This window comes from Agelaius phoeniceus, chromosome 14 (genome assembly GCF_051311805.1).
Source record: "Agelaius phoeniceus isolate bAgePho1 chromosome 14, bAgePho1.hap1, whole genome shotgun sequence".
Lineage (NCBI taxonomy): Eukaryota > Metazoa > Chordata > Aves > Passeriformes > Icteridae > Agelaius > Agelaius phoeniceus.
This window is the reverse complement of record NC_135278.1, coordinates 4,313,309-4,384,685: the sequence shown is the minus strand read 5'-3', so window position 1 is coordinate 4,384,685 and position 71,377 is coordinate 4,313,309. Positions and strand designations below refer to the sequence as shown.

The window sequence follows — 71,377 nt, the reverse complement described above, 5'->3', positions numbered from 1 at the left end:
TCTCTTCCTAAAGGCACGATATGAATTCTCCTCTCATTGTTGTAATGTTCTGTGATATAAGCCTGCTATAATTTAGCACTCAACTGCACTGAATCCCATTATGAAGTCTCATCTTATATCACACAGAGTATATCTGAGTATAAAACATAAAATGCTTAGCTTGTAAGGATAGGGAGCTTGTCATCTCTTTAATTTGATCACTAAAGTGGAATTTTGGATTAAAAAAAAAAAAAAAGTTGGACTATAATGGCAAGATAATGCTAAATATCCAGATTTTTAGAATGACTGACACACTGTGCATTGCAGAGATAGAGATATGTGTGACCTTCACAGAAGTTAATTAAAATATGGAGACAAAAAAATTTCAAACTGCTTTTTTTTTCCCCTAGGAAGTATTTCAAATGTCCCTGGCCCTGAGCAATACATGGGGTAGCCCAGCATGTCTCCTATTTGCCACACAAGGTCCCCTTGAATAACTTCCCTCTAGAGATTGCCACAGGGAGAGGGTCTCTGCCACTGATCTTTACAAGTTTAACAGAAATCCTCTTTTGCTGGCCCACGTGTGACATTTAGGCTTTGAACATTCACTCTGTTCTCAAGAAATCCAGGGGCAGACATTAAAAGAAACATTTGTGTTGACCTTGCAATAGAATCATAGAAATGTTTAGGTTGGAAAAGACCTTTAAGATAATTGAGTCTAATTGTTGTTACTATCTAATGATTTCTTTCCTTAATGTAATTATCTTAAATTTGCAGTAATAAGGATATTGCAGTGGTAAGTACCCAGACTTTCTGATTTACTGAGCTCTTTTACAGCTGTAAGAAAAAAGTGTTAGAAATAATGTAACACAAATAAAAAAAAAATTATTTGCTTGATGAAGTATCAGTCTGAAAATTCAATGTGTGCCTTCAAGTAATATTTGAGCAGCAGTCATGAAGAAGCTTAATACATCAATATTTGCTTGCAGTGGCTTTTCAAATTGGAAGCAAATTACATTTTGTACACTCTCTGCTCACTGACTGCTCAACAGCTGCAATAAGTTACTTGGAAATGCCCAGACCTCTGTGATACAAGGATTGGTGAGAGCTGAACAGGGAAATGATGTTCTGTGACCCACAGAGTGTTCCCAGGATTGCCCCAGGTTTTCATTCTGGGTTGGGCTGGAACAAACCTCAATTTTTCCCTCCACCCCCAATGCCAGAGCTGTGAATCCCATGGCAAAAGCTCTTACCTATGGTATGAAAGATCCAATCCAAACCTTTGTTCTCCTACTCTCCCACCTTTTTTGCCATCAGGACCAAGCAGTTTAAGAGATGGAATGCTGAATTATTTCTAATTGGAGCTGTTCTAGGTTGCAAATTAATTCAATATTGTTTCCACAGGAACTAAAACACACCCAGGTCTGCTACAGCTCAAGAGAATGCTCCAAGCATGGCAAGAGGCCATGGAGCCCTTTGTACTCTCCCAAATCTCACCCTCAGCTGGGCACTTGCCACATTGTCCATCCACTGCTCTCTAATTTATGTGGATTATAAAAGTTTCACACCCTCAGCAGGGTGGGAGAAAGGAAATTCAGGACACAACCAGCACCAGCTTCATGATCAGGTTGTGATGGTCCAGGTGGTGGAAGGGCAGTGCTACAAGAGGGTCAGGCTGTAAATCAAAATATTCCAACACTCTGGTGCTCATGGAAAGAGACCTTAAACCTGAGAAGCCTTTTCCACTGAAAGTCTTTCCAAAGTGCTCTGATCCTGTCAAAAAGTTTTCATTTCAGTGAACTGACATTTTCTGACAAAAAAACCCCTTTGTCTAAACATCCCTTGATAGCACTGATGGTAAGGGTGAAATGAAAGATTTGCCACTGATAGAAATAATATTTATAAAATGGTTGCAAACACACGTTTCCACTGAGGGAAGGAAAAAATGCTAACAATGAGTGGCTAAATACTTGCTGCTCACATAAAGATACTTTTTTTTCCCTAGCATAAGACATGGAGGTGGGTTTGGGGGAAAAGATGCAATAAACAGTGGACTCCTTTTTTTTTTTTTTACAATAAATTTTCATAAAAATATCTACAAAAAGGCCAAGTTAGCAGTGTTGGATATTACAATGTATTTGATTAATTTTTTTCTTTTTTAATATAAAATTGTCAGATAATCTTGTCCTGTAAAAATACTACATTTTAAAATTCACCGTGGAGCTGTCAGGCTCCCACAGCCTCTTAGAGCTGGAGCTGGTACTGAGCTTGTGCTCCTTGTCAAAATTTAATGAGACGACCAGTTCTAAAATAATTGAATTTTCATATCAGAGCGAACCAGGATTACTCAGACAATAAAAATGCTGAGTCCTGTACTGTTACTGGCAAATACCTTTTGCTTTGCTCATGGAATCAGTATGTAAATGTTCAGGGTTTGTATTTAAGGCATCTTATGCATTTAGAGTTGTAGTACTGGCAATAATTTCAAATGGTGCTGTTGATAAGTAGCTGGGATTTTTTTTTTTTTTAATAATGTTCAAACTGTGATTTGTTTGGTGAATCAGGATAAGCATTTGGTTTATATTTTATATAAATGTTAATGCACTTGCAGTTTAATTATATTTCTTAACTTTCAGCATTTCAAAAGTATAATTTGAAGGCCACTCCATCAGATTGTCTTGCTTCCAGAGAATACTTATGAGTACAGTCCCACTGACTTTTGGCTTTAAAAAGTGGAACTGTCCCCAAAGTTAATGCCAGCTCCAGAGGGTGAATATGTGTGCTGAGGCATGAAGAGCAGGACAATGCTGGATGTATTCCTCAGCTTGCAGGTTGGAAAGTCAGAGACAAAAGGTCCCCATCAGAAGTACAAAAGGAATAAAAACCAAAGCAAACCCAAAACCCCACCCCTGACTGGGATTATTTACATAAATGCTCCAAGGAACACTAAAATGCACTTCAGCAGTGCAGGGGTTGGTGCTGCAGAAAAGGCTCATGGAAATAATTAAAAGGGTTCTCAAGAAATCATTACATTACCAACACCTTTATATGTTTCCTTTTCTTGTTTTCCAGAGATTATTAGGAGGTATAAAACTGCAGGAATAAGGATTTCTAAACTTTTCCAGCTGCTCAAATGTCTGGGACTGTCTTAACATCAGAATTTTGCTTGAGTGTGTGAAGTTGTGTTGAGTTTCCAACGTGTGGCAAGAATATATTTGACTAAAATTCACAGGGAGGAAGAGCTCCTAAACAGCTCCCAGCACACAAAAAGCCTTTAATCCATTTTTTCATGATGCCTCCCAGCCCATCTTCCTACAAATCACCCCAACAGTCTCAGCATTAACACTTAGGGCAGAGTTAATTAGCCACATACAATTTTGTTTCCTTGCCCAGCTCTAATGTAACAGATGTTCCCGTGCAGCTGCCTCAGACATGCTACAGAAAATCCATACAAGAGAGGAGAATTTGAAAAATACATTTCCAACACCATAAAGAGTCTGTGGGACAAATTTCAAACGCTGAAATTGAAAAAAGAAGAAGTGAAAAGTCCCTGCAGTGGCTGCTGTCCTGCACCCAGCCAGGCAGGGAGGAGCCTGCACTGCCCCATGGGAGGTGTAGTTCAATCCTCACCACTGAATTTAAAAAAGGACAAAACACAGGGATGAGGCATCTGAAAGGAAATGAATGCAGCCCCTGTGTGTCACTTGGGTGATGGATGTGCTGTGGTGGAGGCCTTGTAAGAGGTGTAGGGCCAAGTGAACACTGGATTGTTTTGGTTATTACTGTAATATTGGGTTGGGAAAGTTATTATTCATAATGGCATTAAATGGAATAGGCTGGTCAGGTGTATTTGTTTTTCCAGTCTGCAATCTTAACCACTTCATAGTTACCTAATTGGTATTTCCATTTCTTTCTGCAGATGAAGAGAACCTGTAAATAACATTATTTCTCTCAGATGAGGCTTCTTTACATCTGGAGGTGGGGTCAGTTAATATCAATATTGCCCCATGTTAAGCAGTCATAAAATCACAGAATCACAGGATATTTAGGGTTGGAAAGGACCTAGAAGTCAACCTGGGCACCTTCAGACTGTCTCTGTCTTTTCTCATTGGCCTCACGCTGTTATTTTCTCAGCTTTAAATTCAGTGTTGTTTCTGATATCATGGCACCTGAGTTCCCACTGATCCTTAAGACAGAATATCATATTTACCAGGAATTATATCCATTATTTTCCACTCTGTTCCTCCTGAGAGCTTTCCTACTCAAGTATGACTTTAACAATACCTCACATATTTCTCTCCCTCAATTATGAACAGATTTTACACTCTGAAAATTGCTGCTGGCAGGAGCTGTGTATCAGTAATTAGGTGTCACCTCTGTGCCCTGCAAAATGCTCTTAAAGACAGCAACACTGAGCAGTGGACAACTACATCAGGTGATTCAAGGAATCAGCAGCTTATTATTTCCTGAAATGAACTGAAAAATGTTAAGAGACAAATAAGAAATAAAATCCTGTGAGAGTTTCTTAAAGCCTGCAAAGTAGGGAAATATTGCACAGTGAGAGCAAATTTTGTATATCAAAACATGAATTTCTGCCCAAATAATCACTTGCAGGAAAATAAAATTGAAATCCGGGTACAAGACTGAAAATTTCAGGCAGATACGAAACAGGAAAGGGTCCAGAGTGAACAACTGAAAACTGCAGGTTCCAGAGCAAGTATTTCCCATTTTAGCTAAAGGATACAGCCTTGTATCAGAACCACTTTGTGTCTCATTTTTTGGATGTCCCTTGCCCAAATTTCCAGGAGGGAAAGCTACAGCAATAATGATGTTTGTGCAACTGAATATAATTGGGGGAATTTTTTGGTGGTTTTTTTACTTTGCTTTTTTGTTTGTTTGTTTGTTTGTTTGTTGGGGGGTTGTTGCTTTTTTGAGTTTTTGTTTGGTTTTTTTGAGGTTTGGGGTTTTTTTGAGAATGGAATTTAAAGAAAACCTAATTTAGTGTTAAAACCCTGAGTGAAGCAGCCAGCTGGTTTCACTAGCTCTGCTGCAGTGCTGGCAAGATCCAGAACAGCCAGGAGCAGGGCAGCTCAACCAGATTTGAGTTACATTTATTGCAATTGCACAGGGTGAGCCACTTCTGCAAAAATACTGAGTTCTATTAAGGTGCAAAAATGCATTCAGTGCATTGGCTTTTCAAAGCTTGCCTAAATTGTGATGCAGCAGCTGAGAAAGGGCAGGTAAAGCTCATTAATCTTATTAAACAGTTAAAATTCTCTGCAGGTGAAGACTTTTCAGGCTGAACCTGAAACTCAGTGTTGCTGCTGCTAGGAATGATGCTTCCCTGTACCTTCCCCTCCCCTCTTGCATTTACACTGGAGCAATTGTGCACTAAAACATCATTTCTGTGTACAGTGGTGACCTCCTGGAGGGTTTGGTGACAGAATGCTCATTTGTATGTAATCAGTCCCAAAATGCATTTTGTCCTATGACTAAAAAAAGGTAAAAGAGTCACTGATGTGCTCTTTTAGCCCAAACAGAGTTTAATATCCCAGTTTCTTTATCTGAGATCAACTTTATTATAAGACAGTAATTACACAGAAAAAAAAACCTGATGGTGATAATGTCAGGCACGTTTAACCTCCCTTGGTGTCCCAGGATTCTCAGCACCGAGGGCTCAAGGAAAGGCCTCCCCTGACTTCCTGATAACTGAATGAGTGATTATCCCCCTTGTTAATGGGCAATGATAGAGCAAAGTCCTCCATATGGGCAGAATATTCATGAGGGGGCTGCACCAGCAGAGATAAGGGTGGGAGATGCCACAGGCAATCACTTATGAGAGCACCAGGAAGGAAATATTCACACTGGGGGACACTGAGCCAGACCTGGGGGTTCTGGGTGAGGGTGGCAGCAGCACAGAGCCATGGCTGGCATCTGGGGACAGGGACTGAGCTTTACCAGGGAAGGCACCACGTCCTCCTGGTGGAAGGTGGCCCTGCCCACCAGGAAGGGACTGGGGCATCTTTAAGGTCCCCTCCAACCCAACCCAAACCATCCCACGATGCCAAGACAATTTCAGCTGCCATGTGTGAGATTTGCCTCCACCTGGACTCACAGCCCCAAATCTGTGCAAGCAAGGAAAAGCTCTTGTGAAGGTCCAGGTGCCACTGCAGCTGCTTTCTTTGGGAGAAGAATTGTCCCCACACCTGAGGGGCTGCCCTTTATCAGACAATCAGAGAATCTTTAGGACAAGCTTTTCAAGAGGGGACTGGCATTACTTTCATTTTTCAGTCTATTTTAACATTTTCTTCCCAAATGAGATAGAAACACTGACATTTGTAAATATTCCCACATCAACAATCTGAAAAATATTCAATGTGCCAGTCAAATGTTCTGAGGATTTTGAGATGTGCTATTTAATTTATTTTTGGTTAGCATTTCTCAATACTTTTAAAAATTTATTTCTTAAGAAGGAGAAGTAAGTTATTATAACAAAATGCCATGTTGATAACTGTGAAACTTCTTGACTAAATTCATACACATATGCCTGTGCCCCTGAGAGACCATGAAGCAGACAGAATGGCAGGGATATTAAATATATGCTTGTCCACCCCTTTCCCCTCACAACCACATTAGTTAGAGCTACATTTTCAGATATTATCAAATAAGAGAGAGGGAGATGCCTCTCCTATTTCTTTTTCCTATTACACCAAGAAAGAAGACATTTTTTGCAATATAATACAGATTTATCAGAGTAAAAAAAGCACAATTTTATGCCACTTTTGTTCTGATAAATTTTTTGCTTGCCAGTTGAGTCTGTGGAGGTCCTGGCCTTGATGAGCTAGTTTTTTGCTAATCTATGACATATGAGGAACTCTCACTTTCTGATGTTACAAATGGATTTCTTAGACTAATCACACTTTGGAAAATAAACTGATGATATGGTTCTTACAAAAGCAGCTCTTCTGACCTCACAGAACAAGACTCCAGCCCAGTAAACTTTTCAAAAGTTAGTGAATTGTGGTGATGGGAGATGTGGTATTCTGGTATTCCACATCATGGTTAATGGCTCCTCCATTCTCTGCTGTGCTTCCTTCCATACAAACTCCTTTTGAATGGCAATATTATGCACTGAAATAACTTGTGTAATGTGATCAGCCATGATCCACATTGCTTTGACAACAATCTCACTTCCTTCACACTGCTTTTAAGTGGAAAATGGGCTTCTTATTACACAGACTTCTGTTGGTTAAAAAAAAAATTCTATAACAGATTTTTGCTTTCATTAAAAAAATATTTACCATAAACTCTTCCCAGCAAACACATATATCTGGGAAAAAAACCCCAAACCAACCAACCAACCAAAAACTGACCTCCCCAAAATGCTTTCCTTTGTAATCCTATTCCACTAAAATAAAGACCAAAGCTGAATGCTTTTCTCCCAGACTGGAAAATACCAACACTGAGAGGGTTTCATCCCAACATGAAATTAAATCTGAACTGATTGACCTGCAGGTCTACTGAACTCCTACCAAACAACTTCAGCCACCACCAAACCTGAAAGGACTCATCTTCAAGCAGCTACAAATTGAAGGAAACTCATGAGGTAACTCACATGGACAGGCAAAGCAAGAGATTCTCCGTGTCAGGATGAAACCCAGATTAAAAAATCTGTGGTCGCTGAATTGGAAGATTTTTGTCTTTTTCTCCAAGAGGAAAATGCCTCCCTCATGTAAAGGCAGCACGGAGGGGTGGCTCCACCTGCACAGCTCCTGTGCACTGCTCTCCTGGCACTGCCACCAAAGGCAGGCCAAAAACCAGCACAAAAACGTGGCCACGTTTCTCTTCACAGGGAAAAGCAAGGCACAACTTCCCAAGGGTATTTTCTGGGAATTGCAGCGAGGAACCTCAGAGAAAGAAAAAACAATTCTTATCTCAGTTGCTGCTCCTCTTGTTGTGCACAAGTGGAATGCATTGTGAAAGATTGTTTAGCTGAAAAGGATTAATACTGGATTCTGGTGTGTTTGGATTCATTGACCAATTGAACACACGTGTGTCTTGGGACTGTTGGCTGACAGTCACAAGATTTGGTTCAGTTGAGTGCTTGTGCAGATTCATTGTAATATAGTGCAATACAGTATAGAAAAATATAGTATAATAAAGTAATTAGTTAGCCTTCTGATATCAATGGAGTCAGGTACATCATTTCTCCCTTTGTCAGGGTTGTCTTGTTTTCCTATACAAAAACCTTGTCCAATCCATTTTTGTGCATCCTACAGAGCCTCAGGAGATGTCACACACAGGGGTTGGGATACACACACAGGGGGGGCCCTGGAAGAGGCTGGAAGATTTCTCAGGATGCCAAGTCCTGAGCACTGGAGGGGCTGGGCTGAGTGTGGACATTCTGTGATGTTCCAGATTGCCAGGCAAGATGTATTCTATTACCATCTGTATGGCAGCTGTCTTGTATTAAGTGGGCAGTTTGCCTTATCTCTTCCACACCCACTCCTCCCTCTGGGGGACACCTGCTGATAACAGCTATGGAATGTCCCTGCATGGCTGATAAGAGCTACAGCATCCCATTGGGAGATGTGAGCCCAGGGGGAGGAGCCAAGCATTCCTACCTGGATATAATCTGGAGATTCTGGAACACCAGCACAGCTTCTGCACTGGATTCCCCAGAGGAACAGCAGCTGCCTCTCCTTCCCCTGGATCTTCAGAGGCAGAATCCATCCTTCTCTACAGGATCCCTGCTCCAGCAGAGCCACCCCTGGCACTGCAGGAGGGCTGAGCCACAATTCCAATGGCACTGCTGCCAACACCCTGACCCACAGGGTGTCAGGCTGGGTTCTGACTCTGGCAGTGTTGTTCTAGTGTGCTGCATTGTTTATTTTATCCTTTTATTTTCTTCCCTACTAAAGAACTGATATTTCCTGCTCCCATATTTTTTTCCCTGAGAGTCCCTTAATTTAAAATTTATAGTAATTTGGAGAGGGGGGAGGGTTTACATTGTCCATTTCAGGGGAGGCTCCTGCCTTCCTTAGCAGACTCCTGTCCTTCCAAACCACAAGTCCAGACATGTGACAATTTCCAGCATTTCAGCCCCACAGCTCAGGTGGAGCTGAGGGCTCTGCACATCTACCTGCAGCACCAACCAATATTTAACCTTTCTTTACACACAGCAAATACATTTCATTCTTTTTTTTTTTCTGTATCAATAGAAACAAAATTTTTGTTATTTCTATAAAAAAAAGAAGTACTAGATTTGAAAACTATTTCTGCAGAAATCCTTTATCTGCCTCCCTTCAGAAGTGCAGCAAATCCTAATATGATTTATCGAAAGTCCTTGCTTCCAAAAGGCATTGTGGCCACTGAAATAATGAACTACTTGAAAGTCACATTTAATTTACTTCCAAAGAAACAAGCTAGCATTGCTCAAGGTTGCTGGGGAAACAGGAAAGCTGCTTTAGATCCGTTTGCAGCAGAGAAGACTTGCTGATATTCTGCAATTCGTACATGTTCACCATAACTTTAACAATCTCTTATTTTCAGCAACCCATTTCTGATTTTGTGCTAAATATTCGTCTTCATTCCCACAGCATGGCCTTGTTTTCAGTTGTGGATTCAGATTCATAAATCTGACTTAAAAATAAGCTTGTTTATCACAGCTGTGTACATGTTTCTTCTTTGGGGGCCCATTTATCAAAGAATGCATCCAATTTCAGCCCAAGAGAAGACCACAGTAGGCAGAAAAAAATCTCATTTCTTGGGAATCTACAGTGCCAACCTTGTTTGCAATTTCAGGTGATCAGACCCTTCCCAAAATCTTTTATTGGCTGCCCTTAGACTTTCCTGCTTTAAAGAAAAGTTGTAATAATTCCCAGAGTTGTAAAATTCGGTTAGAGCATTCACTTAGTGCTCTGCCATAAAGAAAAAGAAAATCACATTTGAAAGCCACATGCACAAGTGGAGTTCTGCTAATCCTTCTTCTGGAGACAAATCAGGAGCCCTTTTTCCAGCAGTTGAGGTGCACAGATGTGATTTAACATGTACATATCCAATTTTGTCCCAATTTACTCAAAGTTGCAGTGGGGGAATGAATGGACCAACAGAGAAATGGGGAAGCTTGTCCTTGGCAATGAGGGAAGATAAACCAAGTCTGCATTGCTGCTCCCTGGAAGAGTTTTCTCACAATATTCAGTTTTATCCAAGAGATCAGTCTCCTAAAATCATGTCACATGAGTTTATGTGTAGGGATAAAAGAATTATCTGTGCATCGTTGTTTAATGATTACATTATTTATCTTTTGGAGTCCCAGGATTACAGTGAGCACAAATTCAGTTCAAAATTAACAAAGGAAAATATTAACCAAAATTGAAGTGCTTAAAATAATTGATGGTATTGAGTTCAGATTGCTCTCAGTCTCATAAAAACAAAATTTAGAAAAAAGCCTAAAACAAGAGCTACAGAATATCTCTGATGTAGTTGCACCTCATGTCTTGGTTTTTTACAGATGCTTAGGCAGTAGGGGATGTGTTTTGAAATATCTACCAGAAAACCCCCAGTTTTTCTACCAACACACTTTTAGTCCAGCTCTTGGACATAAAATTTCATCTCAACCCACTTTGCTTGGTTTTATTCATTAATTTTCCTCCATACATCTAATCAAAATGCTTTTATCTTTTTTTTTCCCTATTCTTTGCCTAATTACACATTTTGAGACTTTTGGTGACATTCCATCAGATGCTTAGTGAATTTTGCTCTTGTTTGAAGTCACTGTATGCTTTGACATACTGGAGTGACATTTTTGATTGAATACTATATTTTTATTCTATATATTCTATATATTTATATATTATATATATTTATATTGTATATAAAATTTCATTATATATTTTATATCTTTTTATTATACATTCTTATTTTATATATTATATAGTATATAGTATATATAATATAGCATTTATATATTATATATTATATATTATATTTATTTATTTATTATATAGTATATATACTATATATTATATAGTATATATAATATATACTATATTATGTAATATAATATATAGTATATAGTATATAATATATAACATATAACATATAATATATAATATATAATATATAATATATAATATATAATATATAATATATTGTATATGATATATAATATATAATACACAATATATAATATAATATAATATAATATAATATAATACTATTCAAACACTATAATATTTATACAATATATTATATATTGTATGTAATATCTATATTATAATATATTTTTTATGTATTTTTATAACATGCTATAGATATGTTTTATTTATATATATATTAAAATATATTCAAAATATAATTCAGTCAAATATGTCCCTTAAAGGTACCTTAAAGAATACAGTTATTTTAAACCATAGCAAAAAAAATTTCTTTAAATCATGGTGCTTTTACCCAGTAGGATGACCTGAAGAGAGAAGAAAGCAGAGAGATGCCAAAGTTAAGAAAGTAAGAGTGGAGCTTTGGACCAGGTCAACTTTGAATGGCCAGTGAATAACAGAAACAAGGAGGAGAGGAAAAATCTTTGAGAAACTGAAGATCAGGTAAAAAGGGTTTGTTGAAAAAAGACCGATCTTAGAAGAGAAAAAAATTTAGAAGAGAAAGATTTACTTTCCAAGGCTGCAGTGCCTGGAGGGGTGCGAACAGGAAATGTGCTCCTGCCCCAGGGCATGCATGCCTGCCTGGGCTGGGCAGGGCTGGGGCTCACTGCCCATGGAAATGCTGGGATGCAGGATAACACACCCGGCAAATCCGATAAGGCAGGAGTGGGGACCCGGGGGTGACCCTGAACTGCTCAGGCAGGAGTGGGGACCTGGGGGTGACCCTAAACTGCTCGGTCCTGCTCCAGCTGATAGTGGTTTTTATATTCAGAATAGTTTTCATCTAAAACTTTCAGAGCTGGGAATGTCCTTTCCAGATTTTCATCTACAGGAAGAGACACAGAACAGAGAGAGCTCTAGGAAGGAGAAGAAAAATGGAGATGCAAAGGGATGTTTTAGGACCAAAAAAACCCCAAAAAATCAAAGGGGGAAAAACAAAGAGAAAGACAGTTAATAAGAGAGAAAAAGATTTAGATCCAGTCAGTCCCCAAGATGACTCATTGAGCACTAAGTGCTGCCAAACTTAGGTTTGTTATACAGTAAAATCATTGTATTTTATATTGATTGTGATTTTATCTGATGTGTGTTGGCTACTGTGAGGTAGTGGCCACTCACAACAACAACTGAAAGCCTAATTAACCAGGGTAATGCAAAAATTGAGTTGTTTTATTGGCCACAAAAGCAAGCAGTTCCACCAAGAAAAGTACTGCCCTGTCATCTTTAAGATCATTCATCAGATATCTGGAAGATAACCTTGTTTTCTTGAGGGAAAACCTCTCACAGCTGCCATTGCTCAGAAAGCACCATCTGATAATACCTTTTATATTCAGAATAGTTTTCACTTAAAACTTTCAGAGCTGGGAATGTCCTTTCCAGATTTTCATCTACAGGAAGAGACACAAAACAGAGAGAGTTCTAGGAAGGAGAAGAAAAATGGAGATGCAAAAGGATGTTTTAGGACCAAAACAAAAAAAAATCAAAATCAAAGTTGCCAGGTATAACTTGGTTATTCACTGGTAGCTAATTTATAGCATCATCATCTACTCCAAGCTAAACACATTAGCACTGACAAACATTTCCTACTGGAATAAATATATGTATTTATAACAGCATCAAGAGACCCTATTAAGAGATTTCTGAGGAATCTGAGTTTCATATCAGGAAAACTCCACTTATCCACTGTTAAAACAAATTTATGGAGTGCAGATTCCTTCGTGCCTGTGGCCCTAAGAATGACACAAGTGTGAATAATCACACTCAGAACAGGGTAAAACTGGGTAATTGCTATCTCCACATTGTGTTATTGTACAAATTAGTGTATCCTGCATCTCTTTGGAAGGAAAATGAGGCATATGGTTTTGTGCTGTGTTGTAGACCCAGCAGACAATAAACTGATCCCCCATGAGAACACAGCAATGCAAAGTGTTGCCTTGTGTCAACAGGAAAAAAAAAAAGAAAAAAAGGAAGAAAAAAAGAAGGAGGAAAAGAACAAAATGACCAGGGAAAGCATGAAATTCAATGGAGAAAGTGATTTAATTGCATGGAAGAAGAAATATTAATATGGGGGGGGGGGGGGGTGGGAAGCTCTTCTGTGAAATTGAGGGTGTATAACAGATAACAGAAAATAATTTTTTTTCAAAAGAAGCCATAAATTCTCCTTGGTAATGTCAATTTAATTGAAACTGCTGCTAAATCTGCCTGTGTTCCATGAGTGTGCATGTTAAGATTGGTGTGTCCATAAAGGCACTCCAAGAGGAGCACACAATGCCATGCTAATAGGGTTAGGTGCTCAGAATATAAGGTAACATAAGTGCCATTTGATGCAAGAGTTGCTAGGGAAGGCTATTTTATTTTATTTTTTTTTCCCCCCAAGCCTGTTAATTAAGTGAATTTAGTGCTTTTGAAAGGTGCCGGATTGACAATGGCGGGGCTGGAGTTCCTCTATTGAGGGAGCAGCAGAGCCCGGGCGGAGCTGCCCCCCAGCCTTGACCCGCAGGGCTCAGCCCCAGCGCTCGGCCGGGCCGGGGCTCCCGGCGCTGCTTCCCCCTCGCTGCTGATCGAGCTGTTAATTAGGGCCCCTGGCAGCCCAGGGTTTGTGCCAGGACACCTGTCCTTCAGGAACCACACCGGCTTTTCTGGAGACTTACAACCAGAGCAAAATCTATGCATTTATATTTATAGTTATAGTTATATTTATATTTATATTCACAAATAAATAATTTATATTTATATTTATATTTATATTTATATTTATATTTATATTTATATTTATATTTATATTTATATTTATATTTATATTTATATTTATAGTTCTATTCACAAATATATAATTTATATTTATATCTATATCTATAGTTATAGTTATAGTTATACTTATACTTATACTTATAGTTTTAGTTATAGTTCTATTCACAAATATATAATTTATATTTATATCTATATCTATATTTATATTTATAGTTATAGTTATAGTTATAGTTATAGTTATAGTTATAGTTATAGTTATAGTTATAGTTATACTTATACTTATAGTTATAGTTATAGTTTTAGTTATAGTTATATTTATAGTTATAGTTCTATTCACAAATATATAATTTATATTTATAGTTATAGTTATACTTATAGTTCTAGTTCCAGTTCTATTCACAAATATATATAATTTTATATTTATATTTATATTTATATTTATAGTTCTATTCACAAATATATAATTTATATTTATATTTATATTTATATTTATATTTATATTTATAGTTCTAGTTATAGTTTTAGTTATAGTTATAGTTATAGTTATAGTTATAGTTATAGTTATAGTTCTATTCACAAATATATAATTTATATTTATATTTATAGTTCTAGTTCTAGTTCTAGTTATACTTATAGTTCTAGTTCCAGTTCTATTCACAAATATATATAATTTTATATTTATATTTATAGTTGTAATTATGGTTATGGTTATAGTTATAGTTATTTATATTTATAGTCACAAATATATATTTATATGTATAGTTATATTTATATTCATATTTTTCTATTTCTATTTCTATTTAGAAAATTCTCCTTTTCTCCCCCAAATTCTCCTCTTTTTTTTGGCACAAATTTCCCTTTTTTAGACCAAAATTCCTTTTTTGGGTCCAAACCTCCCCTGAGTGCCCAAATTTCCCCTTTTTTCAGCCCAAATTCCCATTTTTGAGCCCAATCTCTCCCTTCCTGGACCCAAATTCCCCTTTTTTTCTATTTCTATTTCTATTTCTATTTCTATTTCTATTTCTATTTCTATTTCTATTTCTATTTCTATTTCGATTTATATAGATATATATTTATATATAAGATACTATAATATACATAAAAATATTATCTATTGACTATATAATGAATACAATATATAAATATAAACATTTATTCTATATAGTTATATTTATCGATATTTTATTATTGTATAGTATATATATTTTATAGCTTTCTATATATTTCTATTTTTCTATACTTGTATATTTTAAATAGAAATATATTTACGTAGAAATATATAAATATAAATTACTATATAAATGAATATATAAATAAATATATGAAATATATAAATGAATACATATAATATAAATATATAATATATAATATATAATATAATATATATTATATATTATATATTATATATTATATATTATATATTATATATTATATATTATATATTATATATTATATATTAGATATATGTCAATATATATTTATTTATATTTATTATCTATTTTTTATTTTAATTTTTTAAAACATTCTTTAAATCATGGTGCTTTTACCCAGTAGAATGAACTGAAGAGAGAAGAAAGCAGAGGGATGCCCTGGGAGGGGACAATGAGGGAGGGGATTTTCCAGTACTGCTGACCCTGGGTGGAGGGAACATGGACAGGAAAGGCAGCTCAAGATCTGGGTCTCACCCAAATGTGTTTTTAAGGGAGGAAATGGGAAAAAGGATTTTTTAAAAATATGATGTCCATCCAGCTGCCTTGGTGACTCCTTTTCCAGAACTCTCCTTCTTGACTTCTGCTGTGGAAATGGGAATTTTTTTCATGGCTGTTGTTCCATGGAAGGCTCAGGGCAGAACCAGAGGAAGGCAATCACAATTCCAGCAAAGCATGGAATTCCTTTCTGCCTGAGGCCGATGTAAACCTGGAGAAGGACGGTGCTGGCACAGTCCTCACTTCCCTCTGCCATGGAGAAAGGGTATCTGTGCCCATTGGGAAGGGTCTGCTGCTGAATAAAACATTCCAAAGGACCAAAGCTGACTTCTGCTTAGTTTATAGACTCTTTGAGGGCAGAGCTTACAGTACTGGTTTTGCCAGAACCACTCACAGCCCCTAAATTTTTGGATAATTGCATGCACGTAATGAGGTGTCAGATAAGTTCTTTTAATTCTACTTTGGTGCAGCTTCTATTCCCTGGTGATGATAACCATTATCAGTCTAGAGGCAAAAACTCCCTGAAACCCTGAGCTTTTTGGAAGTTCTTGCCTTTACTTGATTTAGCAGAAGCAATGACAAATAAGATTTGGAAATTCTTGCCTTTACTTGATTTAGCAGAAGCAAGTCAAATAAGAATTCCCCTTTAAATAAGTGAAGAGCTGAGTTGATGAATCTACACTGACTAATATAGCAGAGCTCACACTGAAATAAAAGATTCCTTAAATGTGTATGTTTTGGGTTGGTTTTTTTTATCAGAAAGGGCTGCCTCCAAAGGGCTGACTCCAAGCCTTTATTCTTTTTCACCTCTGTAAAGGTGCAATAGAGATACAGCAGCTCAGTGTTCTTGACATCAGCAAACAGGCTGAAAAAACATTATCAGGAGAGAGCCAATCTCCTATAACAGTTGAATAGTACTCACCCTGGTGATAAAGGTTTGGGTGAAAGATGAAATGAAAAATGTGTCTATAGCTGCTTGCAGCAAAACCTGCTTTTCTGGAGCACTTTTGCCCCCTGTCTTGAGTGTTCTATTGAATGAATAGTGGGTGCTTTATGTCACTTTGTTGCTGAATGGAGCAGTCTACTTAGCATGAACTTTTGGATGGCCCTACCTTCTGAAATGGTGTGCAGAGGTTTCATGGATTATGCATTAGTCCCATTTAACTTTCCACTTGAAGATAACACGGGCAGCAGCAGGTCTAATAAAGACTGAGCAGAGAGAGGCAAGCCAGCACCAAAACCCTGAAATTTTTGCTCACAGAAATAATTTCAAGTGTCCCCTGCATTAAAGTGCCTCACCTAAGTGTGATATATGGCATCACCTCTGATGGGGCAGGTGTTTGGTGATATTTCTTCAATTTTTCTCAGCTCTGCTGAAACTGGAAAGTCTCCTCTTGGTTACTCCCCAGTGTTTTCAATCTGCAACAACTCCTGTACCATAAACATTCAAAAATCCTGCACTAGGTCCACTTGCTCTCTTAGCTGAGGTTCAAAAGATGGGTGTGAGTTAGGAATCCCTTTAAAACTATGACAGCCACATAAACATATAGCCAGCCTGCTCTGAATGCCACAAGAATAAGTATTGATTCTTGCTTTTCTTCAGTCTTTTGCATCGCGTTCATGCTGGGGCATCATTCCAGGTTTTTGTTTATTTTCATGGAGCAAATCTTAAAATATTTAAATTAGAAAAACAAACACAAAAACAACCAAGAAAAAAACCAAAAACAAAACCAAAAAACAAACCAACAAACCAAAGCAAAAAAAAATCCTAACAAATGGTTGGACAGAAAGCCAAGAAAACATCAGTATTTTCCAGAATGTAAAACTACAGATTTGAATACTGCAATAAAATATTCATCTTCCCATTGCACAAAACCAGTCCAACTCTTATCACTGGTGCTCATCCTAGGAATCATCTCATGGCACTTCCCCCCATAATGCCCTGAGTATTTTATGGACATTCCTGGATCATGGGTTAAATTTTAGAATAAACTGACATGGAATTTTTAGGATGGTGCTGGGAAATAATGAAGTGTTCACCAGAGTAAATGATCTTCCAACAAAGAGCTGAGTAGCCTGGTAACAATTAAGAGCCATGGTGAAAATTAAGAGAGGCATTAAAGAATATCAATTCTATGAACACTGACATGGATATTTCTGCCATCAGCTCACAAAAACAAAGTAATTAATTGTTATAGTAAATAAGGTGATGAAGACACACACACACAGAGCCTGGAATGAAAAAGCAACACATGCAGGATAAGTTCTCTCTTTAAAGAGTCATTCTCAATGCTAAAGCTGATTTGATGAGGACAAAAGGAATAGCACAGATGAATCAAGGTCAGAAAGGTGAGTAAAAATAAGACAGTTATTATGTCTTTTCTGAAAGCAGAAGCAGATTAGAAAATAGGTCAGGGAGTGCAGGGAAAATGTTATTTGTATTCTGTCAATTTGCAAAGGACATGCCTAACTGAATGCAGTGAATTTGTAGTAACCTCTTATTCTAGTCCTGGGGAGTGATGTATTCCATATTATCTCTTTTTATTACTAGCACTACATTATGTTTTAAAAAGATTTTCCTGCCAAAATAAAAATCCTGTGGTGATGAATGCTGCACAACCAAGCAGGAGGAGAAAGTTTCTGTTGTGAAGACTGTGGGGCACAAACAAAAAGTTTGTGGGACACATACAAAAAGAACTGGCAGAGGAGGGGATGTGACTTGTCAGGAGCCATGTGGCAAAGCAGGAAATAAAGCTTTTCTCCATTTCCCAAAGCAGTGCCTTACCCAGGAAAGACACAGGCACTTAACAGAGCCACTAAATATTGCTCCCCTGATGTGCCAAAATGGTTGTCTGATAACAGATATTTCTTTAGTTGTTTGGAAATTGGTAATTCATTATTTTATCCACTTCCTGTTGTCTTGGGTTTAGCCTGCATTCCTCAAGAAATAAATCTCAAGTGCACTGAGGGAGCTGTTTAGTCCAGAGGAGAGAAGATTGAGAAAGGAATCCATTAATACACATAAATATCTCCAAGGAGTGTCAGGGGATGGTGCCAGACTCTTTTCAGTGGTGTCCAACAACAGAACAAGGTGTAAATAAATAAAACACAAGAAGTTCCACCTCAGCACCAGGATGAGCTTCTCTCCATGGAGGGTGGCAGAGCACTGGAACAGCTGCCCAGGGAATCGTGGCATCTCTGGGTTCATCCAAATCCCACCTTGTGGGATCTCAGCACATCGCTCCCGATGTCCAGAGATGCCAGGAGAACCCCTGGGGGTCTCGGAAATCCTGGAATGTTGCCAAGAGTGTTTGGTGGCTTGATTTTGATCCATCCACAGAAGTAACAAGAGTTTGAGGACAAGAGAATCACTTTAGAGTGAAGGGTGTAGAAGAGACACATTTATAGGGTGAGATATAGACTTTAGGTTTTTGGTACAGGGGGGTTATGGAGACAAGATGGAGGGATCAGGGCGTGTCTCGTCCTTCTTCTTTCTTCTTCTTGTCCTCCATCTCCTGTGGTGATGTTGGCACTTGGGGACTGGTTTATGGTGAAGGTGCACTTGCTAACATGGGTGAAAAGCATTGGGAAATAAAGGTAAATATCATGTACGTAGATTTTAGTATAAAAAGACATGACCGCCCCGTGGGTGGTCAGAGAGTGCCTGTGACTGCTTGCAGATCAGACCTCTGTTGGGCAGACAGAAAATTTTGTAGATAAGAAACAATAAACAATCTGAAGATCGAAAAGCTGAAGAGTCCAGACTCGTCCTTTGCATCGCGTGCCACCCAAGAACCACCCTGCCCGTGTCGGGGCAGAGACAGACAGACAGACCCGACACCACCTGAATGTGTCCCTGTGTCACCTGCTCTGGGTGACCCTGCCCTGGTGGGGGGATCACTCTGGGGTCACTTCTAGCCCCAGCTGCTCTGGGATTCTGGGCTGCCTGGGGATGTGGGGAGGGCCAGGGAAAAGCATTCAAGTCACTCCCTGCTCCCAAAGCTCAGACAAGTCACCCACAGCGGCAGAATTCTCAGATGTTCCACATCTTCAGACTTTCATTGAGGAGGACAACCCATGTGGCTGATGCCTTGAGAAGGCTGAGCTGGAACAGAGGCCAGACAGAGTTACAGAATAAAGCAGGGATTTATTCAAAGGCCTCAATGGATGCACCTTGGGCAGCACAAGAGCCCAGCCAGGGCTGCACCCAAGATGAACCAAAATGGTCACAAAAACCCCCGACCAGTCACGGGGTCTCTCACTTTTAAAAATTCTGCTCCATTTGCATATTGGAGTTAATTGTCCAACCCCAGCTTTAGCCCATATAGTCCCATCCTTCTTGTTTTTCTCTCTCAGCCCACGGTGTTTGTGCTCTTGGGCTGAGATTTGGATCATTTGTCCTTGGTCCCCAGCTGGAGCAGGAATTGTTTTGTCTCCCTGCTCTGTGCACAGAGCTCACCATCCCCTGATGTGAAGCCCAGACCCACACACTAAAGCAGCTCAGAATCTGAAAAATATAAAAGCTAAAGCCTGAGACATCAATGTAAAAAGCCCACACCTTCTTCCTCTCCATCATTTCCATCTCCCACCATCACTTCCATCTTTTACAGGCATCCAGGATTTCCCACCCTTCACACTGGAAATGTCAGGAGACTTTCTACCTCTACTGGAACTCCTTGTTCACAATAATTATTGCAACAATTATTTCTGTGCACAGAAACAGCTGATTTATAGCTCATAAATGAGCCTTAAATGCAGATCTCCATTTAATCCAGTAGGAGATGGTTGGGGAGAATCAGCTGCAGTTACCAATATTCTTCCATACTGATGTAGAGGCCTGGGCAAATCCTAAAATCACTGCTGCCCTTCCTCACTGTTCATTGAGGGATGTGCTCCCAGAGCACTGCTGGCTCTGCTCTGCTGCTGAAAACTTTAATGCAGAAAATGCATAGACAGACAAACCCAAAATCTGCTGTTAATAAGTGGGTGGTGAAGCAAAGCTCTCAAAATTATAGCCATAAATATATTTTTAGTGCTAAAACACCTCTTATATAAAAAGGCTTTATTAAAAAAAAACCAAACCAAACTAATTTTAATTGTTTTAAATATTGACCCCACAATATATTTTCCTTGAATGAAGTAACATATTTTAGGTAAACATGTAAAAAAGGAAAAAAAATGTGTTTCAAGTAATATTTTTTTTTCAAAAAATAATCATAGTAAATATATTTTAACTTGATTTGAATACCTGTGTGTTGGTTTTAGAAAGCAGAGCATTTCCACAGTAAGAGACATAATCATGATCTGATTTTGAAACCAATCTGAGGTTGCCTGATGATTTTATTTTTTTTCAATCATATAAGGAAAAGATAAATGCCACTAATTTCTATATACATACAAAAATGCATTAAAAGCCATAGGAATTGTATTGCTTTGCTTTCAAAGACATTTAAAATTAGTTTTGCTTTTAAGAGCTTAACGCCTTTCCCACAGACTTCCTCCAAATTCCTGCAGCATGTAGGGGAAATGCTGCCCAGAATGCAGATTTCCTGGTGGATGTGTGGATTATTCTTCCTTAATCTCAAGTATCAATGACTGGAATCTTATCCTAAATAAGAAGCTGACATGTGTAACTAATTTTCAAAAGAACTTTCTTTAAGCTTATTACCAAAGCAACTGCTTTCATTCTTAAGATTTAGGCAATAAAAATAAAGGTAATTCCTTTATCACCCGGCATAAAACCCTTTATTACGCTGTGTACTAGCCAAAAAATGAGTAAATTCTGATATATTCACAAAAATTAATTCACAAACATTTATCACATAAGTGATAAATATATTTATCACTTAATTTCTAGTCAGTATTTATTGTGGAATAATTTAGGGAAAGCTTTTCAGTGTGTCACACTTGCCATCAGACATATTCAAATGAACTGTTTCTATTCTCAAAATATTCAGCCACTGTATAAAATGCAATAAAATATGAACGTATTTTAAAACCTAAATTCTTTTGGCTGCGTAGATTTTGTGTGTTTTAATTTTTATTGCTATCTTTGGCTTCTGACATCTTCATGTGATCTTTCACAGGAGAAAACCAGAAAAGCTTTACCTGCTTCAGGTAAAGCAGAAGGGAACGAATCAAGATAGGAGCAGAACGAGAGCAGGGGCACAGTGCTTAAAATTTAATGAGCCCAGTGATTAAAAACTTCTGATCATACAATGATTTGCTACCATGGGAGATACAGCTCTCAGGATCATTTTATAACATAATTTTTAACCATAATTTAGAATACTTCACATACTTTTGATATTAATTTTTCTCCCCTCAATACCTGTTGGTGTTTAATTTTCACAGGGTTGTTTTATTGAGCTGAGCCACGACAATGACACTTGAGGAACTTCAAGGTGGCTTTCTCTGCACTGGTTTGCCCATAAATGCTGCAGAGAAATGGAAATAGGAACTAAAATACAAACTGCTCCAGTACAGTGAAGTTATTAAAAATGTAGATACACAGCCCCCAGGTTAAGCTTCTCTCTAATAACAGGAGCTCCAAAGGCACAGCAGAATTTCTTTTGGAGGCAAAGACATTCCTGGGTGGAATTGAGCACAGGAAAATTCTCTGCTATTAATTTTAGTAAAAGTTTTACTATTCCTTCATTGGGATAAAATGGGTGAAATTTTGTATAAAAATTCTTTGATTTATTTTATATTTATATATATAAATATATATTTTATATATATTTAAATTTATATATATTTTATATATATTATATCTTTATATAATATATATATTTTATATTTTATATATCTTTAAATTTGATTTATCCTCTCAGCCACCTGGCAGCAGTTCTGGCTGCTTCTGGAAGGAGTCAAGGTGAAGCTTGAGGGTTACACAACAATTTAGGAAAAAAGTAAAATCGAATAGAATAGAATAGAATAGAATAGAATAGAATAGAATAGAATAGAATAGAATAATAATATAATATAATTTACCATCTACCCTTCCTGAAACAGTTAAATTAGAGTTGTTTACAATATCAGACTAAAATATGAAAATATTCATAGTGAGTTGAACTTCTGGAATCTTAATTAATCAAGTACATTGTTTATGAAAGTAAATGTTTCTTGCAGGGACAGCCAGTGAAATTATCACTGCCATTTAGAATGTTTTTGAGATATTTAAATTTTTTTATTTTTTGAGATATTTTACAGAAAGAAGCAGCTGAAACCTCTGGATGTAGGAATCCACATGACCAGAAAAAACCTGAGGATTTTACCCACTGTTCTCACTCAGGGCTGAGGGATGGTAGAGAGGGATTTACCTGAAAACTCTCACCAGCCTGGGAGCTCCCCTTTCTGGTTGTTTCTTTGCAGCAACAGGACACTGAATTACTGAAAAGTGGTAAAATCCAAGTGAGATTCACTGGGCAAGCAGCTGAGCAGTAACAAGCAGGACCTGCATCAGTAGTTGTATTGTAGACTATTTTCTCAACCTAAATATATTTATGCAAACATGCTGAAGGCTGAACCCTCTCCTTTGTTGCTGGGCCACAGATCAGTCTGCTCCTGATTTAAAATGCATGGCTAAGTTGAAAACTTTAGTAAGGGCCAATCTCTGAATAATCCTTTAAGGATTATTGTAATTAAGGGACTAATCCTTAGATGCTTCTTAATTTGTGTCCGTTTTAAAATGGAGTGCCACTTTTTTCATCACAAAAGAGAGAAGAAGAGGTGAAACTCGCAAAGGTTTAAACATTAACAGCCTTTCCTGTCACCTCATGCATCCGAGCAGCACAAACAGGTAGAATATTTAAAACCAGGAGGTCATTAAAACCAAACCCGAGCACAGAACCCCACCTCACCAAAAAGCAGGGCTGAAAACCGAGAGACATTTTAAACCTGGAGATGTGTTGATGGTGAGAACCATTCCGTGTGCAGATAAGGCAAACACAGTTCAAGGACAGATATTTCTACTGGTGAACGCTCTATGCATGAACCCTCAAATGCTTGTTTGCATCAACCTTCTCCTATCCCGTTTTTATCTTCCTTTCTTTTCCTTGTCAGGATGGGGATGAAAGTGCTAGAGACCTTATTTCGTGTTTGGGCTCAAATGTTTATTATTTCTTATCCAAATCACAATCTTGCAAGTTGTGATTCTTCAGCATTCTACTAACAAGCTACAAAATGGCCAACTATCCTTCCATACAAGGTCTTTTAAGGCTTAGCTATCCAATGAAATGACACCTAAATTATTTTTACTTTTAACCCAATAACTAATCACCTGAAGTCCTCGATGCAGACTTTTCTGTCCAATTACAAAATACCACCCAAACCCATGGAGAAGAAGGTGAAGAAGAGGGACCAGCCACTGCCCTAAAACCTCCATCTTGCCCCATATATATTGGTATATTCTAAAACATTAAACTCTAAGTTTTCCACCCTGTGATATTACACACTTCTATTCAAACTCCACACCTGTAATCCCAGTTCTATCATTCCATTTTGGAAGCTTTCTCCATGGTCTGAGGTCAAATACAATATTTTCTTGTGGGTCTGTGCCTTTCAGCACAGGAAGTTTAAAATTCTCAGCTTCCAGGGTTCCAACACTCCCCCTCTCCCCAGCAGAAGCCTGTTTGAAGAATACATAGTGACAGCAATCTTTCTAATCATCCCAGCATTAATATTTATTGTTTATAATGGAAAGAGTGAATTGGGCAACCTAACTTTGAAAATTTAGCAGAGAGTTAAGGTAATTTAATTCTTCATGCCCATGAGGGAAGCTTCATGGTCTAATCTCAGGAATGTTGAGGCTGAAGACGTGCACAATCAGCAAGAGGAAGCAATAGGGTGGCATTGCTGGGCTGAAACCCCTGCCAGCAGCTGCACCTGGGGAGCAGCTGCCATTGCTTCAAGGTGCTGGTGGTCTCTGCTGGCAGCAGTCCTTGCCAAGCAGTGTAAAAAATGAGGCAGGAATACCCAGCAGTGCTACAAGGCTTGGGAACAGCCTCTCTTCCCAATTCCAGCCTAGATCTGGGCAAGACACAGACCTGGATGCCTCTGTTCCTGCATCTGTAAAATGAGAATGTTTATCAATATTTACAAAGGGGAAAAACCCCATCCTAGGGATTGATCTTATGAGGAGAAAGAGAGGAACAAGTAGCTGATGCATCTCATGTTGTGTTACATTTGCGTGGATGTGCAGCACTGGAAGGTGTGTGTTAGAAAAGGGCTGAGAAATCATGAGGAGACGTGGGAAAAGGCTCACTCTTGTTTATACCCCTTGGAAATAGCACATTTTATTTTTACTTCTCCCTGAAACACGCAAGTATTACAAAGATTCCATGCTGGATGTTTTGGCAGGCCTGCAGGGGCAGGTGTTCATCATTCTACGGCTCCATGAGGATGATTGCTCCATGATACACATTTATCTTTAATATAATTTACAGAGTTGGGGTTTTTATTGTTGCTGTTGTTATTTTTTGTGGGTTTTCCCCTTTTTCCCTGTGACAAATTACATTGTGCTTTATGGAAATGTAACATTTGGTATGAATGGCTGGCAGCAGCCATGTTGCATAGCAATGAGCAAGACAAAGTAGCTCCACTCCTATTTGCAACTGGCTCAGACCTTTCCATTAGCAAATTAAAATCTGTTCAAATTTATTTACTAATATATTAGGAGAAGCTTCAGGCTAACCCCTGTTGACCTGTATTATATAGCAAACAACTGTAGCAGTGAAAATAATTAATAGAATGTATTGCACCTCCTGCTTGTTTCTCCATCACAGCCCGGGGTCGGCTGCAGAGTGGGTTTGCCATCTGCATTCTGTTACAAGGCCACATTTACTTAAAAATTATCAATTATATTCTGAAATTACTTCCTTTAATTGAACTCTCTCTATTCAAGGCATCCCATGTTTTTAAAGCTTCTGAAAGCACGTACATGAAAATGTTCTCTTTTTCAAAACTGAAGGGGAAATTGCTGAATTACCTGTAGATGCAAAAGGAGCAAATATGCAGCAGCAATTCCTTGTGACATCAGTTATTCATTATTATTATTATTATTATTATTATTATTATTATTATTATATCATACTTCTGTCATTCAGGTGGAAAGCATTACGAGACCTTTTTTTTATATTTTGTATTTACTATTACAACGTTTTCCAGAGAAGCTGTGGCTGCCCCATCCCTGGAATTGTCCAAGGCTGGGCTGGACGGAGCTTGGACCAACCTGAGATAGTGGAGGGTGGAACTGCATGAGCTTTAATGTCCCTTCCCAAACCATTGGGGTGTTACCCTCATCCAGCCTTTTCACCCTGGAGAACAGCTAATTCCGAGGTCTTCATCTCATTGATGAAGGAGAAAGTGATTATGAGACATAGAATGATTAAAAAAGGGGGTTGTGAGAAAGAAATGCAGTTTCCAGCTGCCCAGACTGAAGTTTAGGTGCTAATAAAAGCTGCAGGTGTGTAAATGCTTCCTTTCTATCAACAAAAACAGCTACAATAAAAGCTGTCAGAGGGTGGTCAGCTGGGAAGTCTTAGCCCTACACAACACATTCAAGTTTTAAGAAGAAAATTAATGTGCCACTTTAACATCTCAGTGAAATTTTTTTTAATGTATATAGATATAGAAATAAATTTCCACATTAATGGCCATGGTAACAAATTTCACACAGTGAATGTAGGCCTATTTTATTATTATATGAACAAAACCAATCATGATCTCTGGAAAACATACAATTCTTGATAATTGCCTTAGTTTTTGATAATTTCCTTTCTGTATAAAGGTGAACAGATTAATTAATGAGTGCTCCATCATCACCCTTCAAATGTCTTTAGAAAAAGAGATTGTTAACACTCTTATAATTATTTCTATAAACAATAGAAGATCTTCTCTAAAATAACTAGAAAATCTAGTCGGATTGGGTGTTTTTATTAGAAAGTGTTTCATTTACAGGAAGAAGGAGCAGTAGCCATTACAGGTCGCTGTTGACCTCTTGTGGTCCCATTCTGTGGTTACAGCAAAACCCTAAGGCCAGCCAGGAGCTGGACATCGATGTTCCTTGTGGGTCCCCTCCAACTCAGGATATTCTATGATTCTGTAACCCTCTGAGAGCCAGGAAATCCCTGGAATTCTCCCCTAAACCTTAAAAAGAACAAACCCAAGATTATTTCTGCACCATATAAATGGAATCTAGATCAAATGGAATATAAATCAAAGGATTGTTTAGAACAGCTTCTTTCCTGTTGAAAGGCCTAAATGCTGATTTATCAATTATTAATTATCAATTAATTCATCAATTATCAATTCTTAAAATTCTTTAAATTCATTCAATATTAAAACAAAAAGGACTTTCCCTGCCAGCAGCCAGCTCTTCCTTTTCCAAAGTAGAAAAGAACAAAAATTATTAAAAAAAACAAAAACAATTGAAAAGGATACAATGCAACACGATGTTCTTCTTCCCTATTAAGTATTCAGCTAACCACGAAGTAACAATTAGCAGCAGGAGAAAAGGCAATCAGCGATGTGCAGTGTAATTACTGTGCCCCAGGTCTCATCTGAGAGCAGTGAATGCAGCAGGGATTGGTGAATCTGCAGTGAATGCAGCAGGGATTGGTGCACAGCTTCCAGCAGCCTGACTGGAGTTCTTCTGGGTCAACTTATTTACACAGCAGTCTTCACCCCAGCAGGCAGGCAAACACTGAAAATTCATTATTTACTTACCTCTGGTATTAATATTGTGTTAGATTGTGTTCATCTCTTGACACAAAGCTTGTGAGGGTCAGCGCTTTGTTTTGGAGGGGAAAGGGGAGAGGAGGAAGGTGAGAAATAAAAGAATGAAGATCCAGATTACTTTCAGCACTGATAAATCAGCATTTAGGCCCCTCCACAGGAAAGAAGCTGTTCTAAACAATCATTCCCTCTGGAAGAACTACAAACTCTTAACTTTCTGTGCTAGTGAAAGATTAGCTCATAAAAATTCAATCTCTATATTCAAGTGAAAAAAAAAATGTTTAGAAATTCACCCTGGCATATTATCTGCTTTCTCACAAAGCAAACCAAACCCAAACATGTTAATAAACAGCTGAAAGAAAGCAGCATAGTTCTAATTGTTACTAAAAAAATAAACAGAGCAGAAGCCCCCTCCATCTCAATAACAGCAACTGGAATATTAGCAAGAAAGCAAAATTCTGTTGAGCTACACATATTTGTGAAGATTTAAATTTGCACTTTTATGCTAAGCAGGAACAAGGAGAACTGTAGGTGATCTCATGGGGTTTTTCCTCCCTGAAATTTCATATTCCTCCTGCCTATAAAGGTAGCAGGAATCCAATATTTCCCAGCATGAAACATAGGCATTGCTCTAAAAGGAAAGAAATATTCTATACAATTGCTAAGTAAAAAAAAAAAAAAAAAAAAAAAAATTAGTTAAAAATGAATAGATGCTGTTGTGTCTGCTATCCCTGTTTTATCTTCTGGCACGTGTCACATTTCCTCTGGTCCACCACAATTCCAGCAGCCACACAGCCCCTGGTCCAACCATCTGTGATCTCTCTGCCACTCCAGGCTGCAGAACAGAAAACCCCAGCTGGTTTTCCCTGGCTGGGAGGGTGAATGGGCAAACAGGAGCCCTGTCCTGAGGAAATGAACACAATCTGAAAGTGACTGCAGGAAACTGAGCTGCTGATCCACAGAAATGCCACGAGGTGGCAAGTTAGGATTGCATTAAACCCTTGTACTCTCACAACAGCAGCGAGGGGAAAATCCAACTGCAATCACTGGGATGGGAAAGGTGCATTCATAAGAAACATTTATGCAATCTAATGTTCTTATCAAAACCAAAAAGAGTTTTGAAAAATAACAATAGTTTGGGAATTATTTCCTTTCTCTGTCTTTAAACTTAGCAGGATTCTCTCACACATTCTGCATGGAAAGGGTTGTCAGGCCCTGGAACAGCCTTCCAGGAAGGGGGTGAAGTCTCCATCCCTGGAACTGTTCAAAATCCATGTGGGAATGGCAGCTGGCACACGGTTTAGGGGTGAGCATGGTGACAGTGCTGATGCTTGGTGAGCCTAGAGACCTTTCCCAAACTTAATGATTCTCTAATTCTATTTTCCTCGCTGGTTTATGTTTTGTTTTCAACAATAGCAAAAATAAAGAGCGTCATACCACAGGTTTTAAATATGTAACTACAAAATATATATATGACTGTTCACTTATAGTGAAATGGACCCAGAACTACACAATTCAAATGCAAGTAAATGTTTATTTCTTGGGGGCCAAGCCAGGGTAGCTGTGGGAATAGGTGCCAGGAACTGTTCAGTATCTGCATGCACACATTTGTACCTGAGGGTATGGAGGATCTCCACTCTACACCAGAATGGCTCCAGTGCCAGAAATCCCATGACTTTCCTGGTACTCTGCATTTTGCACACAATGTTTGTGCCTTTGATTGATGAAGGGAACCACAGGAGCACTCCCAGCTCCTCACTGGGAGCAGGACAGCTCCTGAGTGCCACTCCACCACCAGGAGCTCATGATTTATTGTTAAATGTGAATTCATCCTATTAACAGCACGGTGTCACTTGAAAACTGTCTTCTTGAGAAAATGGAAGAGATCAAAACTGCTCTTCCAGGCTCTATTCCCTTTGCTCTGCCATGAAGATTCTTTGCTTGGTATTTCTGTTTTCCAGAAAAGTGAAGCTCTGAAGCACCTGGTGCAGGTGACCTTTGGGCCCGAGGAGTGACCCATGTCTCCCTCCTATCCCAGTCTTCCTCCTATCCAAGTCTCCTCCATTCCCAGTTTCCCCCATTCCCATTTTTCTGCAGTCCCAGTTCCCCATTCCCAGTCTCCCCGTTCCAAGTTTCCCCCATTCCCAGTTTCCCCCATACCCAGTTTCCCCATTCCCAGTTCCTCCATTCCCAGTTCCCCATTCCCAGTCTCCCCGTTCCCAGTTTCCCCATTCCCAGTTCCCCATTCCCAGTCCCCCATTCCCAGTTCCCCCCATTCCCAGTTCCCCATTCCCAGTCTCTCCCCATTCCCAGTTTCCCCATTCCCAGTTCCTCCATTCCCAGTCTCTCCCCATTCCCAGTTCCCCATTCCCATTCCCAGTTTCCCCATTCCCTGTAGAGAGCTTTTTGGATAATTGGTTAGCTGAGAAAGGACATTTCGATGTGATACCGATAGATAAAGATAAAGGAAACAAGCTGGGAACTGAGCAACCAGTGTCCAATCACTGACAAAGGTCACAGTGACCTTCCCTGAAACGGAAGACGGGGGAGAAAATCGCTTGCCAGAAAATGTAGTTATCTTAAGTAGAAAAGTTAGAAGAATGCAAACATAAAAGCAAAATAATTGTTAGAAGATAGAAGTAGGTGTGGTTGATCTAAGTGTGCTTTAACCAATAATGAGCTCACCTTTTGCAATATGTATAAGCTTCATTAACACCAATATAAATATGGGTGAGCTTTCAATAAACTTCGAGATTTGCTATTCACGCATATGGCGTGTCGCATTTCTCCCGCCGTTCACGACAATTCCCAGTTTCCCCATTCCCATTCCCAGTTCCCCACTCCCAGTCTCCCCGTTCCCAGTTTCCCCATTCCCAGTTCCCCATTCCCAGTTCCCGCCTCAGGCCCCTCAGTCCTGGCCCCGCAGCGCCCCCTGACGGCCCGCGGCTCACAGCCCCGCCCCCTCCCCGCCTAGCCCCGCCCCTCGCCTCCGCCTCCGCCGCTGATTGGTGGGAGCGGCCGAGGGGCGGGCAGAGCCCGCGGCTCCGCAGTTATTGAGGGGCGGGCGGGGTCCGTGCCAAGATGGTGGCCGGGTAGGGGTTAGGGTCCAAAACCGAGCCGGCACCGGAGCGGTAGGGCTGAGGGTCCTGCGCACTTCGCCCTCTCTTTTTCAGCCCTGCAGGAGGCGGGCAGCTCCGGCATCCTCCGCCTCACCGGCATGCAGCTGCGCGACGAGCTCAGCAGCGAGAGCGCGGCAGCAGGTGAGGGGGCTCCGGCAGTGACGGGGCCGCTGGGGACGGGCGGTGCGGGGTCGCGCCGTGAGGGGAGGCAGCGGAGGCGGTGAGCCTGTGGCGGCACGGAGAGCTGCGGGGTGACACGGGAGCGGCCGGTGCCCGCTGTGTGAGGGCAGTGGGGGCAGCAGGGGCGGGCTCCCCCTCTCCGTTTGTAGGATGGGGGCTACGGGCTGTGCCCGGAGCGGCGTGTGCAGCCTGAGGGGAGCTCCGAGCTGAGGTGGGGTCGGACCTGCAGGGTGCGGGATCCCTTGCCATGAAGCTGTCCCGGGCTGTCTTTCTCAGCTCAGCAGGAATACGATCCAAGTGCGGATGTGAGGGATGTGTGATGGTTAAAGTAAACTCTGGACAGCTGCACAAGCAGGGCAAAGTAAACCACCCCATACAGTAGGAAAGCCCAAATGAGTAAATTTTTTGATAACGTGCACAGAAAGAGCTCTTCATGTAACACCAAATGAAATTCTGGGAAAAGGAATCGTTCCTGAGTGCTAGTTTTTAAGTAACTTTTTTTTCCAAATATATTTCCTAACAGATGGATGCTCGTGGAGAAGGGAAGATGCCAGGGATGAGAAGATCACTGTTGAAGCAGGACACGCTGCAAACATGACGTGCTCTTTCATGCTTGAAGCTGGATAGATCTCCCTGCCTCAGCAGGTGGAAAGTGAAACCCAGGCCTGGAGCAATTCCAGTGGTTAATCCCCAGGCGGTGCTCCCCACTGCTCGGAAGCTCATGGCACTTCTGGGCTTTGCCCTCTTGGTTTTGGTGACCTCAGTACCACATTTTACACTGAAATGTGGTCCAAGAGCCCTGGGGCAGCTCAGAATCCTCCTCCACGTTCATTGCTGGCTTTTTTGTCTGGATGGTTTGGTTTAACTTGATGCCTTATGCCCAAATGCTATTCCTTACTGCTGCTCTTGCTGAGGACACTCAGTAGGTTGGAGCAGAGAAGGATGGGATTGCAAGGGGCTTCTTTCCAACCTGGGAAGACACAAGGACCACAAGTGTGCCCAGTGCCTGGCAGTCTGCCTTTGTCACAGCTCCAGGGGCACAGAACTGCTCCTGCAGCCCCTCCTCTCTGCCTGTCCCCTGCCCCTGGGATCTGTATTTCCTGAAAATAAATGGAATTTCACCCTTCAAAAGTTTGCTTCAAAGTGATAGAGGAAATAATAAAAAATTTTAATAAAAATGCCAAGGTCACATTTTCTTTGCCTCCTAAAATAAAATGACAGATCCAATATCTGCATTATTTACTAAGAGTGTGAACTTGTGTTCTTTTTAGGGGCTTTCTAATTTATCTGAGGCTGTTTTTCTTGTGCTGCACAAGCACATGGCTGCTGCCACTCCTGAGAGCCTGTGGGCAGCAGCTCTCTGGGACCAGTAGTTTTTTATTATCTTGGCTAAAGATGCCCTCTCACTGTAGCTCTGTGAGTGCTTCTCTCTTGGCAAACATTGTATTCTGACAAAAGCCTCAGTGTTTTGCAGAAAAATCCCTTTAATAATAATATTATAATAATACTTTAAATAATACTTAAAAAATAATAATACTTTAAAATAATAATACTTTAAAATAATACTTTAAAAAAGCAAATTTTGATGGAGATGGCATTTCATGCAGCAGATCACTTTGGTTGGTAGGTAAAAGCTGGTGGAACAGAGTGTGTGATCACTTGGTGTTAAAAAAAACCCTCAAAAATAGCATGTTTGGCAAAAGTGGCAAATTAGCTGCAATAACTGAGGTATCAAAGACAGTTACTGATGGGGTAATTTGGGTTATTTAAGTCTGTTCTGGGAAAATGAGGATTAGGAAGAGGCATAATTAAAATATGCAAAGCCGAAGGGGAATAGAGAATAGATATTAAGTCACTTTAAATTAGTAATTCATGAGAGGGTGGAAGGGAGAGAAATGGATGAAATTATGCTCTGAAAGGGCCCTGATATTCCATTGTTGCAGAGAGAAAAGCTATTCAGAGCCTGAGCACATCTTCTGTGCACACAGAAATTGGAGAGGAGGATTGAAGAGCTGTCTGTCCTCTGAGGGAGCTGATCCTGCAGGGTTCCCTCACATCCAAGGGAATATGTTTTTGTAGGGGCATCAGGGCTTTTCCAAGCTCTGTTTTCTGTACATTGACAGCAGAGCTACAGGAGCTGCACCAGCCAGGAGAGCCCTTAGCACCTCAGTGTTAGGACTGGGAGAGGCAGAGCCTTTCCCCCACACCTTGGTGTGCTGAAAATCAATTCCATCAGGGTGGGGCTTACCCTCTAATCTCACAGCAGAGACCATTTCAGCAAGATGTTTTTGTTACTGAGCATCAAAAGTCCAGTGTTTTGTCTACCAGTGGAGAAGAGTTTTGTAATGGAATCAAAGAATCATCAGGAAAATGACTTTTGTCACAGTTATATTTTCCAGAAAAATCCCTTTGCCCAGGATTTTGCTCCTGGGAAGCTGAGAAGCCTCAGAGAAAAAGGAAAACAATATTATCTCATTGCTTCTCCTGTGTTTTGCTTGTGTGGAATGTGTTTGGAGATTTTTTTTATCCAACAGGTGATTGTTTCATTGGATTCTGGTGAGTTATTTTCACTCACTGGCCAATCAGGGCCAAGCTGTGGCAGGGCTCTGGAAAGAGTCACGAGTTTTCATTATTATCTTTTTAGCTTTTTGTAAGTATCCTTTCTGTATTCTTTAGTATAGTTTAGTTTAGTGTGACTGTGGTCACAAGGGTTTTCAGGATGAAGAAGAGACGAGAATGTTGACTCCATGATCAGAAGGCTTGATTTATTCTTTTATGATATATGTTACATTAAGACTATACTAAAAAGCAATAGAGAGGAAAAGGTTTCTTGAGAAGCTAGCTAAGCTAAGAATAGACAAGAATGAATAACAAAGATCTGTGTCTCAGCCAGAGCAAGAGCCAGCTCTGCCATGAGTGGTCAAGAAATCCAAACACCCACAGGAGACCAATCCCAGGTCTACCTGTTGCATTCCACAGCAGCAGATAACCATTGTTTACCTTTGGTTGCTGAAACTGCAGCTTCTCACAAGGAAAAATCCTAAGAAAGGATTTTTCATGAAAGATGTCTGCGACAGTTTAGTATTCTTTAATATAGTATAGTATAATTAAATAATGAATTAGCCTTCTAAGAACATGGAGTCAGATTCATCATTCCTTCCTTCATCTGGAAACCCTGCAAATACAACAGAGTTTAGCCTTAAATTTTAACTGCTTGGAAGTGATGATTTCCATGGTGAGCTGTAGAGAGCTTTTTGGATAATTGGTTAGCTGAGAAAGGACATTCCGATGTGATACCGATGGATAAGGGTAAGAGAAACAAGCTGAGAACTGAGCAACTGGTGCCTAATTACTGACAAAGGTCACAGTGACTTTCTCTAAAACAGGAAGATGGGGGAGAAAATTGCTTGCCAGAAAATGTAGCTATCCCAAGGTAGAGAAATTAGAAGAATGTACACATAGAAGCAAAATAATTGTTAAGAGATAGAAGTAGGTGTGTTTGATCTAAGTGTGCTTTAACCAATAATGAGCTCGGCTTTTGCAATATGTATAAGCTTCATTAACACTAATATAAATATGTGTGGAGTTTCAATAAACTTCGGAATTTGCTATTCATCGCATATAGTGTGTTGCATCTCTCCCGCCGTTACGACAGTGAGCTCCATACAGAAACAGGAGCTTTGCATCCCAAGGAAGGCTGACATCTCACTGCCATAAAGGGATGTCAGGCTCCAGAATGAGCAAAACTGAGCATCCAGCTGCTGCAGGAGCAGCCTGGAACCATTCCACAAAGAGTGTGCACCTGCAGCTGCTGCCACTGTGATGTCAGGGCCCGTTGGGCTGCCACTGAAAGGGTGGCACGTGCCCGCAGTGCCAACAGGACGCTGCCATTCCTGCAGCCCAGACCTCCTCAATGCCCCTTGTGCTGGCATTCCAGGAGGATCCTCCTCCTCCAGGAGTTCCCCGTGGGCTGCCTGCAAGCCAGCAAGGGTTTTAGCTGATTTTGGGTTATGCTGCTCTGCAAGGCCTAGCGCAGCTCTGCAGAAATGATCCAGGAAGTTGTTGCCGCAGTGCGTGATTTTCTGTCTGCTGCATCTGGGCTGTATTTTTGTCCTGATAAACCCTGGCTGCTGACAGCTCATCTGCGGAGTGAGTAGTGCTTTGCCCTAGGTGCAGCATATCTGGCTTTGGGATCACTTTCTGCTCTCCCTTAGGAACTGAGCTGAATTTGGAACAGGAATGACATTGGTGGGATGGCATTGGTTTGGTAGAGCTCATGTCAACAGCTTCTGCTAAAAGGGGTATCCCCACTGGGACAGCATTTGGAATGTGGGGAGCCCTGTGGGGGTTCCATTCACTATGCACAACAGTTTGGGGAGTCTGTAATTCCCTCACTTTGCTGTTTCCAAAATGCAGCCTGGAAGAGCTTGTCAGAAGTGCTTACAAAAACTCTGCAATTATCTTCAGAACTGAGGGAAAAGATCTTTTTCCCCCCATAATTAAAAGATTTTACTAATAACCTGTGTTAAAATAGTGATGACCTTCATGAGGAGATGTAACTTCCCAACAGTGTGTGCTCCTGAACCCAGGAGCTGTTCCTGTGCAGTATCAGAATAGAATTCACACAGCTAAGGGGATTTTGGGAAAGCTTTTCTAGGGAAGCATTTTCAGCAAGCTAAAGAGAACCAACATATGCAATTTAATAGTAGGGAAAAAAAAAAACCAAAACAAAAACTTCTCTAGCTCTTGAGCAGAGCAGAATCATTGACTATTAAAGAACAATTAACATTTTCTTGACTGAGTTTCTATTTATTTGCTGGTGAAACAGCACAAAAAATAGAAAGATATAGAAAAAAATTCATCTGGTATTTTGTCCTGTTCTGTTCCTTACTGTGGAAAAGAACTGTTGCTCCTGGAGGGATGATGTGAAATAAAAACACTCTTTTATTTGGGCTGACTTGTTCCATGGGGGATGCCCCACAAGAGGCAGTTTTCTAACAGCATCTGGTTCATCTTCTCTTGCCCACTGCAGATCTGATCATCCAGTTATCCAGAGGTGGATACATGGCAACCTGTCCTTTGGTGAGTGGGAAAGGAACCTTTGACATTCCTAGAGTTTAAGAACTGTGGAGCAAGCTGTGAATGAGCTTTGCCTGCTCCAACAGCATGCCAGCCTGAAAAAGTGTCCATGTCTGGTTTTGCAGCAGCAGCAAAGGGATCCCTGGCTGTTTCCTCAGTTTCTGTTCAAGGCTTTTTAACAGATGAAAGTCTGGCTTTGCAGGAGGAAGATTGTGGGTTTAGCCATGGTGGAATATCTAATTCACAGTCCTTTTCAAACTGTATAATTGCCCCATTTTAATTTAGTTTTAACAACTTAGAACTCCCTTTCTAGTAAGTTTCATGATTTATCTTTAGTACAGCTGGATTTATATCTGAGCATAAATAAGGTTATAATTGATAATGTAACTCACTGGAACCATTGAAAGGAAGTTTTAAATAACAATCCACACTAATAAATGTTGGGTTGCAATAACAATCCTAGAGAGAGGCATAACATCCACTGGCCAAATTTATTAGGATTAATATTAAACATTTTAAATAGAGCACCAGCGAGGTGTGAAGGTGGAGAATGGTGCCTTTGATTTCCTTCAGTTCTCTAAGTGGCCTTTAAGCTTTAAAGCAATTGGAAAAAGCAAATTTGGGGTAACTTGATGTAGTGCTCTGGCCCTGCAGAGCAGCAGCTGAGGTTGTTTCAAGCCCCCATAATTTACAAATATTTAAATTGTACTGTGACACAGTGACTCTCCCCATTCCCAGTCTCTCCCCATTCCCAGTCTCTCCCCATTCCCAGTTTCCCCAGTCCCAGTTCCCCCATTCCCAGTTCCCCATTCCCAGTCTCTCCCCATTCCCAGTCTCTCCCCATTCCCAGTTCCCCCATTCCCAGTCTTTCCCCATTCCCAATCTCTCCCCGTTCCCAGTTTCCCCATTCCCAGTCTCTCCACATTCCCAGTATCTCCCCATTCCCAGTTTCCCCAGTCCCAGTTCCCCATTTCCCAATTCCCCCATTCCCAGTCTCTCCCCATTCCCAGTCTCTCCCCATTCCCAGTTCCCCCATTCCCAGTCTTTCCCCATTCCCAGTCTCTCCCCATTCCCAATCTTTCCCCGTTCCCAATCTTTCCCCGTTCCCAGTTCCCCATTCCCAGTCTCTCCCCATTCCCAGTCTCTCCCCATTCCCAGTCTCTCCCCATTCCCAGTTCCCCCATTCCCAGTCTCTCCCCATTCCCAGTTTCCCCATTCCCAGTCTCTCCCCATTCCCAGTCTCTCCCCATTCCCAGTCTCTCCCCATTCCCAGTTTCCCCCACTCCCAGTTTCCCCCACTCCCAGTTTCCCCCATTCCCAGTCTCTCCCCATTCCCAGTCTCTCCCCATTCCCAGTGCAACAGAGAATTGGGACTGTAGGACCACGTGCATGTCTGGATCAGTTTCTGATGTCAAAGCAGCTGAAAGTTGTAACTATCAAACCTCCCACATGGCAGAAGGGAGACTCTCACTCCTGTCCCCAGGCCACAACATTGCCACCAGGACCTCTGCTGGCTCTTTCCCTTCCTGGACAAGAGGAAAATGAGAAGAAGGTGGACAAGGAACCTGCAGCTGTTTCCTCAGGAGAATCAGTAAGTGCCAGCTTTGGTTACCATTGGTGCAATTGAGAGTTTCTGGTCAGCCAGGAGCTGCCATTCACAGCTGGAAGTGCTGAGGGCTGGAGTCCTGCCATGACATTGTGCTTCACCCCAGCCACTGGCACCTGGAAAATTGGGTTGGAATTTCCCTTTTAGTCATCAGTTTCCCTTGCAGGATACAGGAGAAATTGTCTCCTGGATATACCTGCCCCTCTGCACAGATTATTTGAGAAAATCCATGAAAATTGAACATGAAACTGGCCATGAACTTGTTTTGGCTTTGTTCATCCAGTTTGTGATGTGGACAGCAAAAAGCAGTTTAAGAGCACTGGATATGGCTGACAGGCATCTTCCTGAGGGTTTGCATTTGGAATACAAGCTCAGGGGATCCCTGCCTGCTCCCTTCCTGACACTGATTTCTCATCACAGATCCACACCAGCTCTCTGCTGGGAGCTGAAGATGCAGATGATGAGACATTTCTGCTGTCTGACACCCTCAGCAGAAGCTCAGGTGCTCTGGACAAACCCAGGGTCCGGCCACAGAAGAAATTCCCTGTGATAGAGGAAGTGCTGGAACAGCTGAGTACGTGTGCTGTGCCTCTTGCCTGGTGTGTGTGTCCCAGCCTCAGCTGCACCAAAGGGACAGAGGAAGCAGGAATTCTCTCTGGGCATTCCTCAGGGCAGCTCAGACTGGGTTCAGTTTCCCTGCCCTTCCATCTGCGCTGAAGGCAAAAGCAGGGATGGTTTCTGAGTCAGCAGAAGGTGCTTTGACCTAGGCAATGAACTACTGAACTTCTGACTGCTGATGGCTTAATCAAGCAGGATATTTGGGTTCCTAAATTCTCTTTAGTCTCCTGACAAGTCATTGGAGCAAAAATACTTCACAGCAATCTATTAGATTGAAGAAAAGCAGTGTGGTCCTTCAAATGGCACAGGCAAGGTTATCACCAGAACTTAGCCTGGTGACCCATGATGAGGGTCCTGGATCCTAGAGCCCCATCATTATTGATTATAACATGAGATGCTGTTCTTTCAAATCATAAAGACAATCCTTTGATGAACTGCTGAAAGTTGGGAAGGTCCCCTTCTCTCCTGGAAATACTTTGCACCGTTTTTTAAAAATGAATCCCAGAACCCAAGGTGCACTTAATCTTCAGAAATATTCAACCTTTTGTTGAATCACACAAAGGGTTTATTCCCAGGAAAATGAAGGCTGTGTTGTTTTAGCTCTCCAAAATATTTGTAGAAAACAAATTCTTGCTTTGGTACCTGGTCTTTCCTGATTTCTGTCTCCTGTGGATATTTCTCCAGGTGCTTTTTTCCTGTCAAGGTAACTCTTCAAAAAGAAATATATGTGGAAATATCTGTGCTTTGGAGCTGCCTCTGTTGCTGTTGTTGCCCACAGAGGGCTCACAGCCAGACAGTGGGGCTGTATTTCCCATCTGCTGGAGGGTGGTGTCTGTTAGAATTGAGCATTCTGAATTTCATTTCTTTCAGGGGGCATTGTGAACGAGGGGGACCCTAAGACCAAATACATTGATTTTGTTCAAGTTGGCCAAGGGTAAGTCCCATCCCAGTTACTCCTACAAAACCATGGCTGGGCATTTTGCTGCTGTAATATCAAGTGTGAATCCAGGCAAGCTCCAAACATGATGTGGGTTTAGATCCTCCATCTCAGTACAGGTCAGAATTAATAATTGTGGTCAGAAGGTGTTGTCAAAGAAAACTCCATGCTGGCAGTGCCTCACCTGCAACAAGGAGCAGGACCTGAGAAATCTCCCATCCCTCAAACCTTATTGCCTAAAAGAGCAATTTACCACCCCACAGCTGTCAGATAAAAGTTCTCAGTGACATTTATTTCAAATATTTTGCTTAAAAAATATTCAGTAATCCAGATTATAACCGCATAGTTTAGCAATTGAAACCAGAGATGAAATAATAAGTTCTCACACTGTCATACAAAATCCCACCCTGTGTAATCTGCAGCATGCATTCCCTGGGAAAAAAGACACACAGAGACACAGAAAGAAAGAAAAAAACCCAACACAACAAGGCAAAATGGAAAAGAAATTAAATATTTCTCAGTTTTTGTAGGGACACCCTCACCCTGCTCTTAGGTTTTGAAGATCTGTGCTCCAGCTCTTTTTCAGTTTTCTTCTCAGTTTTCCCTTGAACACCCTGCATGACACAGGGCTACTGTGCTGCTGTTTGAAGAATAGATGAACTAATGTGTTTTAAAACACTTCATGCAGCAGAGATCTCCTGGCTGGGCTGGCTTTCACTCCCAGCACCTGAACTGCTTCTCCTTTCTTCACTGCTCTTTTGTTTCCAGGGGTTTCGGGACTGTTTACAAAGCCACGGACCCAGCCACAGGAAATGTGGTGAGTGCCAACACCCCCAGCACACTGTGCAGCTCTTCAGGGCTTTCCCCTCTCCTGTGAGCTCTGCTGGAGCTTTGGGTGCCCAGTAGAGCTTTCCTGCACAGCCTTTCCTCAAGCACAGAGCAGTGGCAGCCTGCAAAACTCATTTTGGACAGGCTTTGTTCCTACTCAGGTCCAGAAAGAATGCTAGAGGGCCAGTGGTGTCTTGCAGAGAGGGACATAATTAAGGCTTAAAATACCAGAGAATGGGTTATTTCTTTAGAAATCCAGAAAATAATTGCATATCTCAACTGTGGAGTTCAGATTGCTCATAGAGTAGCAAAATCAAACTTGGAGTAGCACAATTGAAGTTCAAGAACTGAGAAATGTTGTGGGATTGTAATTTTTTGTGTGTGTGTAACTGCTATGATCTTTTAGGATGGGATTTTGTCCATCATGTACGCATGTGTTTGCTTTGTTACTCAACCAAGACCAGCAGCAGTTGCTGAAATAATGGCCAAGCCCTATAGAATTGCTGAAGGATTCCCAGCTGTTTTGATATATTTTCACAGTCACAAAATCCTGCTTGCAAAAACCTGTGTGAATAATAACAGAGGTGATAAACTGAGGCCATCAGGAAGAATGTGGGTGCAGGGTGTTGTCAGAGATCTGTGGGGAAAATTTTATTAGGGATAAGGGAAATTTTTGCAGAGTTTAGAAGGCAAAATGTGTCTGGCAAGTGTCCTGTAAGTGGCACCCAAGCAAGTGGGGAAATCAGCTGTTGTCCTGTCACTTCCTGATGTCTGATCAGAAGGTCACAGGGCAGTTGGCACAGCCCAGCCCATCATTCCAAAAACACTCTCTCCATGGCCATTTTGCTCTATCCAAGCTAGGCACCCCAAACACAGCAAATAATGTGCTCTGACTCCACGATTCAAAAGCTGAACAATTACTTTATTAAAACTATACTATATTACATACTAATACTATATTATAACTATACCAAAGAAAACCCATAACTGTCTCCAGTCAGTCAGACACAGCTTTGAGTGATTGGCTAATCACTCAAAACGACTTTCACCCATGTCCAATTAACAAATCACTTCAGGTAAACAATCTCCATAACACATTCCACATGTGCAAAAAACAGGAGCAGTGAATAGAGATAAGAATTGTTTTCTCTTCTTCTCTCTGTGCTTCTCGCTGCCTTCTCAGGAAAAGTCCTTGGAAGTTGTGCCTGCTGCTCTCTGTGAAGAGAGCTGTGGCCACAGTGCTCTCCTGCAGCAGAACTTCTGGAGCCCATGGGCTCCACTCTCGTTTCAGGTGGCCCTAAAGAAGATGCCTCTCCGCAGACGGAGCAAGAAGGAACTCGTTGTCAACGAGATTCAGATCATGAAGGAAAACAGGCACCCCAATATTGTCAATTATATAGACAGGTGAGTGGTTCTGCTGTTAGCATGGGCATGTCTGTTCACACATGGCAAGACAAAGGTTAAAAAACCCCTTTGGGCACTGGCAGAACATGGAGCTCTTTCTTATTTCTCTATTCATCTCCAGTGGATGGGTGGAGATGGCCTTGGGTCTCCATTAATCTTTCCTGGTGTATGTAGTTGGAAACCTCTTTTCAAAAACCTGGATGTGCCATGTCTTACTAAAACAACAGCCTGTGTGCTCATTACCTCTGTGTTGTTTGGGGGTTTGTTTTTTTCAGGTTGATCATATTTTCTATGATCTAGCCTTAAAAATAAGTGCTGATAAACCATCATAGATATTATCTCCCTTGGGCTGTTCCCACCATTTTCCATTGCTGTGGAAGCCAGGAAGGCTAAATTCTCATTTGCAGAATCACATAATTTGCCAGCTTTTACATAATTTTTCCTGTTTCTGACTGTCTTTTATGCAGTGTTTTCCAAATGGTTGGCCAACATCTGTCCTCAGCGCTGCAGAGCCTCCTCCCATGGATAACTCTGCAGTTGTGTTGCCTTGTTCCTGGAGTGAATGGTGGAAGTGATAAATTAAGATAATGATTCAGTTGATGGCAAGTCTCCTGGTTTCAGATTGGTCTCTGCTGTTACTAAATTGCATTTTTCATTTCTCATGAGCCTTTCTTATTTAGACTGCACAGGTTCCAAAGACTCTGTAGCCTACAAGGAATGTCTCTCCATTTCATTCTGCCTCCATTTACAAGTGACCTGGAAACAAAACTCCCCTGCAGTCTTTTCCACAAGGTCATTTAGCTGTGCACATTCATCTCCATGCCTTTGTTTCCTTCTCTCAGCTACCTGGTGAATGAAGACCTGTGGCTCGTGATGGAATATGTGGATGGAGGCACTTTAACCAGCGTTCTGGTCCGAGTCTTAATGGAGGAAGGAATGATAGCTGCTATCAGCAAGGAGGTGAGGGACCCTGCTCATGCTTCCAATGGCTTGGACAGGGTGGGACAGGAGTGACTTTGTGTTCAGAGCTTTATTTCAGTGCTGCTGTTATGAAATGTAAAATAAAAGGGTGTCTTGGTTTGAAAAGACAGGTGTCTATTAAGGAAGGCAGGCGCTGCTCTTGAAATGGAAAATGTAAACCCCCTCTCTCTGAATTATTATAATTTTGAAATTAAGAGTCTCTCAGGTAAAGATAGGGGAATAGGAATAACAGTTCTTTACTAGGAAAGTTAAAAATACAAATGTAATAGTACACTGCCAACAGAACAGGCAGTGGAGGACAGAAAATGGGCAAAGTCTTGGAGAAGATGGGGTCACTCACAAAGATGCATTTTGTAAGAAATGGACTTAAAGAAACCCCCAAAAGCCGTGCCATGAAATCACAAAGTGTACCTAGATCCTTTTGTCAGAAGATTTGACTAGGAAAAAATTCCATTTTTGTGAGGTGTTGTGAACTGTTTTTACTACTTGTAATAACCATCCCGGGTCTGAGTATTCTTGTAATGCAATGCCATGCAGCAGAGAACCTGTCCACTTTATAGCTTTGCTCTCAATATTTGTTACTCATTGTTTTCTCATCTAAATGTACATTTGCAAGATGTGTGTCAACCTAAGACAAAGGGCATCTGAGTGAGCTTCCTGCCAATACAACTACATTTCTTATACTCTGTTATTAGACACTTTTGTCAGTCTCTTTTTTAATTTATTTAACATTCTAAACTTTGCCTCATTAAACTGGAGCATATCTGCACTGCATTCTTGGCCTGTAAAAGCAAACATGCTGGTGGCAGAATTTTAAACTAACAGCAAATTAAAACAGAGCCTCATTTTTCACAGCCCTCAGCTTAAAAGGAGAGCATTGCACCCCAAATGGTGTTTGTTTCTGAAAAGTGACTATTGTGCTGCTTAATGTGCTGTTGAGGCCAACATAAAACCTCATCATGCAGCCTCCCACACAAAAGTGATCCACTTCATAATGGAGGGAGAGATTTTTTTTTTTTGACAAATCCTCCTTTGTCACCTGGATGGAGAGAGCAGAGCCACTGCAGCCATTCTGGCTGGGGTAGGAATGGACAGTCTATATCAACAATTGGTGTTTCACCTAGAAATTCAATCTTTTAGAGCCATTTCCTTGTCTTGTGTGATGAAATGAGGTTAATTAACTTTTACCCTCATGGGTTTTGTCTCAGTGCCTCAAAGCCCTGGATTTTCTTCATTCAAAGAACGTGATCCACAGAGATGTCAAAAGTGACAATATTCTTCTCGGGATGGACGGATCTGTGAAACTGAGTAGGTGTTCTTGGTCAGGCATGGCATCCCTGTGTTCTCAGACACAGAGTGGGGAATTCTTGTGCTTGGTTTCATGGTTCAAGCTGGCTTTGACAGTATTTTTGTTCTCCTCCTCAGCTGATTTTGGCCTGTGTGCTCAGCTGACCCCGGAGCGGAGCACACGGTGCACGATGCTTGGCTCTCCTTACTGGGTAGCACCAGAAATTGTGAAAAGAAAGGAATATGACACCCAAGTGGACATCTGGGCCCTTGGGATTGTGGCCATTGAAATGCTGGAGGGAGAACCTCCATACTTCAAAGAAAGCCCCATCCAGGTAAGGTGCAAACAGTCAGATGTCACTGTCTTGACAATCAGTGCCATGTTTTGTCTCCCATGAAGCAAAATCCCACTCAAATCAGCCTGAAATAGTTCCACCAAGGCCCACTTCTAGAAATGTCCCTGCAGAACGTCTCATCAGAGGAGAAGTGACCTGTGCCAGTGCAAAAATGTGTCTTTTGGGCCTCCAGCACTGCTTGAGGTCCTCCTGCTGTGTTTGATCTCTCTCTGAGCTGGAGCTGGGAATGACAGCAGCAAGTTTCTCCAATTGGGAAATTATTATGAAAAGCATTACAAGTGTGTCTGTAGGTCCAGAAGTCTTTTCAAATTCTGACCAGTACCTTTAAGGGAGGGTCACTGGTTCTAGTGATGCCATAATTATCTATTACCAAAAAAATTTCTAAAAGTATATTTTAGCAAAACTACTTGTAGTAAACATGTTTTAAAGTTTTCAGTTTTAGATCCTAATTCCTTAAAATGAAATGATGAGTTCTTATACCAAACAAGCAAGGAATAGTGGAGGAATGTATAGCAGGATAAAATCTCATGACTATTAGCTGAAACCAGGTTAAATGCTGTACAGTTAATTCCTGAGGAAGACAACAGTTTTGAAGATTTCAGTCTTCCACTCTTTTTCAAAAAGTTCCCTGACTTTTGGATTGCTTTTGCCTTGTATAAGGCAGCAAACCCAGATGAAGAGAATGATTTCCAGATCCCAGAATATTCTGAGGAGGGAGGGATCACCAAGTCCAGCCCCTGAGTGCATGGCCCATCTGGGGACTGCTGTTACCAGCACCATGCTCTGACCAGCTCAGCTACACTCAGGCTCATTATCATCACTGCTCTGGAGGCTGACAGTTCCCTCCTTCCTTGCCCTCAAATGCTGATCACAGCCCCTTGAGAGGCACCAGAAGAGCTCTCAGCCAGCCAGGAGGGGCCTGCAGTGGAGCTGTCACCCCAGGGATGGTCAGTGGCTGTCCCATGCTTCCTCTGTCCCCAGGCTCAGCGCCTGATTGCCCGGAACAGGTACCCCCCTCTGAGGATGCCCAGCAAGATGTCAATTCTGTTCCACGCCTTCCTGCACTCCTGCCTGGACACCAACCCCAGCATCCGCTGGACAGCCAGGGAGCTCCTGCAGGTAAAGGCCCAGGGGCTGCAGGGCAAAGTCTCCTCTCCTGTTAATCCCCAGTCTGGGTGCTTTGCAAAGTAGAATCACAGAAGAATTTGGTTTGGAAGGGACCTTTAAAGTCCATCTGGTCCAACCTCCCTGCCATGAGTGGGGACATCTTCAACTTGATCAGGTTGCTTGGAGTTCTGTCTGCCCTGACTTTGGATGTTTTCAGGGATGGGGCATCCAACACCTCTCTGGACAACCTGTGCCAGTGTTTCACCACCCCTAGCATAAACAGTTTCTTCCTTAGACCTAACCTGAATGTCTCCTCTTTTCATTTAAAACCATTATCCTTTGTCTCTTTGCAAGAGGCCCTACTAAAAATGGGTCCCCTTGAAGTTTTGAAAGGAAGCAGTAAGGTCTCCCTGGGGCCTTCTCTCCTCCAGGCTGAGCAATCCCAGTTCTCTTGGCCTTTCCTCAGAGGAAAGGTGTTCCATCCACCCTCTGACCACTTCTGTGTTGTATTTTGGGAGTGCATTCAGTTTTAGCTGGGGGCAAGAGAACTGCAGTAGGATGGTGCCAGGTACAGAGGCCCAAAATGGTGTTGGTGGAAAAGGAACCCAGTCCCAGCCCAGCAGCCAGAGATGTGGCTGTTCTTGTCTTGGTGCTGAAAACCTGCACCTGAGTGTTCTTCAGAATAGCACAGCCCTAAATCCTAATGGGATCAACATTTCTTAGAGGTGCTGGAGTTCCCTGTGGAACAGCTTGCACTCATCTTTTCTGACAACTAAAGCAGCCCCTACCTTTAGAAAAAAGGAACCTTAGTGAGTCCTTTGAGTTTCCTGAAATGGAAAAAGCCCTAAGGCAGCAAGTGGCATTCCCAGAGTGCTGGCAGGGTCAAAATCCCAGCAAGCTGAGGACACCTTGATAAATTGATTATTGCCTCTGACAGCAAGGTCCTGAATATTAAGACTGAAGTGGAGATGGTCCCCTCAGTCCTATTTATGTGTATTTCTGGTAAGCAGAGGAATCATGCTTCCTCTTGTGAGAAACTGGCTTTGGAAAGTAATGGAACCTTTCTTTCTTTCTTTCTTTTTCCCTTTGGGCAGCATCCATTTTTACGAACAGCCGTGAGTCTCTCTGTCCTGCCTGACTTGATCTGTGTAGCCAGGAAAATCTGTCAGGCCACGGAAACAGCTCAGGACAGCAGTGCCAACCCAGAGCAAAAGCAAGAATAAAATTTTCACTCCTTTGGGAGATTTGCTCCCTTCTCACCCAATGGTTCCATTCACTTCTGAATTATTGGTTGCTTCTTAAAGATGGGAAAGTCCTAATTATGGGGGTTTTGGTATGGTTTGGAAATGGGGAAGGACTTCCTTCATTTATCAGCTGCAGACCACGCTGCCTCTGGAATGCCCACAGGATTTGAATTATCACAAATTATTTATCACAAATATTTATATATATAAATATTTATAGAATATATATTATATGTACTATATATATATATATAAACACTATATATATAACGTTTGTATATAGTTATAATTATATGTATAGATAGTGTGTTACAGAGCTATGGACATACATTTACCTTGTACCTTATATTGTCCCCTATGCACAACCCCCCCATAACTCTCCTGAACTGTAGTTCCTTGCATAATGCTCCTTTTATATATATATGAGATATTAAAAATATGTATATGCATATATAAAATATATATATATATGTATATATGCATATATTATATATAATATATATATATACATAGATATTGGGGGTGTATGTATATATAGTGTGTGCATATATGTATGAATGTATATATGTACACATATTAAAAAAATATAATTTTTATATGTATATATGTGTGTATATATATATATATAATTTTTTTATATTCACCCAGAGGTGCTTCTATAATTGTTACACAGTGTGTAGAGAGCTATAATAGCGTGTATAGGCTAACGTGTGGCACCCTCTATAAATTAAACACCGTTTTTTTCCGGTGTGTGGCACCCGCGGTCAGGTGTCGGTACCTGGCCCTGGTCACACCTGTGTGGGTGGACACCGAGCGCCCTCTCGCGGCCGCTGCCGGCGCAGAAATCGCTAAAATTGAATTTTTTTGTAAAATTTTATTTAGGTCACTTCGTATTGAAAAGTTACAAAATGTTGCAATGAAATATTTTACACCCGTTTCCACCTGTTTTTATTTTTGAGGTGGTTCGAGTGTGTACATAAATGCAGCCCTTCTCCCCTCCCAAAAAACCAACCCCAAGATATTTTCCCACATGCTGATATTGTTACAAAATGAACAATTTTAAGTACCAATGTTAGAAGCAGGCAGCAGCACAAGCCCCTGTCAGCCTGCCCTTGCCTGGCTTCACCTGGGAAAGCAGAAGCATCTGTAAACCAGCAGAGGCAGCTGTGTTCCCAGGCTGGATCAGCTCTTCCTGATGGGAAAACCAAACACTTCCCAAAAATAATCAATGCAGGCATCCTGCTGAGCCTCCTGCAGCTCCCTGCACTGCCAGTCCCTCAGGGCAGCACTGCCAGCAGTGCCTGTCCCCATGCCACAGGGACAAACTGGGGCAATGCCTGGAGCTGGCACAGTGAGCAAGGCCTAGAAGTCACCATGTCTGTGCCCCCCACCCTGAGTTCCCACTTTGCCAGGCTGTACATGCCCAGGAACTGCTGGTCACACTCCCTGTGTCCCACTGCTGCTGGGTACAGCCCTGGACAGAGCCTGGAACAAGTTTGTGGTGCTGGGAGTGGGGGCCAGGGCTGTGTGGCTGCAAGGAAAGAGCCAAGGGACTCAGGAGCTTCCTCAGCCAAATCGTGGGGCAGGGAGGCACAAACCTCTGGTGCCATCTCAGTGTGGAATGGTTTTCAGGCTAAACACTGACCCTTGGCCAAGCCAAGCCCTGGGAATGGCCCCATCCCATAGGGAATGGCCCCCATCCCATAAGGAACACTGGGATTCCTTATGGTCTGGGCTGTGGGAGCTGCTTCCTGCAGAGTGCGAGGAAAAGCCAAGCAAACAGCTCTCAGTGCAGGACTAGGGCAGCCCTGACATTTGCAGTTCCCCTTGTCCAAGCTTTGGGCTGCATGACAGTTTATGCTTTTAAAGAGAGAAATCTCAGTTTACAAACGTTTCTGGAGTAAGCAGCCCTGAAGCCATGAGCTTACAGAGAATGTCACTTGCCTGTGGGGCCTGTAGTTCACACCTCTGACAAGATCTCTGCGGTGCCAAAGGGCCTGAGCCCAAACTGTCTGAAAAGAGCTGGATTTTGGTCCTCGGTACATGCAAGCTGATGGCACTGCAGCATCATTCACAGCCCCACAGACCCTCTCTGGCATGTCAAAGAAAGCATTTTCCTACCACAGCAATGATCCTTTTGGAGCCCTGAGGAGACCTTTTGTGAAAACATTAGCTCTGTCAAGAGCCATTTCATAAACTGTAAAAATCGCACAGTGTGGCTGAAGTGGCTATGAGGCACATAGAAATCCAAATTTCCTGGCTGTAAAAAGGCAGAATGGTCTTTCAGCTTAGAAATCCAAATTTCCTGGCTGTAAAAAGGCAGAATGGTCCTTCAGCTTCACTTTCCCACCCAGAATCTGCAGCTGTGTAAAATCCATTTCTGAGTGTCTGGCAGAGAGCCCCGTGCACTGCCAGGGTCACTGCCCAGCGTGCCCACCCCAGACAGCTGCTGAGGGAACCCTGCCCAGGGCTGCAGGGCAAGGGGAGAGCTGGCACCAGGCCCCTGCTGTGAGGGAAATGTGAAATAACACCCATCCTCCGTGGTACCTGAGTGAAACTCCATCAAACATCAGCGTGCCAGCAATAAATGACTGCAAAATTTGGAGTGAGACCTGACAAGTGCCAGCGAACAGCACCCTGCTTTTACAAACCCACCTTTTTCATGAGCTCATTTTCTCCTCTTTCAGGCTGGTGCTACACCTACCAAAACAAGAGGGCTGTTATCCCATTTTTAGCATTATGTGGCTTAAACAAAGCAAGGAGGCTCCCATTACTGAATCTGTGCTCTGAGCAAAGCCACAGCTGAACTGTGAGGTGCCTTTGGACAGAGATACCAAACTGTGAGTCACCAGCTTGAGGTGGAGAAGAGAACAATCAGAAAGTCAGTCTGAGAGCCCTGGGGTGAACAAAGCTCTTATTTGCTGTGGTGTTCAGACAGGCACTGCAAGATCTGCCCCTCTATTTTAACGTTGTCCTGGCAAGACTGGTCTTAAGGCCATGAGCTATGACTGAGCTCCTCGAGTAGTGACATTTTCACCAAGGAACAGAAACACCTAATCTGTAGTGAAATTTATCAAGAAATTGATATCCTTCTATGGGAAGGATATGGAAAAAAAATCCCCATGAATCCCCCTTGTATTTGCCAGTCTCCAAGCTGCTGGTGGGTGCCTGATGGAGCTGCAGGCATCCTCAAGGATGCTCACATCCTCACAAGCTCACCTGCCAGCATTCCATTTGGCCCCTCTCCTGTCACCTTGTTCTTCTAAGCCTTCTGATATTTACATTCTTGTAATGGAGTTTCTCACGCACTTTGATGTAAATAATTATTGTTTTTACATTCCTCTCTGGAGGAGGAGAAATTTGATAGACTACTGTTGGTTTGTCCAGTGTCATTGGAGAAGTGGCACTTTTATCCTCCAATCCACTGTCACTTTGGAAAGTATATAAATGTTAGAGTCAAGAAATAAACCACCCTTCTTCTTCCCTTGCTGGTCCATGTAGTTTTGTTTTGTATTGCGACATTTTCCTACTGCATGAGCTGTATCACGAGCATAGATATGTATTAATATGCATTTCCCCCCTTCCCAACGGAGGGCTTTTTCCCCCCTTTAAAGCGATTATGCTGATGCGCTCCCCGTGCCGCCGGGAGGTGACAGCTCCGTGCGGCTCCGCGGCGCTCAGAGCTCGCCGAGGTCATCGCTGCAGAGCACGGTGACACTGATGTGTCCCGGCACCTCGGCCGCTTCCCCGCCGCCCCTGGCCCGCAGCTTCAGCCTCTGCTGCTCGCGGGGCTCGCCGGGGGACGCTGCCAGCAGCGCCTGCCCCAGGAAGCGGTCGCGCAGGAGGCTGGAGTTCCACACCTGGCGACCAGGGGACACAAAGAACGCGGTGAGCCAGAGCTGCCGGGAAGGGTCAGCCCCCATAACCCTTTGGAAAAGTGCGCGTCTAAATTTAGCTAATTGTCTGGAGAGCATGAGGGAGAGTCTGGATTTGCATGCTCATTTACATAGACTATGCAAATAAGGAGAGAAATGCGGCTTTTTGCTTTCTAGGTCAGAGCCTGCCTAGGAGAGGAATAAAAATGACCTTTTTTAGCTCATCAGCAGTAAAACCTACCTACAGTAGGCTGTCTGCTGCTCTGCCTGCCTGTGCTCACCTCTGCATCTCCTCAGTGCTAGAGTTTTAGAGCCTGGCCCACAGACTAGGCTGAGGACTAAGATTTCCTGGACTGCATCATCACAATGCCAGGCTCTACTTCTCCAGTTAGTGCTGAGGTAAACAGTGAGGTCTAGTTCTCACAGGACTAGAATTCAGGGTAGAAAACTTCTTAATAACAGCCTTAACATTGGGTTTGTTTCAAACACTGACTCTGGACAGCACTTGGCTTTTCTTTGTCTCTGTTTCATCAGGTACAACATGGGGCAAAACGAATTCTGTAAATTCCTTCAAAGCCTTGGAATGAAACATTCCTTGGAAAGAAATATGCATTGGAATTAAACATTCCTTGGAATGAAGCATTCCTTGTGATCCCCCAGTGCCATCAGCTGGTGTTTGTGGAGCAGAAGCAGCAGCAGAGCTCCAGGCAGAGCCCAGCAAGGGGAGCAGGGGCTCTCACTCTTCTCTCCTGGGTCACACAAAGGAACAGCTGGCCCAGTGAAGCCCAGGGCTGCTGCTGTGCTGCCCTCCCTGCCCCGAGCAGCTGCCCTGCGGCTGTCTCACCTGGATGGTGACAGGACTGTCGATGTCCTTCCTGTAGAAGATCACCTGGGTGTTGAAGACGGGGTTGGTGGTGTCGTGCTGCACCGGGGAGCGCCGGCTTTGGTTCTCACACTTGATGAGCACGTAGGGATCTGCTCCTGGAACACAATCAGCAGCACAGCTCTGGGCACACAGAATGGCAGCTGAGAGCTGCCCAGAAACCCAGCAGAGCCAATCCCCTCCTGTGCCTGGCAGCACCACAGGACAGGGCACCAGAGCACGTCACAGCCACTGCTCCCTGTCCAGGAATGGTTTGGGTTGGAAGGACCTTAAAGCCCATCCAATTCCACCCCTGCCATGGCCAGGGACACCTTCCACTGTCCCAGGTTGCTCCAAGCCCCATCCAGCCTGGCCTTGGGCACTGCCAGGAATGCAGGGGCAGCCCCAGCTGCTCTGGGCACCCTATGCCAGGGTCTCCCCACCCTCACAGGGAACAATTTTTCCCTAATATCCAATCTAACCCTCATATATGACCCCCTGCAATTGTTCAACATTCTAGAAATGCCTTGTTTTTACACTGAGTATTTTTATTTCTTACTAAAGTTGATATTCTCTTTCCTTTACAATAAGGAGCAAGAACCATTTTGGAAACACCAAGCACATTCAAATAGAATGGGCCATTTCATCTTCTAATTAACTTTTAATTAAAGGCAATACCATGTTTTGTATTTCAACATAACTCTGTCCATTTCTGTTGTTAATGACAGAATACCTTTTTTTTTTTTTCCACACCTTGCAACTTCTTAGATACAGATTATAAATAAACCCAGGGTATCTGTAAGTCAGGCTCATGAGAGTTTCTAACACACATTTCACCATCTACTTGAAAATACCATTGCAGCCAGAAGGCAGCACAATTTTAGGCAACTTCAGCTTTTTAACAAACCATATCCAGATGATCTCCCTCAAACTCATCACTCATTTATCAACACGACCAGGTACCAACACGAACAAACCACATAACAGCTGCATCCAAGGCAGACACAGAGTTTTCCATATGTTGCTCTGTGGTTACACCTGGCCAGAGCTGTTTCCCTGACAACCCCTCACAGCTCCATGGCAGGTAGCAGGATATTGGCTTTTCTGATGGGCAATTGCCTTCTGTGTCACTGAACTGTGAATTCAGCTCTGGGGCACGGGGTAGCACCAGGCTGTGTCACCAGGGCTGGAAAAGCTGCCTTCCTTGCAAAGCAATTTGGAAAATGGATCTGGATCAAACGGGGTCCTGCCTGTCACCCCAATGGTGTTAACAGCTTTGTCCGAGGGCAAAGAGCAGAGCAACACCCGACAATTAACAGTAATTAAGAGATAAAGAGCATAAGGAGGGGTGGGGAAAGGGCACAGAGCTAAAGAGGTGACAGGCACATCTGCTGGATGGATGAGGGAGCAGTTAATGAGGGGATTGGCAAAGTGAAGGGAAAAGGAAAGAAAATATCTGAAGGAAACATTCACATTCTCAGCAAGACCTCACAGAGGGAGGTAGAAGGGGGACACAAAATGTTCCTGTAGCCATGATGCTCCAAAATGTTCTGACCCCGTGATGGCAGTGCTGGATGGGACAGTTGTTTTAGGAAAACTGGCTCCAATTCCACAACAAAAGCAAGTAGTGGAAGAGCACATGTGGGATCAAATGTTCTCAGCTATGGATGGCCCAGTTCTGTGCCTGGTTTATTTACAGGACAAAGAAAAAACACCAAGGTCTGCTAGAGTGGAAAAGCAACGTCCTGGTATTGGCCATGAGGTGGGAATGAAACTGGAGCTGCTGTTTAGGAGACAGCTCTGGCAGTGGAAGGAGGGCTGGGTTCAGCTCTGGGGCACACAGATGGCTCCAGCTCTGCCCTGAACCCCATGGCAGCTCTCCTACCTCAGTCCCGGCCATGCTGCTGCTTTGGGAAGTTGTACAAAAGAACAGTGCAAAGGAAAAAGTTGGAATCTGTAAAAGCCAGAAACACCTGAACAGTAATGGCATTTCTAAGGCTTAAAGAAATCTGGGCTCAGTAGTCTAAGGCTTAATTTTTGGGTTTTTGAGAAGTGCTCCAAGGATCTAACACCCACACCCTGCAGCACTGTACCCAAGCAAAAGGTGTTCAGGAAAACATTCCTGAGGGAACGTTACCAGCTGCATTCCCACTCCTCTCTACTGCTCTTCCCAGAACCTGGAGAGCTCTGACAGCCTCAGCCACTGCAAAAGGGCATGGCACAAACAGCAGGAACAGTGCTGAGACACAAGCACTGCCCTGGCAATCACAGCAGGCTGTTTTGCCTCTTGCAGGTGAATCTCTGCTTCTCCTTCCTCCTGCTTCTCAGGCTGCTCCCAAGGCAGCTCCCACTAAAGAGTCTCTGCTTCCAGGGCTGTCACACACCACAGATCTCAACACTCAGTTCATGTTCTAAGTGGTGAAAAACAATTCAATGTGCAAATCCAACGTGGAACGTCAGCAGGAAGACTTAAAAGTGCAAAAGGTGATTTGTTCTCAAAGAGAAACTCAGGGAAAAGGCCTGACAGACAGTAGTGTGTCGCAGACATCTTTCATGAAAAATCCTTTCTTAGGATTTTTCCTTGTGAGAAGCTGCAGTTTCAGCAACCAAAAGTAAACAATGGTTATCTGCTGCTGTGGAATGCAACAGGTAGACCCTGTGATTGGTCTCCTGTGGATGTTTGGATTTCTTGACCACTCATGGCAGAGCTGGCTCTTGCTCTGTCTGAGACACAGATCTTTGTTATTCATTCTTGTCTATTCTTAGCTTAGCTAGCTTCTCAAGAAACTTTTTCCTTTCTATTGCCTTTTAGTATAGTCCTAATGTAACATATAAAATAATAAATCAAGCCTTCTGATCATGGAGTCAACATTCTCATCTCTTCTTCATCCTGAAAACCCTTGTGACCACAGTCACAGTAGTGAGAGCCATTTTAAAACCAGGCTGGGAAATGAGTGACAGAAAATCCTCTAGCACAGAGTTTCCTCATCATCCTGCAGACCTGCTACTGTGCCTGGCTCACAGACAGCTGGATCCACTTCAGAACACACTGACTTGGAGAGAGGCACTTCCACAAGGAGCATCCAGGACTGAGTCTGGAATCATCCGCTGTTCTTGACAACAGCAAACCATCCATTAGCTTGTCCAGACAGAGCAATGGATCAAAGACAGCATCAAGGAGGAGCTTTCCAATAAACGTTTAAAATAAAAATAAAATAAATTTCCTCTGGCCTGGAACAGGGCTCTAATAACAACCAGCACTGAGCTGTGAAAAATGAAGGCTACCAGAAAATTAAAAAGCTAATGACAACTGGACAAGTTTCCTAATTAACTCAACATCAGGTGCTATGAAGGCATTTTGGTGTCCTTCAGGACACTTCCTCTGACAGACACACAGTTCTATATAAAGCATTTAACCCCTGTTCTACCTTACCCAGCTGAAAATGATTGTTTGAAAACCAAAAAGTCCTCCCTGAAGTGCTCTAAGGAGGTAACTGTAACACACTACATGAGTCTGTGCCATTCAGCTGCCTCCTGGATATTTTCCATTTAGAAAATACACAGGCCTGACAGAAGAACCTTACTAATCCCCACAATTAGCTCCTCAGGAGGGTCTGGCTACTCCTGCCCATCCTGACCAGTTATGGACCCGCCCATAACTTGCTGTTGTGCATCCCCATATCCATCTGATCTCTCCTCTGGAGCAGGTTTTACAGTTTCTACAGCAAGATAGAAGAACAAACCCTATAGATCCTCTTTGGATAATTTCTGGTTGCTTACATATCAACCCAAATCATCTTTAGAAGACTGAAAGCCAATTCCACTCCTCCAGACTCTCTTTCCACTTACCTCCTGATCTGTCTTGTTTCTGCAAACCCTCTGCAGAGTGGACTTTGATTTGGGTGACTCTGCGTGGGTAGCCACAAAGAAGACTCCAACACGTCATTTTAGGCCTATCCGCCTCCAGCTCCCTGAAAAATCATGGAAAAAGCAACCTAAGCAAAGAATGTCAAGTAAACAATCGATGGTTGTAGAAATCTGGCATTTTTAGAACATGAGATTTGTAGTTTTTGCTCATCTGCCGTTTTTGAATTCTGTGGTGCAGAAATGACAGATGTAAGAAATAAAAATAGAGCAAAGCAAAGTCAAACAAATTTGTGTTATCTTTTGCGTGAAAGCAAAAGTAGTGAAAAAAACCCCAATTTTAAATAGTGGAAAATACTATCAAATCAAGAAATAAATACAGTGAGCCTGATTCATGAAGCACTGGTTCTACTCTTGCAGCAGCCACTGCTTTCAGAGGAGATGGCCACAGGAACAACAACTATCACTGTAATCACAAGCACCAGTGCTCGGGGTCCTGACCTAGAACTGGGGGCCACTACAAGAACTGAAGTAAAAAAGCCAAAAGACTCTAAGGGAATCATCCAAGATGCCCTTAACTAAACATTTCCTGACCATGTAGGATAAAACCGAGAGCAGGTTCCCGGTGCTAAAGCGATTTCAGCATTTCTTGTAAGAAAAGGAAAGGCCCAAAGCAAGGGGGCCCCGGGCCGAGCAGGAGCGTTCCCGTCGAGGATGCTGCAGCGCCGGCGCTGGGGCTGCTCAGCAGCGATGGCCCCGATGGCCCAGATGGAGCAGCACAGATTCAGTGGGTCAGAAGCCCCTTTTGATCCTGGTTTTTGTCCCTTTGGATTGGTTTCTTTTTGGATCCTTCATTTGCATGAAGGTTTAAGGTGCTCGATTGGCCATGACAGTTGTGTCCAGGCTGGCTCGTGGTGCACTTTACTGAGGTGTGTTCTGGTACCTTGAGTACCGGATTTCTTATAACTACCCTTTTAACCCCTTTTACAATATAACATCCAAACTAACAGTACATGCTTAACGATCTATCAACTATTTCACAACAGTTTCTAACCTTTTTTTAACAATGTACAAACCTGGATGTTCTCAGAGGGGCTCCTGATGTCTCCAGGGCCCAGTTCTGGAGCCACATGAGCCAGTGAGTTGCAGGACAACCTGGCAACCCCTCCCATGGAACTGCAGCCTGTGGGCTAAGGAGGATCTCCTGCAGCTGTGAGTGGCACCCACCTGAGTTTTGAGGGCACATCTGTGTAGAGCCTGAGGATGAATTTTGTGGGGACACCTGGGGTGTAGGTGGTGGGGACCAGGACGTAGCGGCCTTGCTGCAGGGTCCTCCTCAGGAACACGCTGCGGGTGTTCGAGTAGGGAGATGTGGCCACTCTCTCCTGCACCGTCAGCTTGTGCAGCCTGTACCTCCTGTTGTCCTCCACCTGCAGCAGGAGAGGGGTTAAGGACAGCAGGGCTGAGGGCAGGGCTCTCCCTGAGCACCACACAGCTTTTCACCCAACAAGGCAAATAGTTTGGGAAGCGTTTTCTCATCCAGTTAAGCTGTGGCAGGTGAAAGTTTGGGGCTGGCAAAGACAGGAGCCCACTGAAAGAGATGATGTGATGCTGCTGCAGAGCTTGGAACACTTCCAGAGATGGACACACAGCCCAAAGACAAGGCTGAGATCCCATGGGAAGAGGTTTTACAGAGACTTCTGTGAGCCAGAGAGAAGTTTGATAAGAGGATCCATGTTTACCCCTAAAAGAATTTTCTACCAAGGTCCTTGACATAGAAACCAAGAAAGAAAGAAAGAAAGAAGAGAAACCTGCAACTGCCTATTCCAATGAGCACTTTGTTTGTCTCTCATGACCAATGAGTAAAGTGTAAACTGATGAGTTTTGTTAGAATGTATAAAAAGCATGCATGCTATTAAAAAAACCAGTTTGAAGCCTTCTGAAAATGGAGTGTTGCTTTGTCTTGTGACCATCTCAACTATGGCAAGATCCTTCTGCCTCCCTTCTCTAGCCTTTCACAGCAGGCTCCCAATCCAGATGCACACAGCTGGGTTTCCCTTCCCCTTTCCTGAATACAAAAGCCACAGAATAACCATGCATGTTTTCTTCTAAGCCTTGAAGTTGTGCTTAACTCTTAACATCCTCCCCAGAGCACTGGTATTGCCAGTTTAAATCTAAACCTCTCTCTCAAGCAGCTCTTGAGCAAAGGCAGCCCTTCATTCTTTTCTGGCAGCTCTCTTCCCAAGGCCTTTAGTCATGCTAATAAGCCTGGTGTGTTAGAATATATCTAAAATAGAAAAATTATTGATTAGAAATAAAAATAGAGTACTGAAGCTTTTAGAAAGGTGTGATTTTCTTTTTCAAGCCTTTGCAAATTACAGACACGAACAAGGGAAATTATTCTGCTTCCTGCAACAACACTTTTCAATATATGTGGTTAACAGGTGATTGGCAAATGAGTAGGTGTGATGCAGATGTCAGCAGATCTAACCAACTGTTAAAAATTGACTTTTTTTTAGGGTAGGGCCATAGATTTAATGTAGTCCCAGGAGCTGTAGCAACACATGACAGGATTACCCCAATCCTCAGTGAAAGAGTAGAAAAATTGCTGTTTCTTTGCTTCCCTCCTCTGAGTTTGAGTGTTTTCATTTTACTCAATTTGCCTTGAGAGTGCAATTAAATTACCTTTTGGGATCCCTGTGGTTCCTTTTCCCATATATTCATTTCCTGCTCACCAGTCCAGTTTTTGAAAAGACTTTTTTTCTAAGGGGCAACAGAAAAACTGCAGACTTTTCAACCTTGTTCTCCTGGCTGTATTTGCTGGTGAAATGGAGGCAGAAGAAGGAGAAAAACCCTGCATGTTTTAAGTATTAATATAATTTTGCCTTTCTCTAGAAAGTTTTGGGAAACACTTAAAATTCTTTTGCTAGGCATAAAATTTATTTATCTCTAATAAATGAAATTTATTCAAATAGAGTTTGAGCTGAACTAAAATCAGTTGAGTTCCCAGGCCAGAGTGCAGTGCCCACACAAAGTTTGAGCACAGAGCCAGACCCCAGGATAATCCTGATATATTATCTGAAAGATCCATTTTCAAAGTAGTAACTACCAGAGTGAGTGCCCAGACCCCACAGACAGTAACAGAAGTTATAGGTCTGAATTTGCATGTGCTGGGAGAGAGAAGGGCAGGAAGGTGGGAAAGGGAGCAGGAATGGATGAACAGATTATCTAGATCTATCTATTTAGAGATGATCTCTAGCTGCCAAAAATCTCACTGTCAGGGAGAACCAGGACTGAGCAAACTGACCAAGCTCTGCACCAGGAGCACAGCTGGCTGCCTACCTTGAGGATTTCAAAGCCAATTGTGATGTTGTCTCCTTTCCCTTCTTTCTTGTACTTGCGGCGATCCTCCTGCTGTAAGGACACCAGCACTTTGTCCTGGGCCTTCTTAATATCAAAGAGGTACTGGGAGGAGACAGGAGAGAGAAAAGCTGTTGGAATTTTACCCTCAGGAGGCTGAGGGTAAAGCCATCACCAAGGAAATATGTTATCTTAGGTTGGAAATGGGGGTGTGTGTGTCCTGTCCCCATCTGTCAGAGCTGGGGCAGTTCTCTGCTGTTCATGGGGCAGTTTTTTCTTTATCTCTCCCACATCCACCCCTCCCTCCAGGAGATCTCTGCTGTCCATGGGCCATTAATTATTATCTTCTGTCCATGGGCCATTAATTATTACTTATCTTCTGTCCATGGCCAAGGAGTCCACGTCCATGGCCTGCAGGGCTGATCCAATCCCAGCATCCCATGGGGAGATGCTGCATTGCCCAGGGGAGGAGCCAAGCATTCCTACCTGGATCCAATCTGAGCTTTGGGACAGCCCAGCAGCCTTTGCCCAGGGCATTGCCAGAGGAGCAGCTTCTGCTGCCCTGCATGGCCAGAGGGAGCCCAGGCCCATCTGCAGCAGCCCTGGAGCTGCAGAGGAAAACTCCCCCCTTGTGCAGGATCCCTGCTCCAGCAGAGCCACAGCTGGCACTGCAGGAGGGCTGAGCCCCCATGGGATGGGGCTGTGCCACCCCCTGACACACCCTGCTCTCACTCTGGCAGTTTGGGGTTGTTTTGTATTATTGCATTGTTTATTTTATTTTTAAAATTTTCTTCCCTAGTAAAGAACTGTTATTCCTGCTCCCATATCTTTGCCTGAGAGCCTCTTAATTTCAAAATTATAACAATTTGGAGGGAGGAGTTTACATTTTCCATTTCAGGGGAGGCTCCTGCCTTCCTTAGCAGACACCTGGCTTTTCAAAATAGGACATATGTTTATACAAAGGAGACAAATGAAAGTACATTTGAGGGAAGAAGGAGAGTTCTCCATGGAGCAGATGTTCCCAGCAATGCATAGCTGGAAAATGAATGCTAATAATAAGGATCTCAAAATCAAAAGTATCAAGTAAATAAATCTTACTAAATCTGACTTGAACAGTTACATTACTAAAAATCACTACCAGTTCATAAGTATGAACAAAAGGTCAGACAGATATTTCTTTATATGATAAGGAATTTAATTAATTTGTTCATTATTCAAGAGTCCTTTAAATTTTGCTTTGAGCATGCAGAGAGCAAACCTGAGTTGTCAGGACCAGAGGAGGGAAGAGGACATTATTTACCCCAAGTTTGAACAGATGCTGTACTCTCCCATCCTCAAAGACTTTTAAATGTGAAGAAAATAAATAAAAACATAAACCTGTAGCAGTGCACAGCTGGGTACCATGTGCACCACATGTTCTAATTTAAGCAGAAATTCCCTGGCAGCATGGAGAGGAATACCATCAGTGGTTCAATTCCCTCCTCCCTCTTCCTTTGACTGCTGCTAAAAACCAAATTATTGAGCTTTGCTCCGAGGTAGGTATTGAGAGTGCCTTGGTTACAGAACCATCTGCCTTGGAGCTCTGCTGGGCAAGGTCCCATCCCAAGCTGTGATTTGTGTTTTATATCCCTTACTGCAGCACAGAAAGCACAGGGCCCTGGGAGAGTCCCAGGGGTTGTAAGAGAACCTTAAAAGTGAGATATAAAGATGCAGCAATACCCAGTAAGGCACATTTGAATCCCTGAGCCATACACAGGTTGCCTCCCCAGGCAGCCCAGGGTGCTCCAAGGCCATGGAGGGGTGGAAGGACAACAAGTGGAACCAGCAAAGTTCTCCTGCTGTGGTGACAGCTCTGCAACTGTGACCTTCTTCTGATGGTACCTCAGAAGGCAATGATCTAGAAGTCAGTAGGTGACTGTAGAATACACAAATACTTGGCTGAAATTGCCTTATCAAAGGGACTGGAAGTGGTCCAATCCCTCTCTGCACAGATAAACCTCCCAGGAGGCCTCAGTGCCAGGAGAACAGAGAGATTATCTCTAGATTATGGTGGGGTGTGCCACAATAACCTGTAATGGCCCTAAGATAACAGAAATGTGTTCCAGCACTGCTGCTAAGAGCCTTTTAATCAACTGGCCCAGAGATAACACTGGAATAGAGAGGCCTTCCACTGCATCAGGCATTGCACTCAGCTGGAACTGTGCATGTTGTTCTCTGTGACAGCTAAACACTTACAAATGAGACCAGACAAGCTCTTGGAACACATCCAGCATCTCACAGAATTAATACCTGAATTACTTCAGCCCCTGGAAATGAGGCACTGACAGAAGGCAGAGCAGTGAGGAACTGCAGGATGAGCTGGGAAGCTGAGATGTGATGTGAGCAGCAGAGGCTGCACTGCTGCAGCATCCTGCCCTGAAAACACAGGCTGCAGGCAGAAACCTCCCTTGCAAGGGCACAGAAGCAGATTCAAAAATATCTTTAATTAATCTGGACAGAAAGATCCATTTTCAAAGTAGTAACTACCAGAGTAAGTGCCAGACCCCACAGAGAGTAACAGCAATGCTATATCTGAATTTGCATGTGCTGGGAGAGAGAAAGGCAGGAAGGTGGGACAGGGAGTAGGAATGGATGAACAGATAAACTGAATAGCTTGAAATGACCAGGTAGGATCAGACAAGGAAAATTTCATAATGCTGATGAGAGGGTGAGCCTGGGGAAGAGAGCAGGTACTTCCAGAATCTGACATTAATGCCAAGGGATACTAACTAAATACAGTGGATCAAATCCCTGAGCTGTTTAAGGGGGTTAAGTGAGTTCTGTCTATAGAAAATCAGACTTGCTGCCTTTCTATGACTGGGAAAATGAAAGAAGTCCAGGCGGGATGTCAATAATTCTGTTGTGTGTGTGACTCAGCAGCCCCAAGCATGATCAGTCCTAAATAAATATAAAAACTCTTCTGAGAAATTGCACCAAAACATGCAGCACACAGCACATCCCCAGGACAATGAGATCTTTTGTTTTGTAGTCACTGCCAACTCCTAAACAGGGTGGGTACTTCAGGAGCCCCAGCTAAAGTGGGTACACTTCAATACCTCACAAAACTTCCCATCTGGGGGTTCTGCAGGAAGGTCTCTGTTATCAAATACCTCACAAAACACAGGGGTTCCCACCTGGGGGTTCTGCAGGAAGGTCTCTGTTATCAAACACCTCAGAAAACACAAGGGTTCCCACCTGGGGGTTCTGCAGGAAGGTCTCTGTTATCAAACACCTCACAAAACACAGGGTTCCCACCTGGGGGTTCTGCAGGAAGGTCTCTCTGTTATCAAATACCTCACAAAACACCGGGGTTCCCACCTGGGGGTTCTGCAGGAAGGTCTCTCTGTTATCAAAGCAGCCCCCAGATCGGTTCAGCAGGGGCTCTGGATGCTTTGCCCAAGCCCCATACATCATTTCCTTCTCCCAGGTCTTGTGGAGGCTGAAGCAGGAGGTGTTCACAGTCCTGCAGATGTCCACATCTGTGAAATTCTTACACCAGTCCTCAAACGTCATCCTGCTCCAGGGAACACCAGGGAAATAATGGTTTGTTTCAAAATAAACAGTGATATTCATGCATAAGAGCCAAAACAAAACAAAATCTTCCAGTAATTTGAAGAGGAGGCATTGCTCAGCTGTCCAGGGGACAAACTGATTCACTGGAAAGCTTTCCATGTGGAAATACTTGTGAAACCACAATGACAGAGTTTTAATTCAGAGCAGCATCACTCAGTGTGTTTGGTCAGATCTGGATCTGTCCTGTTGCATCTCCTAAGCCTAAAGCACTGCTTGAACCTCCCAGGCTGGATTTGATAACACATCTTGCAAAGGCCAAAGAGAGCACCTGCAATTAAAGCAGGATCCACTCATCACTATTGCAGTCCTTATTGTCACATCTGTCCCTGAGCACGCCTCCAACCTCTGCCCTCTGGACAGAGCTTTTCTTTAACCCCATCTCAGCTGTGCCTGCTCAAGGAATGGCTGGACTGCAGAGCAACACCAGCAAAAACAGCTTGGCTCTGTGAGTAACCATCATGTCCTGGCTTATTCATGGCCCAGAGCCAAAGCCTGCAGCTGCCAGTGCTGACAAAGCCAACAGAATGATTTTCACTGTGAGCCCTGCCAGCTCACTTGATGCAATATTGATCATCTCCTGAAGGACCTGCTGGGCTAAGGATCTAAGCTTTAAGCAAGGTCAAAATTAATAGAGCTCTAGACATTGGATAGAGAATGAACACTTGGAAAACACCAACAAATATCAAAATTTACTGGATGCAACTCTATTTTTAGATGCCTCAGCCATGGCTGACCTACAGACAGGCATAGTACTCGGTAAACAGGGTGTGAAATGCTCATGGTACTTCCTCAGATATTTTTGCCCATTTCAAAATTTAACTGGTCTAAACAGTGTTCAGTGTTGGGCATTGTGTCATGTAAACCAGCACATGCTCTCCTGGTTTCTGAGAGATTATCCTAAATATAGGCAATAGATTCTGAGAGCTACTAATTTGGTTCTCCTACTTTTAAATCCATTTTTATTATTCTTCCCTGTCATCCCTTGGGAGTTTGAAAGAAACAGACCTTGGGATAACTTTACCCATCTGTTTTTGAAGCTGTTAAATGGCAGATTAATGACAGTTACTCAGTGTAGCCAGTGTCTCCAAACCCTTCTCATCACTCCCACTCACCAGAACTCTCCATCGTTCTCAACAGTGAGCCCCAAATTCTTGCGCTCAGAATCGCTGACTTTCTTCCACTCTTTAGAGCTAAAAGGAAATAATTTAAAAAAAAGAGGAAAAAAATCAACAATAAAGATGACTAATAATTTAAAATAAAAATTTCCTCACCTGGAAAAAAAAATTGAAGCAAAAATCTCTCCTGCTCTGTGGTTTTAAAAAGAATATCAGGGTACTGAAAGGGCAGATGATATTGATGAAAGTGTGAGGCTTTCAGGAGGGGTTTTAAAACATTAATTGATTTGAAAGCTATAAGGAAGAAAGAGATTAATAGGAAATAGGCTCAACTAGAGCAGAACTTTATTGATTTCCTTTGTCACACCCTCCATTAGGACTCTTAAACACTTAAACAGCTGGTTTCCAAGGTCACAGGAGATTGACTCCATTCCCTGAAGGCCCCTCAAATGAAACCTGGTTTTCCTCCTCGGGAGCTTATTGAACGCTTCACTTAGACCAGAGTATTCTCTTTGTCTTTTAATCACCTTAATAAAACAGGCCTGAGGTCTGAGATTTCCCTGGGGGCCTTTGAGCAGAAGCTGCTGGAGCCTGGGCACAGTGTCCAGTGTGCAGAGGGATATTCCAGTGCACAGACCCTTCAGGCACACAGCCCCTGCTGCTGCAGGGGAGCACAGACCCTAAATTCCAGCAGCCTCCTGCTGAAACCCAAAACAGACCCTGGTCCTGATGGGTTACACCAGACAAACAGAGCCACAACTCCCCCCTGCCCCTCCAAAAGCACCTGGAGGCTAAAGCTGAAGGAGGCTGGAAGGAGGCAAGGGAGGATGCTCACCCTAACAGCCATTTTCTTAACCTCTTTGGAAATTGTCAATTTAATTCTGCTAGACCGAAAGCCATGGGCCACCCTCAGAGTGCTCAGTGCTGGCATGAGTGGCAGCTGTGCCAGGCTACTGGAGAACCCAAAGGGCTTCAGCTGAACAAGACACAGCAGCTCTTTTGTGCATTCTCTGCTTTTCACCCAGACCAATCTCACTGGAAGTAGTAGAGTTTTGCTAGCTAAAGCATAGATTATAAGAAATTAATATGCTGCTGCTGAGAACAGTGCAATGTTAAATGTTAAATACTAAATACTAGCTGCTGAGCCCAGTGCTGAACTGTCACATATTTTTCATGTATAAATCACCCATGATAGGAGACATCCCCTCCAGCAACCATTTCTCTTGCTGTGGAGGCACCTGCTAAGCCCATGGCCCACAAGAAAATTCATTAGAAAGTTAATTAGAAAGAAACCACAAATATGGCACATTTACAGCATTTTTCACCAGTCACTTAAATTATCTACAAGACTTTTACCATCCTTAGCAGCTGGAAATGACAGGTGAGAAACTGAGTCACAGACACGCTCGGTGGTGAAGCTGGGAACAAGCCTTGTGTTCTTGACTCCTGAGCTATTTTTCTTCCCATGTTCCACAAGAATGATGTAAACAGTAAATAAGGTCCAGGGAGCCATAGACTCCTCCAGGACATGCTCATTTTCTCAGAGGAAAATGGGCAGAGATGGCAAAGAGTCCCAGCCATCTCAGAGCATCAGTGTGTCCCACCAGTGTGTACCCACAAATTGCAGTGCCCCAGTGTAGAGAGCTTTTTGGATAATTGGTTAGCTGAGAAAGGCCATTTTGATGTGATACCGATGGATAAGGATAGGGGAAACAAGCTGGGGATTATGTAACCAGTGTCCAATCACTGACAAAGGTCATGGTGACCTTCGCTGAAACGGGAAGATGGGGGAGAAAATCGCTTGCCAGAAAATGAAGATATCCTAGGTAGAGAAGCTAGAAGAATGCAAACATAGAAACAAAATAATCATTAGAGCATAGAAGTAGGTGTGGTTGATCTAAGTGTGCTTTAACCAATAATGAGCTCAGCTTTTACAATATGTATAAGCTTCATTAACACCAATATAAATATGTGTGAGCTTTCAATAAACTTTGAGATTTGCAATTCACGCATATTGTGTGAGGCATTTCTTCCGCCGTTCACGACACCCCAGCACAGCTTCACCCTTTGAAGGTGGAGCTCTTCAGCTCTTACCTGTCACTCCAAGCACCGTGCCATTCCTTCTTGCCCCAGGGATTCCTCAGCCTGACCATGAACATCTTTTCTGCCTTGAAGGAGAGCACCAGGCTGTCCCCGAGGCGCAGCTTCCTGATGGCAGTCACGGAGTAGGCATGGCCCACGATCAGCCCCATCGCTGTCTCTGCTTCACTGGGCCGCCCAGGGGACTCCTTGGGCACGAAAAATGACAATTGAACAAAAAGAACTCACATCTCTGGGGAACCTGATGTGCCAGCAGCTCTCTGGCCACACAGAGAGACAGACAACTTTCCCAGGCATCGTTCTGGGAAAGGCTGTGAGAGGATCAGAGAAGAGAATGAGAAACAATTCTTATCTTCACTTGCTGACCTGGTGTTGTGCACATGTGGAATGTGTTATGGAGATTTGGTCAAGCAAACAGCCCCTGCAGGCTGTGGTTTCTTAATTAGCCAATGGTGATGGTGTTTTAATTAAAGGACCAATTAGGTCCACTTGTAGCAAACTAGGGTATAAAAATATGGGTTTCTTAATAAAGAAATTATCAGCCTTCTGAAATACATGGAGTCTATATCAATTATTACCTGGCTGGGGACCTGTTGTGCTGACAGCCTGACAGCTCCGTGTTCAAGGGGAAGGACAAGAAAAATTTTGCATTCTCTTCCTGAGTGATTTTACTGTGCATAATAATAACAGCACTGGGAATCAGAACTGGGAGCTCACTAGTGTGGTGTTGTTAGTGCCAGCCAATTCCAGTGCCAGACAATCCCAGGGCACAGGGGAATCCTGCCTGCTGCAGCCAGTCTGTCTCCTCCAGGCCTCAGAGTTAGGGACAAGGCTGATGGAAAATCAGCCCTCCCAAAATGTTGGCATCTCTACCAAATGGCTTTTCTGGACACTGATGGCTGTGCCCAGACTGTCTGGGGTGTCCTCAGCTGGGCACTCATGAATTTAGCTGCTGGTCCAATGCTTGTTCTTGTGTTGGAATAAATGAATAAGTTAATAGGAAGAACTACTGCCAGTGGGTAAAAATGGGAGAGCACAGGCACAAGTGAAAAAGCTTCTAAGGCACTTGTGTCCTGTACCTCACTCACTCCTGGCAGGGCTCTCTTACATGGGAGGGAAGATCTGTAGGGTGCTTTAGGAACTGGGTTTGCTTATCATAAACTCCACATAAAAATCCCAGTTTCCAGCAGTGATCAGGCTGTTCCTAAACTGTCCCTAAACTAACCCTAAACTGTCCTGTTTGATGCTCTAGGCCTGATCAGATGCTGATCTAAGAATACATAAACATAGTCAAGCTCTGAAAAATAGCACAATTTCATTTAATGCATCCAAATCTCCTGACCTAAACCCAGAAAAGCAGCACCATACAAAGATGTTTGAGGTGTTTTGATGGTCCTGGATCCAGATTCTCCTCACCCTCACTGAATCCAGCCAAGCCATCCTTGAGTCTCTCTCATTTATCACCCACAGGGCCTAGAAACACTCATTCCCTTGGACATCAAGGAAGGAAGATTTGACTCAGTGCAGATCCTTGTGTGTAAACTTGTAATTACCTAATTAATGCTCAATCAAGCCTTGGCTGGGGTGCAGAGAGCAAGAGGTGTGGTCTCTTGGTGTTACTAATGCAAATATTTAAATAGAAATATGTTTTTATAATTAGACATGAATAGATTAGTATAAATATATGAATATTTAAATATAAATAAGGACTTACCACAAGTGTGAAATGCACATAGTATTTCCTCAGATATTTTTACCCATTTCAAAATTTAACTGGTCTAAACAGACAAGGTCCTTGTCCTAAGGCAAATGTTGCACTGATACAACAGTGCTCAGCCCCAAAGGTAAGAAATCACATTAAAAAAAAAAAAAAAGGAGGGGGTGGAAGGAGAAATTCCCATCAAATTGGAACTGACAGATGGGCTGGCAACTGTGAGAGTGTCACCAAGGCTTCTGTGCCTCTCACCGACAGCAGCTCCCAGAGAATCAGCTCAAGTGTTCCCCCAGCCTGGCTGACATCCCCCTGGCTCTGGGCTCCCTCCAGTGTAACACTTGCACTGGCATTTTTCACAACTAAAAGCAAACAAAGAGTCCTTGACAGCACAGGACTCTGTAACTTCTCCTGCTGCCTTTATCACCCCCAGGCTTTTCTCACTGCTGGCCTTTCCCACCTCATTCTGAAGATACTTATTTATTTCTTTATTCAAATGAGATATTGAAGCATCTCCTGTCTGTTCAGATTTCCAAATGGTGATGCTCAGGGCCATTCTGTAATCCAAAGCAAATGATGACATGTTTGTAAGGCAGCAATGAAGCCACTTGGGTATTAAATATTCTACACCTACCAAGCTCCACTCGGTGTATATTACATCAAAAAGTGACAAATGCAGGCAAACTCTGTAATCAATGTTTAGAAGCATTTGTGTTTAATGTGGAAGGCAGAAACATAATGCCATGAATCAGTGGAAGCATTACAACTGCCTAATTAATTGCTCTTTAAAATACAGCTCCCCGTGTCCTGGTCAATCACCTCAGTAAATTCTTGTTAACAAACAGAACTGCTCTAGCATTTGGGAGCAGCCCATCATTCTGGAAACAATGTCTGCAGTAACAATTCACACCAGGCAGTCTGCTCTGAGCAAATCAGATGGAATTCTTGCAGATAAAAATTCAGGCCTTATGAAAAAAAAAAAAAAAAAAAAGGGTAAAACAAAACCCAAAGACCTTGAAGCTTTTGTTTCTGAGCTGTTTCCTGATGTTGCTGAAGGGACAGTCCCTGTTCTATCTCAGGGTAAAGTTTGTGTCCCAGAATGTACCAGGTGTATCAAATTCAGGGTGCCCCCAATGTGGGGAATGATTGGCATCGATTCAGAAGGCTGAACAATTGCTTTATTAAAACCATACTATATTACTTAATACTATATTATAACTATACTAAAAAGATACTACACTATATTAAAGAGATACTAAAGAATACTAAAGAAACACCCATGACTGTCTGAGGCACCCAGGACACAGCTTTGAGCCAACTGGCCAAGGAATCAAACAAATCCTCAGCAGAATCCAACTGACAAATCCCTTCAGTTAAGCAACCTTCCTAACACATTCCACAACAGGAGCACAGAACAGAGGTAAGAGCTGTTTTCTCTTCCCCTCTCTCACTGCCTTCCCAGGAAAAATGCTGTGTGGATTTGTGAATGTGGAAAAATCCTGTGTGGATTTGTGAATGTGGAAAATGCTGTGTGGATTTGGGAAACCTTGTGCCTCCTGCTCTCTGTGAAGAGAGCTGAGGCCAGCCCAGGTGTTCCTCTTTGGTGCCAGGCCCTGATGCAGGACCATGCATGGCCAGGGCCAGATCAACAGGGAACTGGGTTTTCAGGAACCCCCAAAACCAGCTGATTTTCTGCTGTTCTTGACAATTCCACAACTCTCTTCATACTCACAATTTCTGAGTGAATCATCTTCATTCACAGAGAGGGAAATTAAAGCAAAATGTTTAAGTGATTTAACTAAGATCAGTATCAACTAAGGCCTTAAACTGAAGCAGTGGCTATGGGAGGAAGATGCTGAAGTGCACTTAGATGCCAACCCTGCAGCTCCTAGAAAATGATCCCTTTTCTCTGGGCTGCTGGATTAATGGTTCATGATAAATGATTAAAAAAATCACTTAAAAACAATTTTTAAGGAAATATTCAGGTGCCATTGCAGTTTGTTAGCCCTTCACATGTGATAACAGCTGTGGACAAGGTGAGGATTCCAGCACTCTCCAGCCAGGGCCTGACATTGCAGACTTGCACAGAAGAGAAGCTCAGTCCAGCTGTCAGTGGTTTTCCTCCTGTGGCCAGGGGCTGGGCCATGGGTGCTTTGTGAAGCACAGAGCATCCTTTGGGAGCTGTTATTCATCCAGGATAACTGTGTTATTCTAGCACAGGACTGGAGAGGGGTAAATCTTCCCCAGAAACCATCCCCTCCCTACTGACCAAGGGAACTTCAGGACCATGGGCTCCTAATGTGGGCACGGAGACACCTGAGCCCCACATGAGCCACACAGACAAGTTCTGCAGGTTAATGCCAGTGGGGACATTATTCAATATATGGACTATATTGAACATATTCAATATCAAATAGCATTACCTGAATAACCAGGTGAGCTCAGCCCTTCAGCTTAGCTCCACTGTTACCCTGGCTGCACTGGCACAACCAAAGTCAAGAGGTCTCAGCAGCTCTGGGCCAGAACTGTTTTCTCTAAAGAGATTTCTCTAAGGAATAAAGCAGTTGAATGCTGCTATCTGCTCTGTAAATTAGGGTGGATTTACCTCAGGTCAATTCACAACTGTGACCATGCAGAAAAAAAGAATTTCAGACACACAGTGAAGTGGCAGCACAAGCAGTTGTGATTGTATTTAGTGGCTCCTGGAGCTGGAAGCACTTGCTAGATTTCTCCATACAAAGCTTTTCCAACCATGCAAAGGAAGGACATACTAATATCCTAATAATGGTATTTCTTCCAGAATATTTTCATTGAAATAAACCCTTAAAATCCGGCTCTCTGTACTTACCGAAATGGAGCAGCTGATGAAGCCTCCTCTTTTATGCACTTTCATCAAGTCTTCAAACAATTTCATCTGCTCAGAAATAACCTCACCATATTTGCCCTCTTCCAAACTGATGGATTCTGCCACTGCTCCAGTGAAATCCACCAGGGCTTCTGCAGCACAGCCTCCATCCAGGGCTTGGTAGGATCCAGCCAGCCTGGGGGCAACACAGAACGTTCTCAGTTTACAGGGGGCTGGAACAAGTGCTCTAATTTGGCTTGAATGTAGGGAACATGTTTGTGTCTCACTAAGGACAAACCAGAACAGAACAAAAAAGCCTGAGCAAACTGCAGATCAATCTTCCCTGGTTTCTAGGATCCTTAAGGATTTGGGCTGCTGAAGTAGACAGTATTGCAGTCATTTATGATTTTAACAGAGATTAAAGAAGGAGTTTTCAGTCTTTTTTAGGTTCTCTGCCAGCAGCAAAACTAAAACCCATGGAAAGTCTGACAGAATTGAAAGACAAAACAGACAAAGGGACAGCACTGAGGACTACAAGGACAAGGAACCAGCTCATACTTAGCATAAGCCTTCTCCAGCAAGGCACTCCAGAATTCATTCCTCACGTTGGAATGGCAGTAGATGAGCCTCCCATTCTCTGTGGGCAGCAGATCATCCACCACCACCTCTGTCCACTCCCCAAAGCGCCAGAAGCGGAAACGGAAAATCCCAGTGTATTTCCTTGGGTTTTTGGGGTCCCACTCCTGCTCATTGTAGTCTGGAATCACCTGAGAAACCATGGAAGGGTGGGAAAAACTCCAAATCACTTGTTCTTACAATTTTAAAGGTTTAATAGTAATAAAATGGTTGTAAAGATAGTTGTAAAAATATAATTAGAGTAATAGAAATTTGGACAATTAGGATTTAGGACAATAGGAGACAATAAAAACAAAGAGTTACAAACAGTCCAGGTACCTCTTTCTGGGCAAAATAAGCCCAAAAAAGGACCCACATTAACAAAGGATTAACCCTTAAAAGCAGCAGCCTGTTGTATATTCATACATCTCATACATGATGCATAAATTCCATTCAAACACAGGATTCTGTCTGGGCAGAGTCAACTTCTTCCTCTGAATCCTGACAGCATTTTCAGGGCTGAGCGAGGCAGGAAGAAGTTCATTTCTTCTGATAATAGAGCAATAAATTCTCTTTGAAAGATTCAGGTGTCCTGTGGCTGCTATCTCCATGTGAGTACCTCATTCCTTTCTTTAAAAAAATATCCCACATACATAGTTTCTATTTTAACATTATGTTATAACCTAAAACTATATTTAACACACTACTCAAGAAAATTAATACAGCATATCTTTCTAACATGACACATATAATATTCATTTTAATATTTGTGAAAAGCCAATCATATAACATGCATTTTTCACAAAGGGGAAGTTCAGTGAGTGCACTGTGCTGAGGTTTATTCTCAGGGCAGACTGCCCTGGAACACGTTAAAGAAAGGGAAGATTTGAATCCACCAAAATTCACCCCTTGTTAGTCCTAGGGAGAAAAACAACCAAGGTTAGCTTGGTTTATTTGCTTTGTTTCCTGCACCACACACACCAATCACCCACCTGCTGCCAGAGGCTTTTCCTCAAAGCCAGGCAGGAGCACGCAGCCACAAACCAGCAGTTCCCCAGCTTGCCCTGGTGGAAGTCATGGGAGCTCATTCCATCCACAAGCAGGTGGGGATCTTCACAGAGGTCCTGGCAAAGCAAACCAGAGATTACTGGAGACTCCACTCCCAACATGATCACAGCATCCTTCCAGTCAAGAAAAGCAGCAGGAATTGGTACTGCTGACACCTGAGCTCTGAGCTTCTCCTTGTCAAGCCTCTAAAGGGAGGAGGAATGTTGCCTTAAGATTTTAGCATTTATATTTTTCAAATCCTGTGCTGTGATAGTGCATAACTCTACACTTCATATAAAG

At 42.5% G+C, this 71,377-nt stretch overlaps 2 protein-coding genes across 4 annotated transcripts; one reads left to right on the top strand and one right to left on the bottom strand.

Moving 5' to 3' along the window:
• The first annotated feature begins 34,538 nt into the window (after positions 1–34,538).
• Positions 34,539–46,470, top strand: LOC129125989 (serine/threonine-protein kinase PAK 3-like). 3 transcript variants are annotated; one of them, XM_077186087.1, is made up of 11 exons: positions 34,539–34,773; positions 35,657–35,706; positions 37,187–37,294; positions 37,730–37,883; positions 38,798–38,861; positions 39,633–39,681; positions 40,984–41,096; positions 41,939–42,056; positions 43,286–43,699; positions 44,702–44,839; positions 45,922–46,470. In XM_077186087.1, exons 1-11 carry the CDS (start codon positions 34,671–34,673, stop codon positions 46,048–46,050), a joined length of 1,440 nt encoding a protein of 479 aa, XP_077042202.1. In that variant the 5' UTR covers positions 34,539–34,670; the 3' UTR covers positions 46,051–46,470. The 3 variants fall into 3 exon arrangements, with proteins under 3 accessions (XP_077042202.1, XP_077042201.1, XP_077042200.1); XM_077186086.1 differs by lacking the exon at positions 34,539–34,773 and having other exon boundaries at positions 35,061–35,706; positions 37,160–37,294; positions 44,728–44,839; XM_077186085.1 differs by lacking the exon at positions 34,539–34,773 and having other exon boundaries at positions 35,061–35,706; positions 37,160–37,294.
• A 324-nt stretch (positions 46,471–46,794) lies between these two features.
• Positions 46,795–71,141, bottom strand: LOC129125851 (calpain-5). The gene is made up of 11 exons (XM_054641518.2): positions 71,023–71,141; positions 69,974–70,182; positions 69,419–69,611; positions 64,854–65,047; positions 62,757–62,834; positions 61,390–61,585; positions 58,015–58,137; positions 55,900–56,102; positions 54,658–54,779; positions 50,791–50,927; positions 46,795–49,931 (listed from the first exon to the last, which is right to left on the bottom strand). The coding sequence occupies exons 1-11, from the start codon at positions 71,116–71,118 to the stop codon at positions 49,749–49,751; spliced, it is 1,734 nt and encodes a 577-aa protein (XP_054497493.2). The 5' UTR covers positions 71,119–71,141; the 3' UTR covers positions 46,795–49,748.
• Positions 71,142–71,377: the final 236 nt, after the last annotated feature.

Excerpts from the sequence above, each read along its gene's own strand:
- LOC129125851 (XM_054641518.2), bottom strand. The coding sequence starts at position 71,118 with ATGAGCTCCCATGACTTCCACCAGGGCAAGCTGGGGAACTGCTGGTTT. Across the intron at positions 61,586-62,756 it reads GAGAACGATGGAGAGTTCTG|GATGACGTTTGAGGACTGGT; the intron begins GTGAGTGGGAGT and ends TCCCTGGAGCAG. Across the intron at positions 54,780-55,899 it reads GATGTGCCCTCAAAACTCAG|GGAGCTGGAGGCGGATAGGC; the intron begins GTGGGTGCCACT and ends ATGATTTTTCAG.
- LOC129125989 (XM_077186087.1), top strand. The coding sequence starts at position 34,671 with ATGATCCAGGAAGTTGTTGCCGCAGTGCGTGATTTTCTGTCTGCTGCA. Across the intron at positions 41,097-41,938 it reads ATTGTCAATTATATAGACAG|CTACCTGGTGAATGAAGACC; the intron begins GTGAGTGGTTCT and ends TCCTTCTCTCAG. Across the intron at positions 42,057-43,285 it reads TAGCTGCTATCAGCAAGGAG|TGCCTCAAAGCCCTGGATTT; the intron begins GTGAGGGACCCT and ends GTTTTGTCTCAG.